The sequence below is a fragment of the Bidens hawaiensis genome, unplaced genomic scaffold, assembly GCF_021521415.1.
Source record: "Bidens hawaiensis isolate Kalapana, Puna unplaced genomic scaffold, B.hawaiensis_p1.1 tig00015906_1, whole genome shotgun sequence".
NCBI classification, from domain to species: Eukaryota; Viridiplantae; Streptophyta; class Magnoliopsida; order Asterales; family Asteraceae; genus Bidens; species Bidens hawaiensis.
This window is the reverse complement of record NW_027492425.1, coordinates 1169-73257: the sequence shown is the minus strand read 5'-3', so window position 1 is coordinate 73257 and position 72089 is coordinate 1169. Positions and strand designations below refer to the sequence as shown.

General features: G+C 37.1%; 4 protein-coding genes and 1 pseudogene across 4 annotated transcripts; 2 read left to right on the top strand and 3 right to left on the bottom strand.

Annotated features, from left to right (window-relative positions):
* Window positions 1-9580: 9580 nt before the first annotated feature.
* LOC143550008 (F-box/FBD/LRR-repeat protein At1g13570-like) lies at window positions 9581-12080 on the top strand (annotated as a pseudogene).
* Window positions 12081-38415: 26335 nt separating this feature from the next.
* LOC143550021 (uncharacterized) lies at window positions 38416-39956 on the bottom strand. The gene is made up of 2 exons (XM_077040761.1): window positions 39191-39956; window positions 38416-38798 (listed from the first exon to the last, which is right to left on the bottom strand). The coding sequence occupies exons 1-2, from the start codon at window positions 39573-39575 to the stop codon at window positions 38416-38418; spliced, it is 768 nt and encodes a 255-aa protein (XP_076896876.1). The 5' UTR covers window positions 39576-39956.
* Window positions 39957-55489: 15533 nt separating this feature from the next.
* On the bottom strand, window positions 55490-56116 carry LOC143550020 (uncharacterized). The gene has a single exon (XM_077040760.1). It carries the CDS (start codon window positions 56114-56116, stop codon window positions 55490-55492), a length of 627 nt encoding a protein of 208 aa, XP_076896875.1.
* Window positions 56117-56152: 36 nt separating this feature from the next.
* LOC143550017 (uncharacterized) lies at window positions 56153-59049 on the bottom strand. Its single transcript, XM_077040759.1, has 4 exons — window positions 58653-59049; window positions 57326-58546; window positions 56783-57258; window positions 56153-56680 (listed from the first exon to the last, which is right to left on the bottom strand). Exons 1-4 carry the CDS (start codon window positions 59047-59049, stop codon window positions 56153-56155), a joined length of 2622 nt encoding a protein of 873 aa, XP_076896874.1.
* A 7844-nt stretch (window positions 59050-66893) lies between these two features.
* LOC143550006 (early nodulin-93-like) lies at window positions 66894-67858 on the top strand. Its single transcript, XM_077040756.1, has 4 exons — window positions 66894-66969; window positions 67064-67125; window positions 67587-67662; window positions 67758-67858. Exons 1-4 carry the CDS (start codon window positions 66921-66923, stop codon window positions 67844-67846), a joined length of 276 nt encoding a protein of 91 aa, XP_076896871.1. The 5' UTR covers window positions 66894-66920; the 3' UTR covers window positions 67847-67858.
* The last annotated feature ends 4231 nt before the right edge of the window (window positions 67859-72089 follow it).

Genomic DNA, 72089 nt, shown 5'->3' with positions numbered 1-72089 from the left:
ACAGTCTTCACCCAACCATTATCATTCTCCCAAAGTCCAGCTATAAATCCACAAGCCAGCCCACCTAAACGGAACCTTAACAGCCCAAACATGCAATCTTCTCAAACCACACACTCTTCTACTTCACCAGCCCAGCTCTAGAGATGAGCAAAATCGGTACCGGTAACGATTGGTACCGGTACCGGTACCGAAATCGGTACCGTCGGTACCAAATCGGTATCAAAATTTTAAGTTTCGGGATCGGTACAGTACCGGTACGGTACGGTTCCGGTATTTCCCGATTTTTTATCTTCGGTACCGGTATAATCCCGGTACCGTCCCGGTACCGAACCGAATATTTCGGTACCGGTACCAAAGATTTGGGATTTTCGGGATCGGTATTTTCGGTACCGGTACCGTGCTCATCCCTAGTCAAGTATGTTTATAATGTGATTTCAAATTATATATGCCACACATGTTAGAAATATTGAACCTATACACTATGGTAAAAAAATGTTTTTTTTCATATTTGCTAACGATTAAAAAAAATAACTCCTATTGAATTTATTTGATTTGATGTGTTCGTGTTACAATGACTCGGTTTGGGTTTAAATGGGGATATATGTAATTGTTGCTCATAAGAAGGGGATATATGTAAAAAGTTCTTTAATTAGTTCATTAAGGGTAAAATAGTCTTTCTATATGCTAATTTTAATGAAATGGGAAGATATGTAATATATGTGGTTTAGGAAGGAGAAATTTGTAATTGATTTTTAAGGGACAGGTAAATATGTAATAAATGAACTTATGAAGGGGATATATGTAAATGCCAATGACTTTCAAAATGCAAATCCTTAATACATAGTAAACTTTCATGTAGTGCAATGGCTATTGATGTCGCCGCCGTGACCGCAAGTCCAATGAAGAAACGAACCGTCCTGGCAAAGGTGTTAACTTAGGTTCCAAAAGCTATAACTTTTTGTTGAAACTCCATGAACAAACCTACAAAAATACATATATACCCTTGTTAAGCTAAATTACAAGTAAGAAAGAATTGTTGTGTGCTTTTTTTTTTCTATTTCGTCTCCCCTTAAACATTTTATAGTAGAAGTTTGTTTATGTAAAGGTGATTTTTAGCGTGTATTACTATACAAAATTAAAACTCACTTCCAAATCTTCAAGCTTATTTTGTGACTGAGCTTCCTGCCTCTTGAGAGCATATTCTACCTAAAGATGTAGATCAATTGACCTTACTCTCCCATGGCTGTTGAGAAAAGAAAAACATTATCACATAAAAAATTTTAACATTCAAAGGATTTTTAGATCATAAACGTGAATATAACCACAATATAGGTTTAGAATCAAGTGGTCTTCTTCATAACGCTTACCACTCCTAAAGTGTTACACCATACCTATCTGCGATGTACTGTGTAACATTAATGTCTGCCGTTGATAACATGTGAAGCCCTCCAATTTCTTTGTTGGCCGGAAGATCATAAAAACAAAATATAGCTTCCTTTAGACAACCATGCATGTTGGCCTAAATCCCGATTAGATATGACAATAACCCATCTATAATAAGTCTGCAATTAAAAAGCATGATCATATAAACATGTGAAATTAAATTCAAGTAGTTTAACAAAAACATAACAGTGAAGCAAGAAAAGTTGAGACTAAAATTAATTATGCAATTAGACCTTGTACTCACTGATATCATTGCACTAATATTTCCTTTGATCTGTCTGAATTCCTACAAAATGATAAACAAATAATTTGAATACACAATGATAACAAAACAATAGTGGATATTTACCCGTGTGACACACAGGTTGTAAACGTTAATTGTAAAACATGTGTTAATATGCAGGTAAAAACTTCAATTTGTGTATACTAAATGTGCAATTTGTAAACCATTATTTATATAAGAAAACCAAATAGTATTCATATAACGTATTGTTTCTTAGTTCCGTTTAAATGAATTTCCTTATGATGCTCATAACTAACACTTTTCTTGCAACCTGTTACTTAAAACTTAGCGTTGAAAGCATTAACAAAGAAGGCTAAATAGCCTGTAGTTCTACAGAGCAATCGTTCTACTAATGCAGCAATTATATATAAAAATGTTCAAAAACTTGGACAAAAAGATGCACGCACTTAGAAGGTTAACCAAACTGGTTGTGGCCCAATTCGCCCAGTTTCGAATATAAGTACTCATCTGAATTCCTGGGTGCTGCCTTTTCTTTGATATTTTGTTAATAAATTTAGGTTCATAGTTTTTGTTTTTTAGAAAAATCCAATATTAAATGAATGTGTATTACCTAAAAACTTTAACTTGAAAGTAATCTTCCTTTTTATGGAAGCCCTTTGCTGAAAAAACACAGTCCTTGTGTTTCTCAAGAAGCCTAAATTGTTTGCTTTCTTTTCTAAACACAAGTCACCATGAAATAAAATAAGAATGAGAAAAGGATACTAAGGGGGTCTATGGAAAGGAATTAGAGAAACTCACAGTGCAGGGTGATGAGAGGCTTGCCAATATGATTTACAATGATACTCGTTACCGAATAATGATGAGCTAATCTGTGGTCTTTTATCACGCGACATGTGGAGGACAGAGTGAGCAATCAAGTACAAATGTTAAAAGCAAAGATAGAGCTTAAACAAAAGTCTAAAACTACAATAAATTAATACAAACACAAATTCACCAAACGAAAGAAGTAAAACAAAAATACATTAGCAATGAAATCCTAGAGTCATAGCAATCAAAAAAACCAAAGATAACTTTAATTTCTTCAAACACAAAAAAGAAGCAAACATTTATAAATACTACTATGCTATAAAAAAACTGAAGTATCTACATTTTAAACCAATAATACGCAAACCAAAACATAACAGTGGGACATCACAAACACAGAAGGAACATAACATCCAAACCAGCATATAATTAAGATAAACAAAGTATAACATCTTATGCAGCAAAAGAAACAAACATCAAGGTATAAGACAGAAAAAAAATTGACAAGCCAAAGCATATACAAGTTAATGCACATGTAAAGTAAAGCATTTGTATCACTATCATCTTTATATTTACCAAAAAGTTCATCTACAATATTAAATATGCCATTTACAATGGTGTTTTCTTTAAAAGAAAACATTTGATACTTGCCTAGTAATACAAATTTCATAACGGTGTCATGTACTATGGATAAGTTACTTTTATTTAGCCCACACAACATTAGTTAACAAAGCAGATTGGTATTTGATAGGTACTTTCTATGTGTAAGTAGTTTATGAACTTTAAGGCAAACCTTTAATTCCATATTTCCATGTTACGAACGCGATTGTATCTACGATTAAATTAATTAATACTTGTATAAAGTTAAAGAAAACCCATTATGAGAATGAAGAATCAGTCAAATCATTATGAAGAATCAAACTTACAGAAGCGGCTAGGGCTTAGGACTTCAAAGGATTACTCCATTGTGGATGTGAATCTGTCAAGCAGAAGAGATGAGGATAATCCCAATAAACATGTGAATGATAAAATCTATACTCTATAAAAATAATAAACATCAAACTCAGAATCAATTTTTACCTCTGATTAGGAATTAGGCTGCGAATGATGAACCAACGATTAAATTGAACTGGTGCTTGAGGATTGAAGATTGTAAGACACTAAATCGACTCAACCGGTTACGTCCAAAACGCAGAAACCCTAATTTCAGTAGATCAAATTGCATAACAAAGAAACAAAACTATTAAGTATCGTTCATCATAGTCTAGGCTTTATCTATGGCGTATGAGAGAGAAGAGGGAGAAATGTTGTTTGAATTTTGAATTTGAATTTGATAAGACTGAGAAACAAAGCTTACAGAGAAAGATTACAGGGGTTAAAGGAAAAAGAAATGTGGATAAGGACACGGTAGTAAATGAAACATGGAGGTGACACATGTCCAAATTTATTCTCTTTTATTAGATAGGAAGATATTTTAGATAGACAAAATAGTAATTTTATTATTTAAAGACGCCGCTAAATTTAATTTTGGAGACGCCGCTATATCTAATTCTTGCCGTCAGCCAGTACAATACACATTTCAGGCGACCCTCCATTTCACTCCCGCTACTTCATCGCTCCATTGATTGCTAATTTGCCGTTACAGCCCTTTTCAATGAATCACACTGGTCTTCAATTATAATTGAATACTCTGTGTATGAATCTGACACATGGGCTTCACCAGTTACCGCTTTATCGTCACCACCGGCTTTACGGATTCACATCCTTCAATTAAAATACCCCTGTTTGTGTTTCTCAAACCCTAATCAGATCACTCTCATTCAATTCAACCCACCGCAGCCCCCACCCTCCGGCAACGTCAGGAACCACATTCGAATTCGGCATTCACATTAACCCAGCCACCCAGGTGTGTAATTTTGTGATTTTGGGGCTGATTATAGGCTTAGAGTTTCCGGCTTTAAGTTATTGATCATAGATCTTTCTGTAAAATTTGGGCACCAATCACGGTTTCAATGGTTTTTAATTGAATATAAAACTAGGTAGCATATCGGTGGTTGCGCCAACCTGATAGTATTGACCCTCGTATAGCTTATAATAAAAAAACTTGTTTAAAGCGACATCTAGTTGGTTAGTAAAAAGTGTGTTATGCGGCTAAAAGTCAACGTTAATTCGATCGGTATTTGGTCACAGCTTCGGAACAAAACCTACATAACTAAGTTTTTTTAAGATCAGATAGAAAAAAATTAATTACTTAAAGAAAACGCTCGCTGTAATGATGAACCAATGCAAATTCTTTTGGTATCGGCTTACGACTCTGAAAGTAAACAAAAAACTAAATTCATCACCACCTAAATACAACAAAGTAACAAACTAACATGTTTCAAAATGTAAAACAAAAAACATGGCAAAATGAAACCACGAATTGTGGCGGCGAACAACACAAATTTGGTTGGAATCGACGGTGTCAACGCTAAATTAAAAGAAATGTGAGTTGCGACAGCGAATGACACGAAATTTTGTGGAATCGACGGTGTTGATACTAAATAAAAAAACAAAATGACCAAAAAAATTGTTTTATAAAAAACAAACAACAACAAAATCTAAAAATGCAAAGGAGAAACAAAAAAAACCAAAAAACAAAAAAATATATACATGAAACACCCCATGCCGTCAAGTGGACCAATCGGGTCACTTGCGGCACCAAGCTTCATCTTTAATATATAGTAATAATGAGTATGACACAAAATACTCACAGTTGCAAATGGTACTTTGATGGTTCATTGAGTTTATGATTATGAACAATTTTTAATTACTCATGGCGGTTTGTGTTTTGCAGGCTCTTTGGGTTGTTGTATTTGCTGAAGGAGTAGCTGTTGACTAGGTTAGAGCTGCAGGGGCTGAGTTGGTAGGTGGTGAAGACCAAATTGAAGGAATGGTAACTCATCATTTTCATGCTATAATGTTATTTTTTTCAATTACTGTTTTCACAATCTTAATTAATAGAAATTGGCGAACTAAATAAACACGCCTGTGAGTATTTTTTTTGGGCTAAATTGAACTATTTTTCAACATAAAATCCAACTAAATTACTTAATTCGTATGGGCATATGGCTACACATACTTGAGTTTTAATGGCTTCAAAGGGAAAATACTGAGTGAGCTTCAATACCTTCATCTGCACCAAAACCGTTTGTATGACCTATTCCACCAAAATTAGGCCCATTGCAATGTCCTGGCCATCTGTATCGTTCATCAAATTAACTACCACTTTTTTTCAAGTTTTGAAATCTGAATCTTTCTGATTATTTGCAAGAGAAAATTTGTTTTTAGGGATGTTGGTGACAATCATTTGGTTGGAACTATAAAGAGAATTGATAAGTGGCACGACGCATTCAAGAATAAGAACAAGGCATCTTAACAAAATGTTAACGTGGTGACTGCGGCTTCTCAACCGTCGCATATTAACCCGGTTGCGGCGCCACAGATGAAGGTGGTCGGAGACTTCGCTTGTTTTTTAGAATTTCGATGGAAAATCAACTGAGAAGCCTAAAAAGGGTACTTATATGACAAACCATTTTTTTGAATATGTAATGATATCTCCTAATTTTTGTTGATTTCACTAAAGCGAATACATGTAGCTTAAAACTTGCACCGGAAGTGCGGGCTTCTCTGGTATAGTTTAAACCAGTTGTTAAAAATTGAAAGTTTTTTATTAAGGGGCCTAATTAACCCGATAAATCGTTGCTCCTTTTAAAAAAAAATATAACCCGGTAACAAGTGTTAAGAAGGTCTGTATTAGTTAATGGATCAAAATAACCCGATAACCATTTCAAATTGTACATGTTAACAAGGTCTTTATTAACGGGTCACTTGGTCTATTGGCCACTCCTAATTGTACGTGTCAGCCCTGTTTCTTTATCAATCTTGAAAAAATTATATTTGTGTATGGGTTATTAAATAAGCATATTAGTATTACAACACAACTGGTGAAAATTTTTTTTATCAGAAACTACTATTTCTTTATTTTGACCAAAGGGATATAAAACGAAAGAAAGTTGCAGGGGCAAGATGGTAATTTTTCATCACCCATGTAATGCAAACTTGCGAAAGCAATGGCAGCAATCCCATTACCAAAATCTAACTTTTTTTGTACAGATTGCAGGCCCAAGTTTAGGTGCAGCTACCGAGGCGGAAGCCGGTGTAGCCACCACAACAATAAAATATAGCGGTCTGACGGATGCCGCAAAGCATGTCTTAAAATCCGAAGGCGGCATTAGAGGTCGAGTGTACTTTACAAGTTGGCAATGCACCAGGTTAGTATGTTTTATGCCACTAATCTATTTAATTTTATTACTTAAAGTCCTTAAGTTCGATTATAATAATTATATTAATTATGGTGTTGGTTACATATAGCCAATGCGTTACAATTTATACCTGATAAAGGGATCTCAAGTAGTTGATAAAACTTAGAAAACAAGAACCCGTGATCGTGTGGGCCTCACAATTTTCAAGCCCCGGAGGCGAATGCAGGGAACAATCACAATATGGCTTATATGATCATACAAGGTAACAATCATAAAAAGAAACGATCACAAAAGGTATCATCTCCTAAGTTCATGCGAGCCTTTTTACGAATCCCATTAGTCTAAATATGCATCTTTACATAGAACTCCATACCCATTTAGGTAAACGGGTCGTGTGCGGGCCATGGTTTGGGTTTTATTGAGACATTATATTAATTGTATAAAATAATAAATAGAAAGGGTTGTCAAAGCATAAAACAAGTTATGAAAAAATAAGCTATCAAAGTAGTATAAAATAAGATGTTGCTTGCTCTGCACTCATATTAACATTTGTAGCTCATGTTTCCATCATAACATAAATTGTATAAAAATGATGAAAACCAAATTGGGAACAAAAAGCAGTTTTATAATTTATCAAAACTAATACAAAAATAATTGCAATATAAAATATTTAAGAACATTAAAATATACTAAAAATTTTATGGCCTGGTCCAGTTTTAACATGGTTTGAAATTTATGAAGCCGACTGACCGAAAGAGAATACAAAAAACTGACCGCTAAACCAGAACCAACGACCGGTTTAGGTGGTTTCATCGTTTTAAACCGAACCATGAACATCGCGAATATGAATAAACATATAATTTTAAAATCGCTGTCACTGTATTGAAAAACACGTGGACTCATTTTGGTGGTCAACTTGATCAATAGCACAATATGATTTGAGATCATGCAGATTAGTGCAAAGCGAATTTAGCATTTTTATGGGGATTATTTGCAAGGGCAATATGGGCATTTGATATTCAAGTTTGACTAACTGTTGCAAATGGTTTAGTTGAAACTTCAAGTTTCGATGGTTCATTGAGTTTAGTTGAAACTTCAAGTTTGACTAACTGTTTGACACAAAGTTTGACTAACTGTTAGTTAAATAGTCAAAATTGGACTCTACCTTATCTAATTTGTTTTATACCAGGGGTAGTTTTGGAAATATAAAACATATTTTGGATTACACAGTAGAACAAAATTGTTCAAGTAAACGGGTCGAAGCTCAAGATAAGAGTTGATTTGAGTTTCAAATTTCTATCATTCTTGGCTCAAAGTGCCATCATGGCTGTTTTCGGATATCGTGACAAAGTGATTTCGGGTAATTCTTGTGAAGAGTAATATTGTATTGGTTATTATGTTTCAAGGGGCAACTAGCTTATGTTTTGTTTGAATGTAATGTAGGCGTGATGGAACTAAAAAAGCTTTTGTGCGGTTGACTTCGGATTATGTGGCGTTGGATGTTGCTAACAAAATTGGAATCATCATCATCATCATCATCATCATCATCATCATCATCATCATCATCGTACTTAGTATATCCCACCAATAGCAAAGCTATGGTAGGGTCTGAGGAGGGTAAGATGTAGACAGCCTTACCTCTACCCCGTAGGAATAGAGAGGCTGCTTCCGGTGAGACCCCCAGCTCGATGGTAGTTTTGCATCAAGCCTTGGACATAAGGCACATAACACTCAACCATTGGGACACCGGCCGATTGGTGCATGTACCCTTGTCTTTCGGCTATCAACGCTACCACATGATGCCTGATTAACCTTCCGCCACTTTTAACGTTATTTTCACGAGATTAGTAAAATAACATCAAAATTAGTGCAATTTCACTTTAGCCCACCTGAGGGTTCACACATATACACATTATGCGCGCAACCAAGCAGGGCATAAAGATGTATTTTGATTTTTGACATTTATGTTACTTTTGTTGTCTTGAGTATTTTTCAAACTTTCTTATGTTTGATTAAAAGTTTTTTATTGGATTATATTTTTTTATAGTTGTAGCTTTTGTATTGAAATTACATTTGTTTGTTACTTGAAGAGTTATGTTTGCATATTAGTGATATACTTAATAAACAAATAGCCGTACATATTACTTACATGTTGGATATTGATATGATGATTAATAAACAAACAACAATACTTGTTACATGTTTGTGAACTCAACTCTAAACATAATCCCAAATTAAATTTGTGATTATGATATGAACCCAATATTGACAAAATAATAGTTGTTATTTACTCCAAGTCACAAATTGATTTAACCAAAACACTAAAACCATCACTTTACCATTAATACCTAAACATATATCTACATGTTGAGTTCATATTTAAATTACATCAACGAACATTCGTGTCTTAGTTTACATCGATAATATAACTCAAACGCGTATTAGTGCATTCTAGGAAAACACTTGAATGACCTTGTTAGTTCTAGCTGCAATAGTTAGTTTTTAGACACCCGTCGCAACCGCGGGCTCTCCTACTAGTAAGTATTAAGTACTATGTAATTCTTAGATGATAACAACAAATACAGTTGAAACTACAATAAACCCAAAAGCTACATTTAAACTCCAACTTAACTACAAACCCATGTAAGTTCAAAACAGGCTCGCAACAACAAACTAAATCTCAATCCAAAGAGCTTAACTATAAACTTAAACTCCCAGCCAATTAGTTTTTCTTTCTCGTACTTGGCTTTTAAAATAAAAAAAATACCCTAGGTTCAAACTGGCCCCTCTCATTCTCTCACCTTCAGCTTTTGACGGTGTAATTAGTTCTCACCGTAGCCCATTGCCGGATTCTTTTCGCCATGGATTGCTCGCTTCTTCACCGTCGGCCTCGAACCCCTCTCACTTCTACCCCTAATTTTCACCATTCTAACCCTAGTAAGCTCCTGTATATTAATAGTTTATATGTTAATTCAAGTTGTATGTTAAATTGTGAATAGCTTAATGTATGTTAATAGTTACAAATTGTTAATTGAAAAACCTTACTGTATGTTACTAGTTTATATATTACTTTCAAAATTTAGCAATAATCATGTGTTGTGGGAAGACTTGATATGCATATGTAATTAACCGAATGCTATTTTTTTCAACAAATTAACCATAAGTGGTATGCATATGTATATATAAACAACAGATTGTCAAACGGGCCAAAGTTGAATTTGGTAACTTTTTAAGGGGAACAAGTTTAGTTTTGGTCCCAAATCGGTACCCCCCAAAAAACATATTCGATAGCAGATTTTTAAAAGAAAAAATTCACCACATTTTTTTATAAAATTCGGTATTATACCAAAAAAAACGGGTACTACACCAACCCGACCTATTTCCATTAATTATTAATTAGTACCTGCATTCTTAGTTTGATAACTTCTGGTATGATTAAAAAACTATTTGATTATGGACAATAGATGTAAAGAAAATGGTGATAATGTAAAAATACATGGAAATATGAATTTGCGATGGTAATTAAACGCACTTGCAAGTGTTTTTAATGTTTTGGGTTGAAGATAATTGTCATGCGTAGAAGTTTTCGTCACTCATTCGAAACGGTTTTAACTTCTAAGGTTAGAAACTTAGAATAGGATTACTCCTATTTGATCATTGTGACAGTATATTTTTTCCTCATCATGAGGTTTATGAAACTAGGATTTATGTGCTACTTGTCGAATTGAATTTTGAATCTCTTGTATTGTTACGTAATTGGTTTATGTTTATAATATATGTGTTTTCTTGTTAGAATAATGGAACTGGTTAACCGGACAAATAAAGCACCCGAGCTTGCACATGAAGATTTCATTAGCAACATGCCAGATAACGTGATAACTAATATTCTGAATTGGTTGCCATTACAAGATGCGGTAAGGACTGGTATCTTGTCGAGAAACTGGAGGTTTAAGTGGAATATGCTTAGCCAACTCGTTATTGATGAGAACTTCTTTAAATTTCTTTCAAAAGGAAATACAAATAGTTATGGGAGCGTTATAAGTATGATGCTTCTTCATCTTAATGGTTCCATAACAAAGTGTGTCCTCCACAACAACAAACTGACTGATGAATATATTTGTAACTGGATTTTGTTCTTGTCAAGAAAAGGAATTAAGGACCTCACTCTTGTGCAATACTTGGGTGCAAGACCATTAAATTTGCCTATCCATCTTTTTTCTTGTTTAAAGTTAGAACGTCTTAAACTTCATTTTTGTTGTTTCAATCCTCCACCTAGTTTAGTTTTTATGGTTTTCCAAATCTATTGAGCTTAGAGTTGTCTTTTGGTGGAGAAAAGAGTGAACATGGGAAGTTTATTAGTATGTGCCCCTTGCTTGAGAATTTGAAATTGAATTATTCCGGCAAAGTAAAACTAGTTGAGATTGCAAACCTTAAAAATCTCAAAATATTATCTTTGTCCTTGCGTGAACGTGACATTACAACGACAATAAGTTCGAACAATATCTTTGAGCTTCTGGGTTCTCTTCCAAAACTTCAAGAGCTTTTTTTGAAACTTGATTTCAAGGTAATTAATGCTAAGCTGTGTCATATAAGTTTAATTTATAGCCTCATTATTTTTTTTCATTCCACTTTTTACAGCTGATAGAAGATGGTGCTAGAAAGAAGTTCTCCACCTCCTTTCTCTCCCTCAAGACTCTTCGATTATTTAGAATAGATTTAGGCAATCGCATAAATTTATCATTTGCTTTTGAGTTGATTTGGAGCTCGCCGAATCTACAAAACCTTGAGATCCATGTAATTCCATGTGTACGTTTCAATCTTACTGTTTGTTGTGTAATCTCATAGTTATATAGTTGCGCATTTGAACACTAGTTGGTTATTCTTGCAGGTTTCTAACACATTACCAATACCAGAGGTGGAATACAACAAAACGGCGCTTCAAAGCGTGGTGCTTGCAGGTTGTTTTGCAGGTTCAGAGAATGAAATGTGTTTGATAAAGTACTTACTCGCATGTTCTCCTTTCTTAAAAAGTATTCTTATTCGTCCCAGCGGGGCTCTAGCACCTTGTGCTCAGTTGATGATTACCATGAAGTTATTGAAGCTCCCTCGAGCCTCCACTGTAGCTCAAATTGATTTCGAGTATTAGTTCTTTTTAACTTATTTATTGTTGTTGCTGTTATGTGACTTTTTTTAGTACTAGTTAGTTTCTGTACTAACCCCCACAATTTTTTTAATATTTTTATTTCAGAGGTATACTTTAATACAATGGGGGCGGTTTGCAGCTTCAAATTTCGGTGTTTAAAGATTTGAAAGGTTCAATGAATGAAGTATACTTGATTAGGGATTTACATGCATGCTCCTGTTTTCTGAAAAAAAACTTGTTATTCACTCCCTCTCGTCTGCAGAGTCTGACGAGAAGTTTTTGTTTGCTGTGAAGTTGTTGAAGCTCCAACGAACCTACCCGGATGTTGATATCAATCTATATTAGTTTTAGGTCTTTTAAACTTATCTTTTATGAATTTATGAGCTCATTGTGTAAGGAGAAATGAACACGTGTTTGTTAGTCTAGTATGAATTAAGGTGATGTTTGGTTTCTTAGTTTGGACATTTTGCAAATATTGGATTGCTTGTGTGGCACTGGATGTTTTTGATGTTTCGTGTCGTACTCGTGTTTGAAGTAGTCTTGCTGTGTTATTGATGATGTTTTTTTAATGTTGATGAAAGATGTCTGTTCTGCTTATACAGAGCACTAGATTGAGAGTTCGGGTTTAGGGTTTAGGTTTTCGGGTTGTTTAAGGTTTATGTTTTCGGGTTTAGGGTTTGTTTTGTAAAAGATAAAGAGGTAAAATAAGGATATTATAAATATATATACTATTAAAATTAAAGAAAAGATATATTAAATATTTACAAAATTAATACTAAAAAAATAAATTAATATTAATACTTGATAGTTTTTAATTTGATATATGTAGTGGAGATTATTAAGTGAAAAAAATGTTATAGGGACTAATATGTATATAAAGAATGCTATGAGGTAATAGTAATTAATCTAATAACTTTAGGGGGTGTATATTTAGTAAAAATGTTATAAGAGGTGGTACGTTTAGCAACACCCTACCAATATATAACATGTCTTGTTTATTTCCAAAATTATGTTAAATTTTATGTTACAAGTTTTTAATCATTCTCACTTTACTCTAATAAGAAAGTGACGCACCGGACTAGCTGGCATAGCGTTAGCCGATTCTTTTGTGACACTTACAATAATGAAAGGTCACACACAATCTAATCAAACATGAGTTAATACAAAACACTTAATTAACGGTCTTCGTATAGGCTAAAAGAAGAGAAGTTAGCTTAGCTGACATATATACGACCTAGTAATGACTTGTTATATCTTCTAGCACGACTGAAACTGGTTAGTATTACAGCTTTGATCAGAACCACTTTGCTTCACATGTTCTTACTTAAGAACTTCAAACATTCGCTTAAACTCAGATTAAAAGTGTTTGGTATGGTAATATGATGATTTGTAATAAGTACTTGAGTAAGGAATAAATCCTTTTGGAGTTTTCTAGAATGCTAAAGCGAGCACTCTTTTTTTTCTCTTTATTATCCACTTTTGAAAAAAAAAGAGTGGGTGGGATTGGGTTGGGAGGGGGGATAGGGTGTAAACAATCGGAGTCGAGATTGACTTGCTTTGATTTACGAGAGCTCGTGCTCAGGCTCGGATCGTTTCAAAATATTTTAGAAACTCAAACTAGGCACTTGAGTTGTTTTTTAAAGCTGGAGCTCGGCCCACCTACTCTTTATTAATTATTGTATATACTTTTTTTATTTTTTTTATATATTGAGATAAGCCTTAAACGAGCCTAAGATCATGTCGAGCTTAGTTGCAGTACTTTAAACGAGGAAAAGCTTGGCTCAAGCTCGGGAGTGCATTGTTAAATTAATCAACATAATTCCAAAATAAAAAGGCTCGTTAAGGCTTAACGATCCTAAATAATATTTTCATACAAGGCTCAAGCTCGGGCTCGATAACTAAATAAGCTTTATTTAAGGAACAAACTGCATAAGCCTCAACTCGTTCAAGTTTTTTGTATCAATCTTATCTCGAGTAGCTCGCGAGTGGCTTTGCATATTCGCACTCCTAGAATACCTTAATTATTTTAGATTAGTTTGCAAGACTTAATCGAATTAACCAAAAAAACATAGAATTGAAATAACCTAGTTAAGGAGTTTTTTTTAACGACCAACAAACATAGAATGTTTAGGTACTCCGTACGAGATGACCCAATGAAAAAAGACAACTGTCAGCTGGTCAGCCAGCCGTACGAAGCCCTTAAGCGCCTCCAGTTGATCTCCAATTCCGGGAAAACCCCACCAGCCCGAAGGCCCACTGGTGGTAGAACCCGAACGCCCTCAGGATCGAACTGGAGATCACGAAGATCCTGATCTTTCTTCGTTAAGCCACCTATGTCCCCCAAAGTGTTGTAAGTGAGAATTGAACTTTGGTCTCCATTGAGAAACCCAAACTTCCTACCATTAAACCACATTAAAAATGACCGTTAAAGAGTTAGGTTTTTGAGATTGAGTTTAGAAATGACCTATTAGTTTTTGAAAAAAAACAATAAATAAAGAAAATGGTTGACATTGATAAAAGTGTTTGGTATTTTGGCTTTTAAAAAGGTTAAAAAATTGTTTTTCATAAGCCACAAAAACTTGGCCTTTTAATAGGTTTTGGATTTTTTAGCATAACCCTGTCTACCTCACGTATTACCTTTTTAGTCATTTTACATTAATAACATAAGCCAAACAATTTTAAATAAACGACTTATTAAACTATTGGCTTTTTCATCACATAAACTAATTCGGGTTTTTTTTATTCTGTTTGTTTATATTTGAAGTCTTGTAAAAAGTCAGACCCAGTTAAAATAAACCCATATATAACCCAACAAATTTTATACACAAAACCAAAATCAAACCAAACTGTCGGAACAGGGGATTTCAAATTCACCAAAAAATTCATTCCGCTAGAGCAAGGTTAGAATTTCTTTTTTCTTATATCTTATATAGTTATTTACAGTGTGGTTTGGTTTCATAGGTGTGAGACATGTATGATATTTAATATAGGTAATACCTTATCCGATTTACTTAAAACATACATACCTGTATATCCAAACCACACTGTAAATAACTATATATGCATGATATAAGATATAAATTCAGTTAGTTGTTTATCTGTAAATAGAAAATCGTTTTAATGGATAGAAATTATTGTATTACATGATATAATAGAAAATTTGTTAACATGGTGCCTACTTGGACCCCATAGAAAGGGGCCAAGTGGTCATATAAAACTTATTTTAATAGTAGTATAGTAGATTATTTATTTGTTAAATGTACGAATATTACTACAAAACATTTCTATGTTTGTTAGTTTTTTTTTTATCATATTGTAGGTTGTGGAAAACCAAGCATAACCGATGCAGTTAAACCAAACATTAGATGGAGGGATAAAACATAACCAACGAGTCATAACTTCATGCCACTGTTATGAATTATTAATGTCAACAAGAATCAAGTTATATTCAAATGGTTGCACTAAAATGGTGGTGGCAACAAAAGTAAATTGTGTGTTTAAAATTAATATTCATGTGCTATAAATACATGAAGCATGAACGTAGAGTATGTCGGCTAAAATATTAATATTGGTGAAAAACCTAATTGGGCTTCATGGTTTCTATAAAATATAATTATATCTTATATGATGCCTATATAGTTATTTACAGTGTGGTTTGGACATACGGGTATGTATGTTTTAAGTAAATCGAATAAGGTATTAGTTATATCAAATATCATACACGTCTCACACCCACGAAACCTATTAAAACAAATCTCATACTCCATACCCCGCCCTATATATGAATATTGATCCATTTTGATATTTTTGATATATTCGTTTGTCATTCTACATTTATGTTTGCATTGGTTCTCTTCTAGATGGAGGTATGAACTTGTTAACTTTGATATTATTAAGGAGAGTAAAAATTACAAACGCTACCGCTCTGTTCTTGAGATTAATAAACAAATAAAAAGAGAAGAAAGGAAACAAAGAAGAGAAAAAAAAAGAGTAAAACTAAAGGTAAAGTTATTATTTAACTTCGTGTTCCAAGTGTGAAAGATAGGAAACGAAAGTAAAGAATTTAAAGGAAGTTTGGATGATATTTTTTAAAGTTTTCTCCAAATTTGTCTATTTTGGGAAAAAAATTGGAACGGAAAGGTATTAAAAGTGTTCCTTGTTTTTCTTACCATTTTCTTCCATTAGAAAACTCGTTTGATTACGCCCGGTCACACTCGTTTAATAAACGAGTTGTACATGTTTTGGTTAAGTGGTAAATATTTATGGATACTATCTGGTGAAATTCTGATCTTGTGAGTGAACTTATGTGAATTTTTGATTATTCCTTTTGAATTAATATGTAATTGTTTATGTTTGTTTGTTCGTTGGAGTCGTGTATGTTTAGTTGTCCATTAGTGTAATTTTGTCCATTAATGTCTGTTAGTTTTCCTTTATTCATTAGTGACTGGTAGCGGCTGTTTACAATACTAATGAACGGACACGGGCAAACTCAATTCCTTAATGAATGGACACGAACTTTTGTTCGGTAAAGTGTTTGTGAACCGCCCGTTTATCCGACAAAACCTTAATGGACGAACACAGACAAGGTCTCGTCCGGTTCGATTCAGTCCTCATAAAGTCCTAACCATGAGCACAAATTGCTTAAGCCCCGTGGTTAATCATTTAAACCAAATCGAGGGAATATATATTAGAATACTAATCATTACTATAATCATATATCCCACTATAAATAAAATATTATATTTCCTTAAAAACTAACACATGATATTTTGTATACTAAAGTTTTCCCTTATATATTAGGTTTTAACCTCCAAAACAAATATACCTAACCTTTTTTCTATCCTTCGACTGCGTGAAAGTTTTCGTTACTCGTCCGAAACGATTTCAAATTTTAAGGTCAGAAACTTAGAATATGATTACTCTTACTTAATCATTGTGACAGTATATTTTCCTCATCTTAAGGTTTATGAAACTAGGGTTTATGTGCCATATTTATTTGATAATTGGCTTATGTTTATAATATATGTGTCTTCTTGTTAGAATAATGGAACTGGTTAACTGGACAAATAAATCACCCAAGCTTGCACCGGAAGATTTCATTAGGAACATGTCAGATAACGTGATAACTAATATTCTGGATCGGTTGCCATTACAAGATGCGGTGAGGAATGGTATCTTATCGAGAAACTAGAGGTTTAAGTGGAATATGCTTAGCCAACTCGTTATTGGTGAGAACTTCGTTAAATATTTATCAAAAACAAAAGGCAATACAAGTAGTTGAGTGCAAGTAGTTGGTGAGAGCATTACAAGGAGGCTTTTTCTTCATCTTAATGGTACCATAACAAAGTGTGTCCTTCGATGATGAATATGTTTGTCACTTGATTTTGTTCTTGTCAAGAAAAGGAATTAAGGACCTCACTCTTATGCAATATTTGAGTGCAAGACCATTTAAGTTGCCCACCCATTTTTTTTCTTGTTTAAAGTTGGAGCATCTTAAACTTTATAATTGTTGTTTCAATCCTCCTCCGCTTACTTTTCATGGTTTTCCAAACCTTTTGAGCTTAGAGATCAGGGCCGGCCCATCCATTTTAGAGGCCCAAAGCGAAGTGAAAATACGGGGCTCTTTCCTATATTTTATTTTATCTTGCATTGATGTGTATAATATTGTGAATTGAGGAGAACTTTGAATTGGAATGAGACATAAGTACATAAAGAACTTTTAAAAAATGATAACAGTTAAAGAGTTCACATTCAATATTTCATATATATATTGAATATAATGTCGAGATAGAAATTATTATTATTTAATTCCATAAAAAGTTGGTTTTTGATTAATCTTTTGGGGTGAAAGAAACCATATTGTAGAAAGAAGTAGAAACAAATGTACAATTGATGAATCAATGGAACAAGCTTAAATAAACCAAATTGTTAAAAAAAAAACTTGAAATGATGGACAATTTAGGAAGAATCGAACTTGAAACCCTAGGGAACCAAAACGAGTCTCTAACCACCCAACCACAACAATAACATGTTTAAGTCATTAAATGTAATTAATATATACAAACTTTATTTTTTTAAAACAAATTGGGGGCCCAAAGCCCTAGCTTTGGTTACTAAAGCTAACGGGCCGGCCCTGTTAGAGATGTCTTTTGGTGGAGTAAAGTGTGAGCTTGGAAAGTTTATTACCATGTGTCCCTTGTTTGAGAATTTGAAATTGAGTTGTCCCGGCAAAGTAAAATTAGTTGAGATTGCAAACCTTAAAAATCTCAAAATGTTATATTTATCCTTGAGTGAACGTGACATTACAACGACAATAAGTTCAAACATTATCTTTGAGCTTTTGGGTTCATTTTCAAAACTTCAAGAGCTTTTTTTGGAACTTGATTTCAAGGTACTTAATGCTAAGTTGTGTCATTTAAGTTTACTTTATAGTCTCATTATTTTTTTTATTCCACTTTTGTATAGTTGACAGAAGGCGGTGCTAAAAGGTTCTCCACCCCCTTTCTCTCCCTCAAGGCTCTTCAATTATTTAGAATAGATTTAGGCAATCGTATAAATTTATCATGTGCTTTTGAGTTGATTTGGAGCTCGCCGAATCTACAAACCCTTGAGATCCATGTAATTCAATGTGTAAGTTTCAATCTTATTGTTTGTTGTGTAATCTCATAGTTATATATATAGTTGCGCATTTGAACACTAGTTGGTTATTCTTGCACGATTCTAACCCATTACCAATACCATAGGTGGAATACAACAAAACGACGCTTCAGAGTGTGGCATTTACAGGTTTTGCGGTTCAGAGAATGAAATGTGTTTGATAAAGTACTTACACGCATGTTCTTCTTTCTTAAAAAATATTCGTATTCGTCCCAGTGGGGTTCTAGCACCTTGTGAGCAGTTGATGATTACCATGAAGTTATTGAAGCTCCCTCGAGCCTCCATTGTAGCTCAAATTGATTTCGAGTATTAGTTCTTTTTAACTTATTTATTGATGTTGCTGTTATGTGACTTTTTTAGTACTAGTTAGTTTATGGACTAACCCCCACAATTTTTTTTATTTATTTTTTTATTCCAGAGGTATACTTTAATACAATGGGGCGGTTTGCAGCTTCGAAGGGCAATGCTTATAGAGTTTAAAGGTTCACAGAATGAAGTATGCTTTAAAAGTCAATTACACATGTAGTCCAATAGTTTGCACAAAAGTAACATAATTTGGTTCCTGAAATTGATGAAAGTTAATTAATATGTTAAACGTTTTAATATTAATGATCATAAACAGTTACTAGCAATGTATTTACGGTTTGGCCTAGACCATGAACAAGCCATCATTTCACAATTGTTTATTTATAACTCGCCTCGATCTTATTTTACTCGAGTTCATTTAATATGTTACAGTCAAAGTAATGAAAAGAGTATAAATTTGGTATGGTCCAAGTTTCTGGTGGGAGTGTTCAAACGTGAGACATCGACGAATGAGGTCGTGGTATGTCGACAAAGGCGGTGCCTAGACTTTTGCTCCGGCTTTTATTGTGGATAGTAATAGAAACTTAATTGTGACCAAAAATGGTTGATTCATAGGGGAAAAGAGAGAGTAGAAAAAAAACCACTTGGCATGATTTTATATTCGTTATCGAAAATATTCATATTCGATATAACTGAAAATATATACCTAGTAGGCCTCGATCCACAGTTTGGACCAAGGCGGTTAGTAGATGGCACAAAACAAGGGTTTGGCCGACCCTGACGTTGTGGGCCCGGTTGTGCGTGCTTCTTATTGATTATCATACTAAGGGTCTAACCTTAATTAAATTTGTATATATAAACTCAACATGTACTACACTCAATAAAATACCAACCCTAGTTTCTGCCCGTGGACTTAGGTCATCGTACATTCGTACTGAAATACGTTAGATATCTGGTGTATGTTCTTTTTATATAGAGAAATCTGCAATTTGCCTCCCAGGGTTATATCGTCGCTGGATGGATTAACCACTGAAAACGAAATTGCGAAGGTTCTGCCACTGTGAAATTTGGGCGGGGCAGTTTGTGCCCTTGCCGTCAGTTGACTGACCAAAAAACGTTGAAATGACCATTTAAGCCAATAATTAATTCTAAAACCTAATATCCAATATCGTGTAGAGGATGGGGTTCGAACCCCCGACCCATGGTTTAACAACATACAACACCAACCATTTGGACTGAACTAACATGTGATATATTTATACAATATGAATATATATTCACCATTTGAACTGAACCAAATATTTAACTGAAAGTTTTTTAGTAAATTTTCACCATTTTTTTAAACCATTTTTTTTGTAAAAAACTTTAACGAATTCGTTTTTTAGTAAACTTTTCGCTCAAAAACGACACGACTCATTTTTTAGTAACTTTTCGTCCGAAAACAACGAAAATGGCCGTTTTTTATTAAAATTTTCGCCCGAAAACGACGAAACGAGCCGTTTTTTATTAAACTTTTCGCCCGAAAACAACTAAACGACTCGTTTTTTAGTAACTTTTCGTCCAAAAACAACAAAACGGGCCGTTTTTTAGTAAAATTTTCGTCCGAGAACAAAGAAAAGTGTCGGTTTTAGTAAACTTTTCGTCCGAAAACAACGAAAAGACTCGTTTTTTAGTAAACTTTTCGCTCGAAAACGACGAAAAGTTTCGTTTTTTAGTAAACTTTTCGTCCGAAAACAACGAAACGACTCGTTTTTTAGTAAACTTTTCTCCCGAAAACAACGAAACGGGCCGTTTTTTAGTAAACTTTTCGCCCGAAAACAACGAAAAGTGTCGTTTTTTAGTAAACTTTTCGCCTGAAAACAACGAAACGACTCGTTTTTTAGTAAACTTTTCGCCTGAAAACAATGAAACGGCTCGTTTTTTATTGTAATTTTCGCTCAAAAACAACGAAACGGGTCGTTGTTAGTAAACTTTTCCCCCGAAAACAACGAAACGGCTCGTTTTTTATTGTAATTTTCACTCAAAAAACGAAACGGGTCGTTTTCTAGTAAACTTTACGCCCGAAAACGACAAATCGGGCCGTTTTTTAGTAAACCCCAAACCTGAGCCCGAACACAAACATTCTTTTATATATATTACACAAACACAATACATAAACACATATATCAAAACACCCGAATTATAAACTTCGGGATTTTACATGTTACGTGTCGACCCCGAACACTACGGAAGGAGAAGCGGGTCAAGATTCCACCTTCTACGGAAGGCCAACCGGGCTTCACCGGCGAACGTAACAACCAAACGAACGGAAATTCTCCGAATCTGAATCCGGATTCGGAGACTCAATCCTAGCGTGACTCCGAATAACCAATTGAACCTAATAACCAACACCAAAACCATTGTGAAGTGAAGGTGAAGGTACGGCGGTGGTGGCATCAGTGATGTTGTCGGATGGCGAAGGTGATGGTGTCGGCGTCGGATGGAGGCGTCGGTGTCGGTGTCGAACGGGGTCGGTGTTGGTGATCGGTGATGGTGTTGTTGTCTAAGGAGGTGGAGGTATATATATATATATATATAAAGTGTGGAGGAAATTAAGATGGGTAAGGAAAGAAGGAAGGATGGGTGGAGAAGGGGGAAAGAGTATGAAGGAAGGAGGAAGAAGATAATACCCGGTGGTTGGACTGTCATTTTTCCCGGCAAGCTGGTTTTTCCAAGCTTTTAAAAAAAATAACAAATAGAATGGCACAGACTGTGACCCGCCGAAATTCTATTTGTAAAAAGTCTAAAACACCCTCCATCTCAATGGTCATTAACGAAAATATTTAACGGAAGGGCACATACTGCCCCGCCCAAATTTCACAGTGACAGAACCTTCGCAATTTCGTTTTCAGTGGTTAATCCATCCAGCGACGATATAACCCTGGGAGGCAAATTGCAGATTTCTCTTTTATTTATTGTGTTCGTTCTTTTTATTTATTGTTTTCTGTCCTCCTGTGAACAGATGACGTTTGCTAGGAAGTTATTGAAGCTGCATCGAGCCTCCCCCACAACTGAAATTGATTTCCACTAATTTCACCTTTCTTGCACTTCTCTTTTAAATCATCTTGTTTAGGTTTCTGGTCTTTTTAAGATCTACGATTGTTGAAGGATCTTGACCTTTATTTGTTTAACTTAAGAGCGTTTGAGTTATGTATCTATACCTTGAACTTATCTCATTAGTTAATTTACAAATTTGATATTTATGTCTACTCGTTTATTGTTTACTTAGCAATTTTTTTTTATGTAACACGAAATTAACAAACTTAATTTAACTCTGATTTAATGTGTATAATAAGTGGCTTACTGATCACCAGATCACACTGCTACAAAACACAAGATGTGCCTTAGATATAACCCGATTTTTAAAGAAAATGGGGTTTAAAGTTGGATTTGAGTGCTTTCACGAAATAGAATCGTGATCGGTACACTGTATTGCAAATTATATGCTTGTTTAATGTAGGAAATGTGACAATCGTCAATTTCAGGTTACTCCGTTAACTCAACTCCGTCAATTCAAACTTTAAGATCATTGAATCTATAACGCACACATCATTACATTTAAACTAGGGTTTAAATGACGCTTAACACTTACTACATGTGTAGTCTTTCGGGATTTGCACCGAAACGCAAACGAGTTGACGCAAACGATTGATAAATAAACGAAAAACGTCAAAACAATAATTATGTGATAATTATGTGTTAGACTTATGTGTTATGTGATAACATGATTATAAACGTTAACTCAAGACGAAAACAAGCTAGTTAGGCTAGAAAAACAACACTTGAAAGTAGAGGGACTAGAGTGTAACTTGTATATCTATAAATATAACCTTAACACTTAACCCTAACTTATTATTATAAACCTACAAGCTCCGATCGGCCCCTCCCTTGCTCCCTCTTGGCTGCCGTCCACAAGCACACACACATACAAGCCCTAATCAAGTGTTTAATCCAAGAACTAGGTGCTAGGAAGGTATAATTGATCATCATTTACCTTCTTGTTGTTTAATTTTGATGTTTAATGGGTTAATTAAGAACCCTAGGCAGCCGATTTTTATATGTATGTATGAGTTAACATGATGGTTGTTGAATTCATGATGATTGATAACTAGTATTGATGTTGTTGCTTGATTGATTGTTGTCTTTGATTTGAGTTAAAACACAAACCCTAATCTTGTATGTATGGTGTAATTGATATGCATGGATAGTGGTTGTAGTGTCTAGCATGTTATATGATTGATTTATGGTCCATAGATAGTTAAATTGTTGAGTTTTGATGTGAACAGATTCTGGACAGAATGTGTATACGATGTTTAAGTGACTGTAACGAAGTGTAAACATGAAAATTGGTTGAGATTGTGGGTACTGCAGTAAACTAGGTTGAGTCTAGTTTCTATAAAGTATAAGTTTGTAATTTTTGGACAAGTAGAAGTTTACTTTTATGATTTTACAAAAACGTTGTGCAAAGCTGAGCTGTTAGACCTGCTGTTAGGTTATGTTGTAAATGTTATATCTCATGAACTACGAGACCAATTGGGTTGGTTCCACTTCTGGAAGTTGACTCATTTAGTTAGGAACTAAACCCAAGTGGTCTTGCATTTATTGGATTTTTCGTTTAACGGGAATTGCAAATAACATTCTGTTGCGCATGAATCTGACTGATATGAGTTTACTGTAGTGTTTTGATCATTATGAGAAATCTATATGGAATAAAAATAAGATAAAATATGTTCTGGAAACCTAAGACATGTATGTTTCAGTGGTGATTTTTGGTGAATTAATTGAGATGGTATGATCGGTGAAATAGTACAATCTTTCAAGTAGAAATTCTGTCACAGTGAAACTAGCTGCTGAGTTGTGTATAAATGCATGAAATATGATATTTCTTATATAATTGTTATGTTTTGACCAAAATACCCTTGCGGGGAATAGTTGCAAATTGATTGCCATGATTTGACCAAATTGCCCTTATGGGGAATAATGGCAAGTAATTGTTATTTGTTGACCAAAATGCCCTTACGGGGATAATTGCTAGTAAAGTATGTTATTAATACATGACACAAAAGTAATTGTTCACTCACGTATCGTATCACAATTGTACTTGTTTAAGTCACACACGATTCACAAACGAAACACGAAACATGTTACGTGCATAGGTATTATGTGCCGAGTCTAGAGACTCGTTAAACATACCGATACTTAGAAAATCTCTTTGTTATTTAGAACGCTAGAGAGTTTCTACGACGCGCATCACTTGGTGATCTAATTCGGGATATTCTTCGCAAACAGTGAGTTCACTTACCCCACTCTTAAACTGTTTTCAAACGTTTTTCACTTGGGGGAGATAACATACTCCGATAAACGCATTTTTGAGATAAACGCATATTTAAGATTTTGTTATAAATTATATATCACTTGTAAAGACTAAGCGGCAAACGTAACATTTGAAGTCCCACACATCGAACCGGTTAATATTTAGAATAGCGAGTCACTGTTGAGTAGTACTACTGGGTTTGACAAACCCCACCCGACGCGAAGCTCAACTGGAGGTTGAGTGGGTGTAATTTTGGCTAACACTTACCATGGTCTGGATTGACCTGGTGACGGGCACTTGATAAACAGTCAGCTTCGGTGTCGAACCACTTAGTAATACTTGTTGTATAGATTAGCTACCTATCGATATATAATTTGACATAACATTATCTGGTAACGCAAAACGCCGTAACGTGGTTACGCAAAACGCAAAACGCCGTAACGTGGTTACGCAAAACGCTTAAACGCCGTAACGAGGTTACGCAAAACACTTAACGTAAACGCTGAATGCAAACGCTAAACGATTTATCTTATATAACTTGTGAACTCACCAACCTTGTGTTGACACCTTTAGTATGTTATTCTCAGGTAGCCGAGGCGGGCGCGCGGTTTAGGAGCATGCATTAAATGAAAACACTTTTATTCTGCAAACTTATTTTTAACAGTTATCTTTGGTTTTAAGTCGTCCTGCGTGACGCAACTTTTGAATTAAGGTTTCTACGCTTCCGCACTTATTTGCATTTAAACGTTTTTATGGTTTGATTATAACTGATGATTCCGATTCTGCCAGTTCACACCCTCTGACGGTAAAACTCCGTGAGTGGATTTTGAGGGTGTGACAGATTGGTATCAGAGCCATTGGTTATAGCGAACTAGAAGCTACATGCATACTAGACTATAACCGCGACGACCCATTAGTTATAATGATACGCACTGCATAGGTTTGTGTAGTCTTGAAATCTTACCTCTTTACCTATTTTCACTCATACGCGCACGCATACACGGCTTACCTGTAGGAATGTCGACGCCACCCTCATCATCATCCGATTCGATGACGCAAGCTCACGGGAAGGAACCTCAGTTACCTACCGCCTCGCCACCCCGCGTAGTCCCGGAACTCGAAGCTCCCGCACCGAAGAGGTACCGCCTATCCGGAGGCCTTTACGAAAACGACGTTAGCTGGGATTGGTACCCTAACATGATCAGACGTATGGTCTATCGCGAACAAGTTCCCCCGTTGCCTCACCCGAACCATCCTGCTTATCCCAACACCCTACCACCCATAACCGAACCTGTAGAGCGAGTTCTCGCAGCTGTCGTTTCTTGTTTGGAGCGTGATGTGGGTTACATGCGCTACACGAGAGAGAACGTTTCCAGACTGTTTAAAGACGGAACCGAGACTAAGGAGGAGATTGCCCGCATGGCAGCGGCAATGAAAGATATGCAAGAGACTAGTGAGCAACAAATGAAGGTTATGATGAAGATGCAAGCTGAGATGATAGACTTGCAAGAGCAACTCCAAGAAGCAAGGACCCGAACTGAGATAGCGTTAGAGCGTTGCGATGTCTTATAAATGCAACTTGCTCAGAACGCAGCCGAACCTGAGGCAGAGCCTGAGGCCGAGCCTGGGGCAGAGCCTGAAGTAGAACCTGAAGAAGATCCCGAAGAGGAGCCTGAGGAAGATCCCGAGGAAGATCCCGAGGAGGAACCCGAAGAAGAACCTGAAGAAGAACCGGCTGAGGAGGAGGCACACTCAGAGGTGTCCTCAGATGACGACATCTAGTAATGATGACACTTAGATGGAGGGGTTGTCTCCATCCGAACTATTATTTTTCTATGATTTTAAGGATTGATTGGAAATACTTTGTAGCGAATACAATGGTTTTAATCATGAATGTTTTTTTAGACTAATATGTGGTTGTGATGCGATGTTGTTTCTTATTTTCTTTCTTACCTATCTTTTATTACATGTATGGTGTGTTGTATATGAAAAAAAATTCATGTTTAACATTTTATACGGTGATTCTAGGAAATGGCTGGAAGAAACGCTGGACGAGGACGTGGTAACATCAGCATGACTGCAGCTGAACTCCAAACTCTGCTGAATGACCATGTTGCGGCCGCCTTAGCCGCACACGTACAAAATCAAACTGGAGGTCCGAGTGGAACGTGTACCTTCAAGAACTACCTTGACTGCAAGCCCAGTACGTTTAAGGGCACTGAGGGAGCTATAGGCTTCCTGCGTTGGGCTGAGAAGGCCGAGTCGGCCTTTGAGATGTGTAATTGTCCCCCTGCCAGTAGGGTCAAATTCGCTGCTGGGACACTTGAGGATTCCGCCCTCACTTGGTGGAATTCAAACGTCCAGATCCTTGGGTTGGAACTGGCTAACGCGATGAACTGGGAGGAGTTCAAGAGCATGATGCGAGAGGAGTACTGTCCGAGGGAAGAAATTTCGAAGTTAGAGTCGGAATTTTGGTCGTTGAAGATGGTGGGCTCGGAAATCGAAGCCTACACTACTCGTTCGCACGAGTTGGCTGTGATGTGTCCGCGGATGGTGGATCCGCCGAGCAAGAGGATAGAAATGTACATTGATGGTTTAGCACCGCAAATTCAGGGCATGGTGACGTCTTCCAGACCAGCCACGATCCAGCAAGCGATCCGTTTAGCTCACAAACTGACGGATCAGGCTGTGACCCAAGGTGCGTTACCACCTAGGGGTTCGACCACTAAAGCCCGTGACAACCCGAGTAATGACCACGTCAGCAACAGTAACAGCAACAGCAACCCGAACAGCGGGAAGAGAAAGTTTGACAACACCAGATCTTCATCCTCGAACCTCCCACCGCAACAACACTACCGTAAGCCCGAGTTCACTCGGAGCTTTAACACTCAGAATCACAACAACAACAACAACAACGGTAGCGGGCAGGTTTCGAGCGGATATGCTGGGAAATATCCAAAGTGCAACAGGTGCAACTATCATCATGTTGGCCAGTGTGACCGTGTCAAGTGTCAAAGATGCGGAAAGATAGGTCACCCAGCGAAAGAGTGTAGAGGAGACCTTGCGGCAAAGGGTGCTCCTAAGCCACCGATGACAACTAAGGGATGTTTTGAATGTGGGCAGGAAGGTCATTTCCGGAAGGATTGCCCCAAGCTGAAACAGAATGACAACAATGGGGGTAATGGAAGTGGCAGTAATGGTGGAGGAAATGGCAAAGGAAGAGCGTTTGTGATTGGATCGGGTCAAGCCCGCAATGATCCGCATGTGGTGTCTGGTAAGTTCCCTGTAAACGATTGTTTTGCTTCTGTTTTGTTTGACACTGGAGCTGATAGGAGTTTTGTGTCGAAAGCCTTTAGCCAACTTTTAGACCTTACTCCAACCCCGTTAGACGCTAAGTTTCCTGTTGAATTAGCTAACGGTAAAACTGTAGTAACAACTCATATACTTGCGGGATGTAAGTTGAAACTGTCAGGTCATGTCTTTGACATCGACCTTATTCCTTTTACGCTTAGTAGTTTCGATGTCGTTGTCGGCATGGACTGGTTATCCGAGAACCGAGCGGAGATTATATGCCATGATAAGATAGCCCATATTACCACCCCTTCCGGCGAGATCATTTCGGTCCGAGGCGAGAGAAGCGGCATGACCACCAGCGTCATTACCCTTTTGAAGGCACAGAAGTATCTACGAAAGGGTCATCCGGCAATTTTGGCGCAGATTGTTGAGAAACCCGCGGAGGAGAAACGAATTGAAGATATACCTGTTGTGCGAGACTTCCCGGAAGTTTTCCCAGAGGATTTGCCCGGACTCCCTCCTATTCGTCAAGTCGAATTCCAAATCGAGTTGACACCCGGGTGCAGCACCCATAGCACGAGCCCCGTATCGGCTCGCACCGGCGGAACTTCAGGAGTTGTCCACTCAGTTGCAAGATTTGTTGGATAAGGGTTTTATCCGACCTAGCTCATCGCTATGGGGAGCCCCTGTCTTGTTTGTCCGAAAGAAAGACGGGACTTTCCGAATGTGCATCGACTACCGGGAGTTGAACAAGGTGACGGTCAAGAATCGTTATCCTTTACCCCGAATTGATGATTTGTTTGACCAGCTTCAAGGATCGAGTTACTACTCGAAGATTGATCTACGATCCGGTTACCACCACCTGAGAGTGCCCGAAGAAGATATCTCAAAGACGGCTTTCAGAACACGGTATGGTCACTACGAGTTTTCGGTTATGCCTTTTGGCCTAACCAACGCGCCAGCCGTATTTATGGATCTCATGAATCGAGTATGCAAGGCGTACCTCGACAAGTTCGTGATTGTTTTCATCGATGATATTCTCGTCTACTCCAAGAACGAGACTGACCATGAAGAGCACTTAAGGGTAATTCTGGAACTATTGAAGAAGGAACAACTGTATGCTAAACTCTCGAAATGTGAATTTTGGCTTCGCGAGGTTCACTTTTTAGGACATGTGATCAACGAGAATGGTATCCATGTCGATCCCGGTAAGGTAGAGGCCATCAAAAACTGGGAAGCACCTAAGACTCCGACTGAGGTGCGACAATTCCTAGGACTGGCCGGCTACTACCGGCGTTTCATCGAGGGATTTTCAAAAATTGCTCAACCCCTCACCGCTTTGACCCACAAGGGCATTAAGTACAACTGGGGTGACGCGCAAGAATCCGCTTTTCAACTGTTGAAAACCAAGCTTTGTAGCGCCCCTATTTTAGCCCTCCCCGAGGGAACGAAAAATTTTGAGGTACACTTTGACGCATCTATACAAGGTCTCGGTTGTGTGCTGATGCAACTCGAGAAGGTTATAGCCTACGCCTCTCGACAACTACGGGTTCACGAGAAGAACTACACGACCCATGATTTGGAACTCGGAGCTGTGGTGTTTGCTCTTAAGATATGGAGGCATTACTTGTACGGTACCAAGTTTACCATTTACACCGACCACAAGAGTCTCCAACATATCTACGATCAGAAGGAGCTGAACATGCGACAGCGTCGTTGGGTCGAGTTGCTTAAAGATTACGATTGTGCCATCAAGTACCACCCTGGCAAGGCCAATGTGGTGGCCGACGCCCTCAGCAGAAAAGAAACAGATAAACCCAAACGGGTGAGAGCATTGCAACTCACGATTCATGCCAGCTTACCCGATCAGATTCGCGATGCGCAACTTGAAGCTTTGAAAGATGAAAATCTCCCATCGGAACTCATGCGGGGCATGAACAAGCAACTTGAAACCAGATCGGACGGGGTCCGATATTTTGAGAACCGGATTTGGGTTCCACGATACGGAGAGTTGAGAACTCTAGTGATGGACGAAGCTCACAAGTCCCGATATTCTATCCACCCTGGCTCAGACAAAATGTATCATGATTTAAAGGCACTTTACTGGTGGCCGAACATGAAAGCCGACATTGCCACCTACGTGAGCAAATGCTTGACTTGTGCCAGAGTCAAGATAGAATACCAGAAACCATCTGGTCTACTGCAACAACCGGAACTCCCAATGTGGAAATGGGAGCACATCTCAATGGATTTTATTACGGGTTTGCCTAAGACACCGATGGGATGCGATACCATCTGGGTGATCGTTGACCGGTTGACTAAATCGGCACACTTCCTAGCAATTAAGGAAACGGACAAAATGGAAAGACTGACTCGCGTATACATGAAAGAAGTGGTGTCTAGACACGGAGTGCCTGTCTCGATCATTTCCGACAGAGATTCTCGTTTCACCTCGCACTTTTGGAAGTCGCTGCAAAGCGCACTGGGCACCCGTCTCGATATGAGTACAGCATACCATCCTCAGACGGATAGGCAAAGTGAACGGACTATTCAGACCCTGGAGGATATGTTGCGTGCATGCGTTTTAGATTTCGGAAAAATTTGGGAACCCCACTTACCCTTGGTAGAGTTTTCGTATAATAACAGCTACCACGCAAGTATTAAGGCAGCGCCGTTTGAAGCGTTGTACGGACGGAAGTGTCGATCACCACTCTGCTGGGCAGAGGTGGGTGACAGCCAAATCACTGGTCCGGAACTGGTACTCGAAACCTCGGAAAAGATTGTTCAAATCCGAAATCGCATGGCAGCAGCACGAGATCGCCAAAAGAGTTACGCCGACAAGCGCCGAAAACCTCTCGAATTTCAAGTGAACGATCGGGTGTTACTCAAAGTCTCACCTTGGAAAGGTGTGGTTCTCTTTGGAAAGCAAAACAAACTCAACCCACGGTATGTTGGTCCGTACCGGATAACTGAGCGCATTGGCCCGGTTGCGTTCCGACTGGACCTACCAACAGAACTCAGTGGCGTACACGATGTATTCCACGTATCAAATTTGAAGAAATGCCTATCTGATGAATCCCAAGTAGTCCCTTTGGAGGAACTACAAGTTGATGAACAGTTACGTTTCATTGAAAAACCAGTCGAGGTTTTGGATTGGGAAACCAAAACGCTCAAACACAGCAAAATTCCAATCGTTAAGGTTCGTTGGAACTCGAGACGTGTACCGGAGTTCACGTGGGAACGCGAGGATCAAATGATGAAAAAGTATCCTCACCTTTTTGAAGGGCTAACCAAACACCGAAAACCGCGAAACCCGGCAAACCATCAAACATCACCGGAGGTATGAATTAAATTTCGGGACGAAATTTCTTTCTACTAGGGGATGATATGACAAACTGAAAAATTTTTTTTTACTCTTTCAGACTCTCATCACGACTTGACTCAAATTTTCGGGACGAAAATTCTTTAACATGGGAATGATGTGACAATCGTCAATTTCAGGTTAACTCCGTTAACTCAACTCCGTCAATTCAAACTTTAAGATCATTGAATCTATAACGCACACAGCATTACATTTAAACTAGGTTTTAAATGACGCTTAACACTTACTACATGTGTAGTCTTTCGGGATTTGCACCGAAACGCAAACGAGTTGACGCAAACGATTGATAAATAAACGAAAAACGTCAAAACAATAATTATGTGATAATTATGTGTTAGACTTATGTGTTATGTGATAACATGATTATAAACGTTAACTCAAGACGAAAACAAGCTAGTTAGGCTAGAAAAACAACACTTGAAAGTAGAGGGACTAGAGTGTAACTTGTATATCTATAAATATAACCTTAACACTTAACCCTAACTTATTATTATAAACCTACAAGCTCCGATCGGCCCCTCCCTTGCTCCCTCTTGGCTGCCGTCCACAAGCACACACACATACAAGCCCTAATCAAGTGTTTAATCCAAGAACTAGGTGCTAGGAAGGTATAATTGATCATCATTTACCTTCTTGTTGTTTAATTTTGATGTTTAATGGGTTAATTAAGAACCCTAGGCAGCCGATTTTTATATGTATGTATGAGTTAACATGATGGTTGTTGAATTCATGATGATTGATAACTAGTATTGATGTTGTTGCTTGATTGATTGTTGTCTTTGATTTGAGTTAAAACACAAACCCTAATCTTGTATGTATGGTGTAATTGATATGCATGGATAGTGGTTGTAGTGTCTAGCATGTTATATGATTGATTTATGGTCCATAGATAGTTAAATTGTTGAGTTTTGATGTGAACAGATTCTGGACAGAATGTGTATACGATGTTTAAGTGACTGTAACGAAGTGTAAACGTGAAAATTGGTTGAGATTGTGGGTACTGCAGTAAACTAGGTTGAGTCTAGTTTCTATAAAGTATAAGTTTGTAATTTTTGGACAAGTAGAAGTTTACTTTTATGATTTTACAAAAACGTTGTGCAAAGCTGAGCTGTTAGACCTGCTATTAGGTTATGTTGTAAATGTTATATCTCATGAACTACGAGACCAATTGGGTTGGTTCCACTTCTGGAAGTTGACTCATTGAGTTAGGAACCAAACCCAAGTGGTCTTGCATTTATTGGATTTTTCGTTTAACGGGAATTGCAAATAACATTCTGTTGCGCATGAATCTGACTGATATGAGTTTACTGTAGTGTTTTGATCATTATGAGAAATCTATATGGAATAAAAATAAGATAAAATATGTTCTGGAAACCTAAGACATGTATGTTTCAGTGGTGATTTTTGGTGAATTAATTTAGATGGTATGATCGGTGAAATAGTACAATCTTTCAAGTAGAAATTCTGTCACAGTGAAACTAGCTGCTGAGTTGTGTATAAATGCATGAAATATGATATTTCTTATATAATTGTTATGTTTTGACCAAAATACCCTTGCGGGGAATAGTTGCAAATTGATTGCCATGATTTGACCAAATTGCCCTTTTGGGGAATAATGGCTAGTAATTGTTATTTGTTGACCAAAATGCCCTTACGGGGATAATTGCTAGTAAAGTATGTTATTAATACATGACACAAAAGTAATTGTTCACTCACGTATCGTATCACAATTGTACTTGTTTAAGTCACACACGATTCACAAACGAAACACGAAACATGTTACGTGCATAGGTATTATGTGCCGAGTCTAGAGACTCGTTAAACATACCGATACTTAGAAAATCTCTTTGTTATTTAGAACGCTAGAGAGTTTCTACGACGCGCATCACTTGGTGATCTAATTCGGGATATTCTTCGCAAACAGTGAGTTCACTTACCCCACTCTTAAACTGTTTTCAAACGTTTTTCACTTGGGGGAGATAACATACTCCGATAAACGCATATTTAAGATTTTGTTATAAATTATATATCACTTGTAAAGACTAAGCGGCAAACGTAACATTTGAAGTCCCACACATCGAACCGGTTAATATTTAGAATAGCGAGTCACTGTTGAGTAGTACTACTGGGTTTGACAAACCCCACCCGACGCTAAGCTCAACTGGAGGTTGAGTGGGTGTAATTTTGGCTAACACTTACCATGGTCTGGATTGACCTGGTGACGGGCACTTGATAAACAGTCAGCTTCGGTGTCGAACCACTTAGTAATACTTGTTGTATAGATTAGCTACCTATCGATATATAATTTGACATAACATTATCTGGTAACGCAAAACGCCGTAACGTGGTTACGCAAAACGCAAAACGCCGTAACGTGGTTACGCAAAACGCTTAAACGCCGTAACGAGGTTACGCAAAACACTTAACGTAAACGCTGAATGCAAACGCTAAACGATTTATCTTATATAACTTGTGAACTCACCAACCTTGTGTTGACACCTTTAGTATGTTATTCTCAGGTAGCCGAGGCGGGCGCGCGGTTTAGGAGCATGCATTAAATGAAAACACTTTTATTCTGCAAACTTATTTTTAACAGTTATCTTTGGTTTTAAGTCGTCCTGCGTGACGCAACTTTTGAATTAAGGTTTCTACGCTTCCGCACTTATTTGCATTTAAACGTTTTTATGGTTTGATTATAACTGATGATTCCGATTCTGCCAGTTCACACCCTCTGACGGTAAAACTCCGTGAGTGGATTTTGAGGGTGTGACAGGAAATTACTACAAAATATTCTAGGTTTTTAGTTTTTATTGTTTTGTAGGTTATGGGAAAAGCAAAGCATAATTGATGCAATTATACCAAACATGAGATGGAGAGATCATAAACACAATCAACGAGTTAGAACTACAATCAAGTTATATTAATGGCTACACTAAAATGGTGGTAGTAAGTAGTAACAAAAGGAAATTGTGTGATTAAATACTCATGTGGATATGTGCTATGTATAAATCCATGAAGCATGAACGAGAGTATGTGGAAATTTTAATCAGGGTTATTGGATTTATATACTCGTAATTTTCATTATTTTGCTGAAAACACTCTCAACTAAAGAAATGTTACCTACTACTCTCAACTTTCACCTTCTTTTTTTAGGCACTCCCGAACTTAACAAGCACTAACCCCGTTAGTTAGCTTGCTAATGTGGTATCTTTTAGTTGAGAGTGGTGGGTAACATTTTTTCTTTAGTTGAGAGTGTTCCTGGCTAAAGAATAAAAATACAATCTTTCTAATATCATATGGGCGGGGAATAAATAATCACTCAATTATGTTTCTCATGCCCACATACATCTCAACAAAACGTTAAATACGAACGGATGATTCGCCGTCTAAACGAGATTATGTTTACATTATTAATTCATGCTTCACTCCCTTCCACGTTTTTGGGTTGAATCTCTTCACATGGCTTCTTATGTACATAATGCTCTTCCCACCCCACCTCTCCAAAATCGATTCCCAACATCCGCTCTATATCTTCGTGAACCAACTTATAAACACCTTCATGTGTTCGGTTGTGCTTGCTACCCAAACACTACGCGACCCATACCAACAAACTTGAACCTCGTACCTTCCTATGCATTTTCCTCGGGTACCCAACAAATTATTATGGCTATCAATGCTTAGAAATTGCCACGGGCAAAACAATATATTCTCGGCACGTCACGTTTGATGAAAAAATAGTTTCCATTTACACCCCACCCACCCCCGACATTCATTCATTGATCCATCTCCAACACTCTTCACCCAACCATTATCATTCTCCCAAAGCCCAGCTATAAATCCACAAACCGGCCCACCTAAACCGAATCTTAACAGCCCAAAAATGCAATCTTCTCAAAGCACACACTCTTCTACTTCACCAGCCCAGCTCTCTACCCCTATTCACACTTCTACACTGGCCGAACTCACTACACCAGCCCAGACCAATACCTTTCAGCCAACTTCCAACTCCACTGACAATCGAACAAAACCGCAATACACACCCACATCCGATTCCAATACCTTTCCTACACCCCATCCTCACCTTCGTCACCCCCACCACAACCTCTTCCCACTCACCATATGGTCACACGATCCCAAACTGGCTCCACCAAACCACGTGTCCCACTCAATCTAAATACCAATCACATCTCTCTGTTGCCCAAGTCCCACCTAGCCTCATTAAACGATCCAAACTGGAAAAATGCCATGTCTAACGAAAAAGCTATATTGGAAATTAATACATGGGAATTAATTTCGAGACCTGTCGATGCTCCGATTATCCGATGCATGTGGTTGTTTAAGCATAAATATAAATCAGATGGTACATTGGAGCGATATAAGGCTCGACTAGTTGTGAATGGTAAAAGTCAAACAGTAGGCATCGCTTGTGAGGATACGTTTAGTCTGGTTATCAAGCCCACAACAATTCGGGGGGTTTGCAGTTTGGTCATCTCTCGATCATAATCGATTCACCAATTAGACGTCGAAAACGCACTTCTACATGGAAATTTGAAGGAAACTATTTATATGTTTCAGGCACCAGGTTTTGTAAATGCCACTACGCCAAAATATGTTTGCAAATTGAAAAAATCACTCTACGCCTTGAAGCAAGCTCCAAGAGCATGGTACCACTGTTTTGTTGGTTTCCTTACAAAGTGTGGTTTCAAAAGTAGCGTTTGAGACACATCACTACTCATCTACAAACATGGGAACCAAATGGCGTATTTTTACTTTACGTAGATGACATATCAAGTTGTTATCCTCATAATTCAAGATGCGCGATCTAGGCTCGCTTCACCATTTCCTTGGCATCACTGTTGAAAGGAAGAACCACAATTTATTTTTGTCTCAAACCACATATGTTGTGGATATTTTATCAAGGGCAGACATGTCAAATTGCAAACCCATTACCACCCCTGTTGAAATTGGTTCCAAGCTAAGTGCCACCATTGGCCCCCCGGTCACCGATCCTTCTATGTATCAAAGTCTTGCAGGAGCTTTGCAACACCTCACATTGTAACACCTCACTTTTACTAGACCCGATCGTGCATACGCGGTACAATAAATATGCCTTTTTTATGCATGATCCAAGGGAGCCGCATCTTCAGTTTCTGAAACGTATCCTTCAATACGTTAAAGGTACGTTACACTGTGGCCTTCAAATTTCACCATCCAAGTCCTTGAAACTTACCGCTTATTCCAACACGGATTGGGGTGGTTGTCCCTACTTTAGCCGGTCAACGTCCGGATACTGTGTCTTTCTTGGCAGCAATCTAATTTCCTGGTCTTCCAAATGACAACTGACCATATAGGGGAGTCACAAACACAGTAGCTGAAACAAGTTGGGTCTGAAACCTTCTGCTTGAACTTCATATCCCTGTACGCGATGCCACTATTGTATATTGTGATAACATCTCCGCCGTATACCTCTCTGAGAACCTGATACAACACCAACGAACTAAGCACGTTGAGCTTGACATCCATTTTGTTCGCGACAAAGTTAGAATCAGAGACGTACGTGTGTTACATATTCCCGCTGACTATCAATATCCAGATATTTTTACTAAGGGCCTGCAGAAGCAATTATTCATCCATTTTCGATTATGGTTGTGCCTTAGGTCAACTACGGCTCACAGTGCGGGGGAGTGCTAACCAATAATATTTTGAGATATTATTGGTTTATTATAATTATATTAATTGTATTATCTTGTAGTTTGTATTTATCAGTTTGTTAGGTTTGTTAGGCACGTTTCCTATTTCACCTCTTGACTTTGTGCTATATTAAGGTTTACCAAGTAAATAACGGAGATCGAAATATTCCCTCATCTCACACAGTGGTGGAACACAAACATCAACGTCTTCTTGAAACAACTCATTCACCTATGTTTCGAAGATTCATAGGTGAATGTATACAGACTGCCACATATATCATAAATCGATTACCAATGATTTGGCAATATCTCTCTACATCTTGTTAGCTTAACATTCGTAGCAGATGTTAGGCTAATGTATTCATTACCATAAATGTCATTGAACCGACTGTCTTACAGTCTGCCTTATTGGTCTGGTCCAATGGTTGAATGGGTTTAAAAAGACAAATGACGAATGACGTATAAATAATTTAATAAATTAAAAGTATATGCATAGGTATAAGTGTATAACTAATAACGAACTATACGGATAAGTAGTTTTTTGTTATGTTCCCAATCTCTTACGTTATTTTCTGCATAGGCATACTATAAGTTCATTAGTTATAGCTAGTTCCAGAATGTTGTAACCTTCTCACAATAAAAAAAAAAACAATTTGTATTACAAATTTCAAGTTTGTAAGTCAACGTGTGGTTTTATCTAGATCCTAGTACATAGTGGATGTTCAAGAATAATGGTTAGTTTGTGTTACTCATAAATGTATGATATTTTGATGATATTCCGGCCGTTAATACACATTTAACATTGTGTTACTCGTCTTTGTATTTAATTTTGATCTCTGGTTGCCAATATTGTGTAGAGGAGCAGTCTAACATGTTGGGTAACTTGTCAAACAGGTTTGGCTTGTACATGTAGCCAAGTTGTCTGGAAAACACTTTTTTGTCCAATTCGTAAGATTTTTCATGTGTTCCATTTATGATTACAAAATGAAATCTTAATCTAAATCTGAAACTAATCAGGAGGCTAAAATAGACTTTGAACACTTTCAAATTTAACATAGTTTGACTTTTTCACCTCTAACTAAAGTTTTCAAATTGGCCTGAGAGCTTTATACAATTATAGAAATAGTGATAGGTCATAATTCATAACCAGCATCTAAATAAAACAATTTAGTTCACCAATATGGCGCTAAAAAGATACAAAAATCATAAATGAACGTTGTATAGGTCATAACCCTTCAAGTCATTTTACTTAGAAAAACATTGATCTTTTATTGTAATAATGGATTTTTTGTTCTTGATACCTACAATAATTTTGCATGGGGTCAATACATCCTATTTTGACCTGTAAAAAATCACCGGTTTTAAACTAACCAGCTCATTAACCCTCTCTGAGAATAATTATAAACTGTTATCTGTTGTTAGATTTGATGTTAATAGAACCATTAGACTTCTATCAGTGTAACAGTAAAAGGAAACTGATGCCTGTTTGACCTCAAAAAGTCAAATCAGCCCAGTTAACTAAAGGAAGAGAAATGTTACAATAGTGATCAAAATAGTAACCCACTTCTTACATATCTATTATATTCATCCATTAGTTAGTACACAAAAGGCCAGGACCCTAATAAGCCTCACAACTCACAAGATGAATTGAGGTCACTTGGATGCAACTTCTTACAAGCTAGTTAAGTCATAACTGATTCATTGTTTCTTAGATTTAAAACTAACATTAGCATATATATATATATATATATATATATATATATATATATAGTTAGCAACCATATGCAAAAGTTATCTAGCGATACGTCCTGAACGCAAGCCTGTTAACATCAACATGGGGAAGAGTCACCTTATACAACCCATCTTGCATCTCCCTCTTAAAACCCTCTGGCACACGTATCCCCGCGATATAATGCTTGTTCTCCCGTTTTCCTTCAATGATCAAAGTATCATACTCAAAACCCGACTCCACATCCTCTATCTCAAACCCGGGCATGTTCAACGACACACACAAACCTTCCTTATTTACCACATTTTTCTCCACCCCCGGCAGATTCCCTTTTATGTATATGCTTTCCCCCGTATCCTTCTTATACGCAGTGAACGACTTACTCTTCACAACTGAGTGAGCTATTACTTCACACAGTTTCCTTCCTAGATCTGATCGATCAAACGCATCTGAAAGTAACCATTCACAATGTAAGTATATAACTGTATAGTTTCAATTCTAAAAGATCCTAAGATACTTAATAGGAGTGCAAACGAGCCGACCCGCATGGAATCCACTCGAGATTGGATCAATTAAAAGCTCTAAACGAGCCGAGCTCGAGCCTTGTACGTGAAGAATTGAAGTCCGTTCAAGCTCGTTGAGGTTCAACGAGCCTATTTTTAAATTTCAAAAATGTACAGTAACTTCAAAAGACAATTTTTTAAACCATCTCGTTTTAACCCAAACCCGTTGCCTATCGACCTGAACCAAATTAACCCTTTTTTGAGCTGACCCGTTCCAACCCAAACCAGCCCGACCCAATTACCAATTCTACCTAAGATATTATTGGGACAGTAATTACCACAATAAGGCGTAGGGCGAACGATTTTAACAGGTGTGTGAACAAAATCAGTGTTTTTCAGATACGGAAAGGTTAACTTCACCATTCCCTTGGAAATCAACCCATTCATTCTACCGACCGGGTCGACATTCTCGGGTAATTTGACAGCCGCAAGGTAGGTTTCTTTACTGGTTTTATAGGACATGAGCATAGTATCATCTTCAACAACCGTATTATGAGCAACCGCCTGATATTCGCCTTTCGGTACTGGTAAACCCGGCATTTGTAATATCACGCACGGGCCGTCATCAGTCTCCAACTTCTCCATTCCAGGGATGTGTACGGTCAACTCTTCATCGTTGACCAGAGTTAACAGCATTGATGGAACTCCTGACATTATGTCCATTTGATACGCTAGAAATGGTAGATCAAATTCAAATGTGGCTGAAATTGAAAATTAAAGCATTTAAATAACAAGCATTGAAATATTATTGGAGGTTAAGAAGAGAATTAGTACGTTTTGGTGGTGTGTTGTCCGACGGAGATGAAAAGGGTCTTGTTTGACTTGTGTTGACCGAATGCTGACGTGTGGTGTGAATGGTGGGTAGACGTATGGGTGACGGTGGACGGAATGGGATGACGGACCTTGTGAGGCGGAGCAGGGTGGATGCCATGGTCTCCGATTACGCAATTCTGAAAACCAGTGCAAAGTTTCTTGGAGACCAAGGGTTATATGCTTATTGTTGGGTGTAAACGAGCTCAGCCGAGGTCGAGCTCGAGTCTGAGTCGTTTTAATTTATGAGGCTTGAGCTTGAGCTTGAGCTTGAGCTTGAGCTTGAGCTTGACTTGTTTAAAGCTCTTTTTTTGCGCGCGAGTTTTTTTAAATTTAAGTTTGACTCGTTTATTGTTGATTAGTTAATTTATATACATTTAAAATATATATATATATTTTGAGAAAAACTTAGTTGAGCATGATATATAGAAACCCGAAAGAACTAAAATTTAAAAATGCATTAGGTTCATTAAGGCTCGACAAGCCTAAACAAGTTTCTCACACAAAGCTCAAGCTTAGGCTTCAAAGCAAAACATGCTTTATTTGAGGCTCTAACTCGGCTTAAAGTCATTAAAGTTTGGCTTATTTCGATATTTTTGTCAATCCGAGATCAAGTAGCTCACCTGCAACTCGTTTGTTTGCACACCTTATACAAGAGTATTATAAAAATACATTTTTTTATTATGTTCATTATATTGAATCTTATCCATCTTAAAATGATTTGGGAGTGTTTTTTTTAAATACTTGACAATTAGCTAAAGCTTTATCTTAGATCTAATTTTATTAAAATAAGGAAAATTGGTTTTAAATAATCCAAACTATGGCCTATTGGTAAATATACATCCCAACTTTACACTTGCCTGCTGGCAGTACCAACTACTTGTGCATTTGTTTTTAACGGGCCACGACTAACGGATGTTAACTCCGTTAGTCTTTGTCTGACGTGGCCATCCCAGCTGTCAAATATCATATTACGTGGAACGTCTACGTGGCGGCTGACTGTGTATAAGGTGTATGTTATCATCACCATCTTCAACCTAATACTCTTTACAACCCAAACCCACAGCCACCACAACACCACCAGTCCACCACCCCTGTAACCATCGCCGGAACCCCGACCACCACCATGCCCATCCACAGCAACCACCACTGGAACCCACCACCTGCAACTGGCCATCTTCCGGCCATCTTCTCCGACCCCAACTTGCCGGAGTTCTGCCCTAATCTTGCAGGAGTTCACAAAACCCAGATCCGTTCTAAACCCACCACCACCACCATATTAAGGCAGAACTCTCTCTCTCTCTCTCTCTCTCTCTCTCTCTCTCTCTCTCTCTCTCTCTCTCTCTCTCTCTCCTCTGCAATTTACCCACCACCTGCCACCACCAAACCCTAGCACCACCACCACCTTCTCGTCAATCAGTCAATTATAAGATCAAAAAATCCCAAATTCAATTCCTTACCAAAAGCCCTAATTTATATCAAACCTACCTCTCAAGATCTGCTCGGTAAAACCTTAGCCCCGACGCTCTGTACACTCCTCCAAATCTGCTCGGCTCACAACTAATCGCATGTGGAAGCGATGGTGGTGGTTGATGGGTGGTTATGGTTGGGTGGTGGTATGAAGGAAGACGCCGGTGGTTGGGTTGTGGGAAAGAAATGGGTGGGGAGTTATTATTATTATTATTATTATTATGACTGGTCTCATAATACACAGTCAGCCGCCACGTCGCATTCCACGTAATCAAGTTTTTGCCAACTGGGATGGCCACGTCAGACAAAGACTAACGGAGCTAACATCCGTTAGTCGCGGCCCGTTAAAAACAAATGCACAAGTAGTTGGTAATGCCAGCAGGCAAGTGTAAAGTTGGGATGAATATTTACCAATAGGCCATAGTTTGGATTATTTAAAACCAATTTTCCTTAAAATAAACTAGTTTTCCTTAACCATGTAGACGTACAGAACATTATTTATCTTATATGTCTATCGCGCTACCTATCCCTAAGACTATGTGTACTGGGCGATATGGGGCGAAATCTTGTGTGTACACCGCCCCCCGGCTACAAAAGAGGCGAAATGTGTGGGGGTGCGGGGGGGGGGGGGGGGACAAACTGTTGTCCAGGGTTATGCTTTGGGATTTGTTATTATTATAATAATAACTTGTGTGATATATATATATATATATATATATATATATATATTATATGTATATATAATGGTTTACAACACTATTACACCCTTAAAACAAAAACCCACATTTTGCTGACCGGACACCTCTACTACACATAGCCTAAGGGGTGTTTGGATGAGCTTTTAAAATTTGTTTGTTGAAAAGCAAAAAGTGTTTGGTAAAGCAAATCAAAAGGCTTTAAAATGAAGCTTTTCAAAAGTTGTTTTTGCTTTTCAAAAAGCAAATAAGCAAAATAGCATAAAAATAAGCTCCTCCAAACACCCCTAAGTATTGGCTGAAATTTTTTCATGTACTAGACTATATGAAAAGGGCCAACTCTAATATGTAAGTGATGATGAGGCAAAAGGGATATCACACTGCATAATTAAAAACATGTGTTATGTTGATAATGAAATGTGATAGTAAGGTGAAGTGGAGATAAACTATCGCTTATATAATAATTATTAATAAAACTAGTTCATCTACTCGTCGCGTTGTGTCAGGGCATCTGACAAAACTCTAACATTGAAACCCGGGCGTTGGTAAAACTCGAAATGTGACGATGAGTTGACGTGAGTTCGGTCAGTATCGTTTATGTTCATTAAGATATAGACATCGTTGTTAAAGTCTGAGAGTTAAAGCACAAAAAAAATTGTTAGATTAACATATAAAAAAACAAAATATTTAAAACGATGTTTATACGGTTAGTAAATCCAGGCCGTGTAAAATACAAGTGTTGCCGGTCTCGTGCATTGTGGCAGTAATTTGACACGAATTCGGTTGGTTTTAATTACGCTTGTTACGGTACTATAGCTAAAAAATGAGTGAAAACTAAATAAATATGAAGGTGGACCAATGGACAATGGGGGGAGGGGCGTCGGACAGTTTGCGCGTTGGTAAAACCCGATCATTGTCAGTCACATGCGTTGAGGCGACGAGTCTACTCGAATTTGGTTGGTTTCCGTCTGCTTCATTATGGTACCGGAACTAAAACAAAAAAAATGACATTTTGTCGGTTTTCCCTTACGTTCGTTATGATAACTAACTAAATAAAATATAATAAAAAAGAAAAAAATCACAGACTAATACGGTGTTGCCAAGTGGCCTAATAAGGAACTTGCGACATCAAAGTTCTAATTTATATATAAGATTAACTAGTTTTTTTGAACACGCGCGTTGCGCGGGTTTCGGTATAGGTTGCGTAAGAGGAAGATAGGAAGTTCAAGTTCTCAGCATAATTGCGTAAGCATAAGTTAGCAAGTTCAAGCTCAAGTGCCAATAACATGTAACAAAAGAAACTAAAAGTGTCCAAGTGTTACTAATGTAACAAAAAAACATGTTAAAAAACTAATGAACTCTAGATGTGACTATACATGTTAAGCATTATAGACACTAACCTCCAACATCCAAACAAAACTGTAAATATGCACGCACTCCAAATAGATAAGTATGGTCAAAATAACTAACATGGTGACATCAGCCACACTATATTATATACGCCAGTACGTCGGAAGTTGTTGTAAATGCCTAATCCGACCAACTGTGAAATGGATTTGAGTTTGAGAAGAATAGTAGATCCGTAGAGGTGGTTATGGTACTTTATAGTGATATGTTTAATGGTTTTTAGAAACTAATTTGTTGGTTTATTGATACAAAAATGAAGTGGTTTTCTGCCATGAGAGATGGTGGCAACGAAGATGAACAACACGTGTTTGTGAATAACCTACTTCTTCATGTATTGAATAATCCTGAAACACGTGTAAAGAGATATCATATTCACACATGAAAGGGAAAGCACTATGCACAATAATAAAATAGAGTACATGACCAATTGCCTACCTTACCACAAATGAAGCACAAACTCACCCATGACATAAAGTACAACTACCACTGCAAAGTTTACAACACACAAAGCAGTAACTCTCCCAAAATACAAGCAATGAAACCAAAGACAATATAGCCGCTAAACCATAAGATAAGTAAGCCTCTCCAGACTATACAAGTGCACGTTTGTACATTGCTGACATCATGTTGATCATGAGGTTTATCGACAACTGTCCACACTGTCTTCTTGACTCCATCATCAGCCTTTGTAACGCCACGTAGCCCACCATCAGATACGCGCTCTTCTTCTCCACTCTCCACCTCCTTTTCTTCCCCATTCTTTCTTTCATTTCAAAACTGAGTCTTGAACAGTCAGTGGCCGACGGCCAGCAACCTATTTATTTCATCGAAATCATTTTGGAGATTGAAGAAACACTAATCTACCCCGGGCAGATTACGGATAATCTGGGGGTTAAATAGATGTTTCCCACGAGGGGTTAGATCCGGCAAAGATGGTTCTTTTGATAACCTGCAAAACAGACACCGTGAGCTCGTCACTGAGAGGGGGGGGGTACCTCCTTGTGACCACCCCCCGGCGTGAGAATCAGACTAGATTGCTCTTGAATATAAGTGTATATTAAGAGAATGACTAGAGCAGATATCAGGTATATGATATAAGATAAGATGAGATGATATACCATTCCAAGGTGTTGGAGTATTTATAGCCGAATGTAGGTTTCCAAGAAGGTACAGCCGGCTGAATAGTGTTCCTGTTCTGCCAACTGTGGGCTACGCACATGCCATGCTGGTAGTTGGTGGGTAGGCAGCGGCTGATAGTGACCAGGCCGGCTGTGTACTATTCCTGGTCCACCAACTGCAGGCTATGCACGTCCTCCGACAGGTTGGTGAGTAGGCAGCGGCTAATAGTGACATACAGTACAAGAGCGTGCTGCTCGTCATACTGTTGTCAGTGAGCTGTCGTATCTTTGGTCAGATCTTTTGTCCATACCTCGTCAGGTACAGTACAAAAGATCCTCCAGTATCGGACTGGCTCATTTGGGCGGGAGTATTCCCGGCTTTGCTCATTCCTTCTTCAGGTGACATTACTGAATTATTATGAGAGCTGTGCCTTGTGCGTGTAGCTTTGCTGCGCAGGTAGCCTTCCCTGATGGCTTGTATCCGCAGCTGCTGGAACAGGCAGAGTACTTCACCATTGGGAGGCTTTTCCTGCGGGAACAGCTTGCGTACTGCGCGTAAGGACGTCACGTCTCTGAGCATGGTGGGTCATGCGGATCCAGTTGGTCTCTGGGCAGACGTCCCTTTAAGTCTTGCGGGTTCAACCGCGCAGACGTCCGTTAAGGAGTCTTGCGGGTTCAACTGCGCAGACGTCCCTTTTCAAGGTGAGTCTTGCGGGTCCAACTGGGCTCTGCTGGGACCTACCTCTTCAAGTCCCCCCAGTCCAATGTTCTTCTCATGAATTGTTAATAAGTGAGGTGAACTTTTGGACTTAAGCAAGGGGTTTTGAAAAGGGTTTAGTTTTAAGGTTTTCCATGGGATTCTTCCCGCGGAAGTCCTAATGTCACGTGCAGAAATTCCCGACTTTTCTGCTTGATCTTTGGGTGTGATGCGGGTAGGTCTGTAACCTCCTCGCAAGTCAGGAGCGTTGAGTTCCACTTGTGTAGATTCTCCATGAGGTTTTGGTAGTTTTGAACATAGTGATCAATTATGTTTAAACAACCAATTCCATCTTGGAGGTTCAAACAATCTAGTTCTCGACGTTCCCGCTATGCGGGGATGTTATTCCCGTTTCCGCAAGCACTGCCTAGAAGATCCTTCTTGGTTTCAATTCCCTGCGGAGTGCTAGGTATGTGAAGGGTTTTGCCTTGACACTGCCCCCGCACTCGTCTTATAGTTACTTTACTTCCAAGGTATTCCTGGCTTCAATTCCCCGCGGGTGCTAAGTATGTGAAGGGTTTTGCCTCGACACTACTCGCACCCGTCTTATGGTTACTTGGTTGCCGAGGTATTCTTGGCTTCAATTCCCTGCAGGTGCCAAGTATGTGAAGGGTTTTGCCTTAACACTGTACTCGCACATGTCTTATAGTTTCTTGGTTGCCAAGGTAAGGGGTATTTTCCCGCTTACTTTTGAATCTTTTTAAAATTCGAAGAGTTGGTGAAAGGATAAGAACAGTCCAAACTGTTGAAACGTCGTCCGACGGTTTCTTCTGACAGTGTCAGGACGTGCAGGAAGTTATGGCGACGTGACAGTATATGGTCATTCCAGGCGCTTTTTCAGGCTCATGTGCGCGATTTTTCGGGCGCGTGGCCGCGAAATTAATGGCACGCGTCCTTTCAACAGCTGTTGCCAGCTTGCTCTTTGCCACGTGTCATAGTTTCATTGCACCTGCGATTTCTCTCTCTTCCGCATTAAATTCATCGCATTAATTGCGATGAGTATATAAAGGGGGAGAGGGTCCTTTGTAATTCACACTTTCACTTCTATCTTCTCCTTCTAAGCGATTTCCGGTGAATATTCTCTGAAATCGTTGCCTTTCATCCTTCAAGAATGTCTTCTTTTGCCGAGGAGTCTGACGTGTTCGTCGAGAATCCGTCGTCCACTTCCGATAAGGATGACAAGAGTACTGCTGGCGAGTGCCAGTGTGCTCTTCCGGCCGACCTCTATCAGTACGTTGTCCGGAAGTACATGCTCGAACCGTTCGAGCCTGAGTTTCTGGAGCCACACCAGACGGTGTACGATGCCCCCAAGGGCAAGATAGGGGTGTACGCTGCATTCTTCGTTTATGGGAATCTCAGGTTCCCATTGACGAAGTTTGTATACCGTGTCTTGGAGAGGCACGGTGTGAATCTGACGGAGGTACACCCGATGGCGATCGCCAAGATCCGCCACTTTGAGTGGGTGTGCCTCATTCTGGGCGTAGAGCCCCATGTTGACCGCCTGATGACCTTCTATTCTTGGAGGTGCATCCAGGGGTGGTATACCTTGGTCAATCGGATCAAGGGTCTGAAGATCTGCGCAACCGAGCGCAGTCTTCGGTCGTGGAAGCGGGAGTTTTTTTATATCTCCGCTCGCGTCGTTCCCCTTGCGATGATGTTTAAGAATGGGAGAGCACTCCCCGCCCTTCACGCCCTCAACTACCAAGAGGCGGAGTGGTTCGCCAAGATCTCCCGGGTCCAGACTCCGGTGTACCGCTTTGCGGAGTCTGGGATGGTGATGCTTGGGATGAGCCGGGTGTGGAAGGAGGCGTCCCAGATTCCCATCGTCCTCGAATACGGTTTGAACTCTGTCCCTTACAGTATGCTCTGTCTTCTTTGTTGATATAGGTTTTTCTTCTAACTGTTTTATTCTTTTTATTTCAGAGGGAAACGACTTGCAGTCTCTCCTGCAGCCGCGGGAGAGTGATGGTCCCGCCCGGATGGGTACTCGTGCTCTCGATGAGAACGAGTTGCCCATCTTGGAGCAAACGAGGGATCGGTTTGTGGAGGTCTACCCGCCAGGCCACCCTATTCTGAGCGCTACGCGGCCAGGTAAGGAGTTATTCAACCCTCGACCTCTTAATGCTGAAACCTCTGCTGGAATTCCTCTAATCTTGTCATCTTCTGATGAGGAATCCGCAGATGGTCCTCCGTTGGTGCGGAAAAAGAAGGCTGCCGGTGGGAAGGGGAAGGCGAAGGTTGCCTCCACTGCCGATCCGGTGCATCGGTCTGATTCAGAGACCGAAAGCGAGGAGGTGGCGGGGAACCCTGGTGGTGATAAGACCACTGCTCCGGAGGCTGAGACGACTGTCACCTTCGAGCAGCCCAGGACGACGACGGTGAGCGGCGTGAAGAGGCCGGCTCCATCGGGTTCGTCCCCGCCTGTTCGCACTTTTAGGCTCAAGAAAACCCGTAAGTACAAACTTCATTTACTTTTAACTTCATATCTTTCCGCCATTATACTTATATCTTCTTTGTACAGGCGTGGATGCTACCGCATTCCAGGGTGGAGCGGGGAGGAGCACCTCCGGACCCATGACGGTAGGCTTGGTCAACCTACCTGAGGCGATGACCCAGGCGGCTGCGCCTGCTTCAGTTGGTTCAGTTGCTCACCCAGTTGAGTCAACTGTTCCAACTGTGACGACATTTCCGCCGGCTGTCAGTGCCATATTCACTGATTCTTTCACTGAGCCGGCGGTGAATGTTTCTGTGGATTCTTCCGCAGCCACGGCCGCGGTTGTGAGTTCACCTCCGCTGGTTTCTACCGCGGCGGCCTCCGCTATGCCTCCTCCGGCGTCGGCGACTACGGCCGGTCCTTCAGGTATGTCCGGGGTTGGGGCGTCAAGCCAATCTCTGCCTCCTTCCCATCTGCCTGACCTCTTGGATGGATATCCGTTAGGTTCGGGTGATGGGTTTGGAGGCTACAGGCCTGTCGTCGACCCTACAGGTGCGTAGGGTTATTTTGGCCTTTATTATATATATATATATATATATATATATATATATATATATATATATATATATATATATATATATATATTTATCATCTTTTCCTAACTGCTTTTTGCTTTTGCAGTGTCGGATTCCAATGAAGTGTATGTTCCACGATGGAACATCCGCCGAGGAACAACCCTTCGCACGCCTGTGGAGTGCGTGGAGTGGGCTCGTCACGCAGCTCCCAGTGGTGCGTTGGGGGAAGCAATGGCTAGCTACCAGGAGGGTAGGCTGAACAATGAGCTTCGGATTCTCCTGGCCCGGATGCAGCCGCGCGTCGAGCTGCTTTGTCGTGAAAACGACAAGTTAAAAGCAGCTCGTATCCAAGAAGTAGCTCAGGCGCGGGCTGTCCGGGAGGAGAACAAGAGGCTTACCGCAGTGGCTGCGGAAAAGGAGAAGGCCTTCCAGGCCCTTGAAGTTGAAGTTCAGGCCCGTCTCGAGGCCCGTTCCAAGGCTGCCCAAGCTGTTAATGAACAGCTTCGGCTGGCTAAGGAAACTGCCCAGAACGCAACTGAGAGGGCCACCAAGGCTGAAGCTGTTGCTGAGCCTCTACGCATTGAGAATGAGGAGCTTAAAGCCAAGCTAGAGAGGCTTCAGCAGGCTCATGATGCCTTGGCTATGGAAGACGCCAAGAAGCTCCAAGAGATCTTGGACCAGAGGGGCGTGCTTGACCACACTGAGCGGAAGCTAAAGGGCGTTGAAGAGGCTGCTGCTAAGGAAGTGTTGCTCGCCAACCTTAACAAGAGTGAAGCCGAACGCGCCCGTAACCAAGCTCAAGCCACCCTCCAGGAGGCTCTGGTTGCCAAGGAATGGCTTCTTCGAGAAGCGTTGTCTCAGGTATGCGTAATTTCATAATATCTTTACGCTTTTCTTTGTAAATAGAAAAGGTTTTGATACTTGTATTTTTTTCTTGTAGGTTGTGCATCGAGTCTTCACGGACACATCATACGACGATGCCATGAGCGCAACCCTCAACGCTTCTCATGAGGATGGGGAAAAGGCCGGCTTCCTGCTTGGTCTAGGGTTCGTTGAGAAAGGCATCCCGCCTTCCAACTTCCCTTTATATGATGTGGATACTGAAGCTGTATATGACCAAGCAGTGAACCAGTATGCCGCCTTCCCGCATCCGGTGGTGGAGAATGTGAACGAAGTTGCTGCTGCTGATGATGGGCTAGCCATTCTAAAGACCTTCCTTGAACCGCCACAGCCAACTGATGGTGCGGGTACAAGTGGGTTTGGAGGGAGTGGTCCTGAAGCTTGAACCTTAAGATCCCTTCCCACTGTTAGGATAGGTTTACATTGTATAGATTTATATTCTTGTAGGCGGGTAGTTACCCGGCCATTCTTGTAATGAATTATTATGAAATATAAATCTTTGTGCGGGTAAGACCGCTACTTTCACTGGATGACTTGCTTTATAAACGTTATATGACTTGCTCATGCATACTTTAGTTTAAATTAGCAATTTTCCAAGTGTTTAGAATAAGTTAACCATTGAACGTGGTAGATAATAGGTTGAAGTTTTGCTTCCTCCTTCGTGATTGTGCGGGTAAGACCGTCACTTGCACTTAGGATGGCTAAACTTTACCTATATCTGACCTGCGTGGAGGTTATCCTTATCTTTTCGTTAGAAATTTTCTAAGTGTTTTGAATAGGTTAACCGTTCGACGCGTGGTTGTCAATAGGTTAGTTCGGTTTCTTCTATCATGATTTGTGCGGTTAGGACCGGCACTTTCATTTAGTGGGATCACCAAACTTTACCTATGACTGACCTGCGTGAAGGTTTGCCGTTTTGTGTTTATGCGGGTTTTGCCGCCTTCCACAAGCAACGACTTCCCCACTTATGTATGCGGTGAAGACCGGCATATTAGTGTGGAAAGTTCATAAGTATAAATGTAAGATTATCAGCATCAATGTTTTAAGGAGAATCATTTCCATTAGAAGTGGCTATGGGCCTTTTCTTTACAAGTTTGGAATTGATCTACATGCAAACTGTGTAATTGAGCTCCCTTACATGTTGTTGGGATGGGAGTGCCATCGAGCCGATATGCACCTGGTTCGGGATCTCGTTGTTTACGCAGTATGTAGTCTCCAACATTGAAGCTGCAATTTTATTCGTGTTTTCCCCAACTGGGGTTCTACACGCATCAGCCTGTTTAGCGTTCGTTACGCCACGAGGTGTGCGAGCGTCCCATCTCTGACAAATGCTTCGACGATGTCCTTCACGTCTGTGCATTCTTCGGTGACATTACTGAATTATTATGAGAGCTAAGTGCCTTGTGCGTGTAGCTTTGCTGCGCAGGTAGCCTTCCCTGATGGCTTGTATCCGCAGCTGCGGGAACAGGCAGAGTACTTCACCATTGGGAGGCTTTTCCTGCGGGAACAGCTTGCGTACTGCGCGTAAGGACGTCACGTCTCTGAGCAAGGTGAGTCTTGCGGGTCCAACTGGGCTCTGCTGGGACCTACCTCTTCAGAGATTCAAACAAAGCAGCCCACATCATCAGTGGAACGTTGTCTCGGATCAATTCCATCGGCTCGTGATTGACCCTAAAATAGGTTTACACCATTCACGCACACGCACCCTAATTTTACTCCCAATTCTGATCAGATTCTGAAATTTATGTTGCACTGATCGTTTTACTACATTTTTTTTTATTGAAACAGGTTATCAAGTATGGGAGTGTTATTCACGAGTTCCATCTATATTTTAATCATAGAGATAACAAGGTTTGAATTTGAAATTTTGGTTATAGTAATTTGTGCTTTAAAGACCCATTTTTATAGTTTATATTGTAACACAAGAATTTGTACCAAATATTGATATAATTGATCATTGCTGGTGATCCTTTGTTGGATCATTTGGTGATGGTAAGAAAAATTGGAAAACTTTACTTCATTTTTGGATCAAAGTTTAGTTTTTAAGGTTATAAGTTGATTATCAACTTTAATCAACTGTAGGTATCAAGAGGATGACTGCAATGTCGCTTAAAGTTAAGATATTTTGTTTCTATTTGTAGTATATCTCAATTCCAGTTTTACGAATTTTGTTTTATTCTTTAATCGTAAGTTTGTTACGTTTTTTTGGTTGATTGTTTTCTTAGGTTGTTTAGATGGGTCGGGCTCGGTAATCGTGTTCAGGTTATTTGGTGTGGGTCGATTATGGTTAATAATGACACCATCTTAAGGTTAAGAAAAAGGGAAAAAGAAACTCATAGCTTGAATAAGAATGCTTTACCTAACCCAACACGAAGCCACAAAAAACTTGAGTAAAAGGCATCTGTCTTACCCGAACCCGTATGTAGAACGAAAACTGATTAAACAATACCCAAAACTCAAAACAACCTCACCCGTGAAAATCGAAACCTGAGAACAAAATTGAGTCTGTTTTTACGTTTAATATTTTTTTACCTTAATCAATTACCTAAACGGACCCAGAACTCAGTTATGAGTTTCTTTTTTTCTAATTTATTTAACCTCGTGTCATTCTTAACTGTAATGGATAGCCGAAACTGCCCCGGATCGGATTTAGGACTACATCGGGTCAGGTACATTTTTTCACCTATTTAGCATACCGCCTGTGAAATGAAATTTGCAAAAAAGTTTCTACAAAATAATGCAGGTTCAAAAGCATTCCACAAAAACATTAGCAAAAAATAAGACCCAAAAGCTATCATCGCAGAAAAATTCTAGAGAAAAACATCCCTGGTGACAAGGTATGTTTCGATAACAAATAGTAGAAAAACAAAAACACTTTAATCGGAACGCAAAACAATTTGAGCCTAACCAAAATGACGTCCTTTAAAGTGGCCAGTTTCAAATCAATTTCTTGACATGTTTTAAATGACCAGTCATTTTGTATAGCGCCCATTTTGACATCACCCCGAGGGGCATTTTCGGTAACATCAAATAAAATTAAATTCACAATTGGCGTCGGTTACGTGTTAAATATGACTCCGATTCAAAAATGCAATACGAGTATGTCTTGCATGAAGGTAGATGACAACTAATTTTAAGGTTGTAAACGAACATGACTACATTATTGTCTTGCAATCGCATGTGAACAGACACTAGAAAGAACATTGGAAACCTGTTTTTGTGTCACTCAAGCAAAAGGACATATTTGTATAAGCAACAAGCACTGTTGCAGACGCCATGTTAAAACGTGTTACACTCATTTTGGTTAAACTGCTCACTATATTTTGTGAGACATGTAAATTCTCATTATTATTTTTTTGTGTAGACCTTAGAGAAAAAGGCACAAGTGAAAAATGGTCTGAACCTAATTTACAGACAATCAAAATTGTGAGTCACTTTCTCACTTTAATTTATTTTTAAAATTGTCTTTTTGTATATGTTCACTTTATGTTAACTTTTATCTTATATATATTTCTAAATATACATAGAAAATGGATTCGCCTACTAAAGAGCAATGGGTGTTGATAGTAGCTAAAGCTTAACCGAAACTAGAATCACTAACTAAAAAGACAAAAGAGCTTGACATTCAAACCGAGGATGATGTAACTCCACATGTGATCAAAATTAAGGTAGTTGTAGACCCTCGCTTTCAGGTGTGTCCTAATCAACATTATTATTTCTGCATTGCCTTAATGTGTACATATTATATGTTATTGTAGTGCATTTTTGACAGACTATCAAGAAGGTATCCAAGTCATACATTGACCAGATGGCCATTGCAACAACACCTCATTTTGATAAAGCTTGAAAAACAGCAGCGCCTTACAAAAGGGATGCAGTTATAGCTTAGGTAAAATTTGTTGAATCAGTTACTAATGCTATCATCATCAGGTTAGAATACAAAGGTTTTGTTATTTTTTTTGCTCAAAATAATTTTTCGGGATTTTGGCAATTTATGACTCATTTATGTACAAATGATCATTTGAAATAGTTTATATGCATATGTTTCAATAAAGAATTCATAGCTAGAGCGATAAGTCAGGTCTTCGACTACAAATCTTTGTTTTCATTTAATTACTCAAAATACTAGTTATCATACATATGCAACTGTGATTTTTTTTAAATATCAAAACAAAACAACAATTTCTATCATATCGTGTTTTATTTTGATTAAGTATATACTACTAGGATAATACCCGTGTTACACACGGGTTGACATTAGATATGTAACAAAATGTATATAAACTACCATACAATATCATAATATATATATATATAAACAATAATATATCATTAAATTTAGAACCCAAAAAAGATATAATATTTATCTATATTGGAGATATAGATAATAAGATAGTCTACATAAACTATTAATAATTACACAAACTTAATTTTATAATAAAGGTCATTACAACTAATTAGATGTTAACGTTGCTATACCAATATGATAGTCAAAATTTGCAACCTAAAACAAAATCACCAGTACCTAAAACCGGTTTGATATTAGATATATAACACAATGTATATAAACTAACATACAATATAATAATATATAACGATATATAAACATTCAAAATATAATAACATATAATGCTATATAAACATTCATAAACATCCACAAAAAGAAGTACACCAAACCATTGTCTACATAATCACCTAGTAGAAACAAACGATTCATTGTCTTATCAACCACATTAAACCATTAGATATTAACATTACTTGAACAGGATGACCTTGAAAACTTCCGTCCAAAACAAAACCATGCACCTTAACCACCTGAAAAATATAAACAAACCATGGAACGTTATTAAGTATTAAACCAAAAAGTTAATGTATATTATAATGAATGGATGATATCTACAATATGTAGCTACTAATATGTTGAGGTCAAAAGAAAATAAAACAATTTTATAACCTAAGTTTATAACCAGAAACAAAAAAAAATAATCAATTTGGTAATTACAAATCAAAGTATATTGAAAATATAATATTAGAGAGACAGACATATTAAAAGTAATCACTAATACCAAATAATTAAAATTCTAATACCGTTAATACTATCTTCATGCTAACACAAACTAAATATAAACATAAAAGATATAATCTAAAAGAAAATATAAACATGTGGATTTTAAGTTTACCAAAAATGAACTTACATCACAACCCACCAAAACCCGCAAACTGTCATAACAACCTGACAAAACAAAAAACAAACTGTTATAAGTGTGTATTGTACTTTTTTAGAAGCCTATGTATATGAAGTAAACTACTAACATAAAGGAAAAAAGCAAAGTAAAAAATAAAGTCAAAAATTATATTTATCAAAAATCTAACTACATATGTGATCTGATTTACCTTAAATATCTGAAGAAGAACCAAAATAGCTTTGAAGATCATCAAAATCAGATTCATAATTTTGACAATCTAACAGCCATTTAACATTCTCAGCCACCTCATTCTCCAAATCCAAATGTGCTCTTGCTTTAAAAAGTTGGAAAGCTTCAAGAAATCTAAATCTCTTAAAAGAATAATGTCATTCGATTGCAATATGGACTTCGGATTAACAGTCTTTTGCTGACCATTCACATATTTGATAACAACATTATTTTGCATAGGATAATAAAACCACTCCCTAACATTGACAAAAAGAAGTAGTTCTTGTTCATGTTGTAAAATCTCTTCATTTAGAACATTCAATAGTTTTCTCTCTTCGTCGTTAATAACTTGTTTGCGGTTTCCGTATCCTATTATTTGGTACTTAAACGGAATGCTAAACGACATAACCGATTCGATAGAGGGCTTATGGATTGTAGACAGATCGCTAAGAATAAACTGATAATTATTGGCTTCGGATGAAAATTTCCAAGAAACAATTGTTGTCATTGTTGAAGATGATGGAAGAGATGATGGAAGAGATGAAGATTTCTAAGAAACTGATTATTGTATAAGTTATGGTTATTGTTATTATCTTCCAAAGAGGCTTTATTTAATTAATAATAAAAATGACGGTTTATTGAATCCATAAAACTCATGATTATCCCTATATTCAAGAAACTATTGATGAACATTTAACCTATTCTCCTATTTATTAAATATAGTAAATTGATAAGATATAAACGTATATAACATATATTTCTGATATATATATATATAAATCAGTATAATATTAACCTATAAATAAAAGTCTATAAAATTAAATTTCAAAAACATAAAAGATATACTACAAAAACCATAAACAACTAAACATAATTGAACATACAAACATGTACCTATAGTTAAACAAAACATTAAAATAATACAATCCTTTTATTAAAAAACCTTAAACATATTTAAAAAGATACAAACGTAAACAAAAAAGTATTGTCAAAAAATTCATACAAGGTTTCCAAATATTTCCTTATACACAACATTTTTGGTTTCACTAATCAATTTGGATGCCTTATCTAATAAAACAATCTTAATACCTTCGCGAGTCTGCACTCTAGACAAAGCAACATAAAGCTGGCCATGGGTAAAAACCGGGTCTTTTAAATACAAACCAACACGCGATAAAGATTGTCCTTGACTTTTATTAATAGTCATTGCAAAACAAACCGATATAGGAAACTGTCTCCTTTTTAACTTGAAGGGAAGCTTCTTATCAGACGGTGTAAGACTTATTCTGCTGAGTAAAGTACGAAATCCAATATTAGTACCAGAAACAACCTTAGCTTCAATGACGTGTTTACCCAAACTAACAACTTGTAGTCGAGTTCCATTGCACAACCTTTTTTTCTGATTAATATTCCCTAGTAACATAATATGAACTCCAACCTTAAGTAACAAACGATGGTTTGGCACTCCGGACATCTTTATACCATTAAGAAAATCAGGAGAGTACAACGCGGGATCAAAATTCTCAGATACACTTTCAACCTCGTCGATGCTATCTGAACTTAAGTACTCCATTTCTTGACCAGGAAAATAGGCTAAAATACGATCATTAATCTCTTGAACCATATCATTTAATGGAGCAAGCAAAGCCCGTTCTTGAAATTAGGTAAGATCATTAAACCTATCTAACATAGAAGGATAAACAATGTCCATCAAATCAGACATAGGATCAAGGGAATCTTTTATTAGAAGATCCTCTGGAATTGTTATAGTTGCTTCACCATCATTAGGACCACCAAGATTACCTTGACCAATATCCAACAACCAATCAGCAAATTGTTTAATCTCTAAAGTATTTGACATTTGAGAACCAACGGTCAACCTCATGTTCTTAGTTAGTTTCAAAACCTTACAATTTGACCATATGTAAGAAGAACTAATTGTGGCGTTCACACAATCGTTTCTTGTTCCATTCTGTACAACAGGTAAAATCTGTCTGAAATCACCACCAAGAACAACTACCTTACCTCCAAACAATGATCCAGAAGTGTTGCCCAAATCAACGTTCATAACATCTTTTAGGGTTCTGTCCAATGCTTCGAATGCATGTTTATGAATCATGGGAGCTTCATCCCAAATTATTAATGATGTCTTTTTCAATAACTCAGAAACATCTGTATTACCCTTAACCTGAAAATGTTGAATATGTCAACATTATATTCATTAAAATAATTTAAAAACATACATTTAAATGTGAAATAATCTAGACTTAATGAAATTTATAATAGTTACCTGACATTGGGAGTCCTCGGTAAGATTGATTGGAATAAGGAATCTGGAATGAGCCATTCTACCACCTTCTAATAACAAAGAAGCTATTCCACTTGAAGCAACATTAAGAACAATTTCTCTCTTTGACCGAATTGAGGCAGATAAGGTTTTCCATAAGTATGTTTTTCCGGTACCGCCGTAACCATACACGAAAAAAACACCACCTTTTTTACGTTTCACGGAGTTGAATATTTCATTGTAAACGTTTTTTTGTTCATCAGTTAGAGATGTGTACAAAAGCTTAAAATCATTTAACAAAGAATCCTTATCATAAGATAATTCTTCCATCATAAGAGGATTCATTGACATAGAAACAGATTCCTGATCCGGAAAAGACATGTGTGAAAACCTACGTTGAGATGAATTGTTGGATACCAAAAAATCCTCAATCTGAAGTAATGCCAAGTTCTTCAATTGATCGTCACTAAGAGACAAACCTGAAAAAAAAAATCTACCTTAAACCAAACTAAAAAAAGACAAGTTCACACATATAACAAAACTAACCGGGATTCTTGTGTTTCTTTTGTTGATGATAAAGAATCCAATCGACTAAAAATTGCCATGTATTATCCCAGACGTAATCAGGTCTTGATAAGGACGATGTTATTAGCATTGTTGCAAACATATTTCTTAAATAATATCCGTTTGCGGTATGGCTTGCTTCCTCAATTGCTTCTATGTACTCCTTATCATCGTCTAAAAGCCCTCTTCTGTAACAGGCATCTCTAAAAGAATCACAAACAAAACCATCTACTGTTCGAATATCTTCAAAACATTTCGGTCCTTTAACCTTGTTTAAAAGAATTCTTAAGTAGTATGCCTCGTCAAATGATGCGGGAACGGCATGAATTCTACCAATAGCAAACCCACTTTGCCTTTCTACCCATTTTGGTGGTGATGTTTTTTTCCATACAAACTGTGTTGGAAACTCAGCATATGATAGCCTCCTTGCATGCTCGTAGTTTCTATTTGCTTCCATCCAACCAGTAATCATTGAAACTGAATTGGAAGTCTTGGTATGAACATCGTCAATATCTTCCTTAGAGCCATAAATTACCTGTTGTTGACCAGGTAAATGAAAAGGAAGTCTAGTAACAGCCGGGACCCTGTAATGAACATCAAATGCAAATATCCTCCAAGCAGCCTCACATGCAGAAAGATATCTACAATCGTAAAAAGCTTTAATCTCATCTACTTGAGGATCTTCATTGTCGGCGGTGTTATTTTGGACAAGGGAAATTGTAGCTCGATCTGGACCCTTATTTATATATTTAAACAAATACTTGATTGATCCTTCTTGATTGCACCACTCGACATTTATATGTGCTTGATACTTTCGTAAAAGAATTTTGTTGTAAGGCACAACACTTCTATTATCTAGATTTATACCTTTCTTAACGACGTAACGGCCATTGTCTCTTCTTTTATAAAGCGGAAAACCGTTGGAATCTATACTTGTCTCATTTTGAAATCGTTTTGGGAAATTTTTTGAACATTCTCTATCAATCATGCAGCTACAGCTCGGATTAGCCTCACCACAAGGACCATGAAGCATATGATCTGACACGAGCTGGTATAGGTCTGGTTCAGTTACCTTGTCAGGAATTTCACTTGAAATAAAATTATCAATATGGGACGGATTGTGAATTTTATTCTCTGGAGCAATGAATAGGCAAATATGGGCATGAGGCAGACCACGTTTCTGAAACTCAATTGTGTAAACGGCTGCATTTGGAATCAAACAAATAAATTAGCAAAAATTAAATAAAATAAATATCTTTAACAAACAGTAAAAAAATATTAAAAACAAATATTAGATTGGGAACTGAACCTGCTTTAATTTTTCCAAACAAAGCCTTATCCTTCAACAACTTAATCATTGAATCAAGCTTCATTTTGAATATCCGACATAGTATATCTGGCCTGTCTTCAGAATATAAATTGGTATCCTTTAAAAAACGTTTTACTTCTGGCCAACCTGGATTGCACGTAATGGTTAAGAAAAAATCAGGATAACCGTACCATCTACAAAGACACATAGCGTCCAAGTAATTTTGCATCATATATCTACTTCTACCACTAAAAGATGACCGAAGGATTACACGCTCCCCAGATGTTGAAGCATCTGAATTTCCTGCCATCCTAAGGTTTCGAAGGCTTTCATAGGTGTCAGACCTAAGTTCACTCTGTTTTCCACGTATAAAATGCAACCTTTGACTCTCAACCATGGTATATTCGTCAACCAAAAGCTGCTGAAAAAGCCTTCGTCCATTAAGGGTAGTGAGAATTGGTTAGTCCTGTCTTGTAACCTATATGCAAAGAACTCTCACATAGTGCACTTCTTACAGGCAGCCGTAGATGAAGGATCGACATTCCTGTGAGGAATGTCTACTTTATAACCATCCTCACCAAAAGGATAAAGCAAAGGAAATTATAGAGGACTATAAGAAGGATGAAGTTCACTAATTCGTCGAAGACCACCAGACCTGGAGTTAACTATAATATCTCTCTTGTCCATTGTGTCACCAAAATCTCCAACGATAAGAGCGGCAACCTCAGAGGAAGTTGGTAAGTTATAAGTCCTACCATCGTATTTCCTTGTTCCAACAATGCGGAGCTTCAAATCAGTCTGAGGATTTTCTTTAAAAGAATCACGTACCATACGATATGCCTGAACCAATGGATTTTGTGAGTCTAACATTTCCTTGAGATAATTAATAATATAATTTTAGTAATTGTTGGCATCAGAAGATGATTCACTGTAAGACAAACAAATAAAAATTAACATTAATATAAATGATATATATGATAAAACAGTAATTGTTTGAAAAATGAGAAACATATAATGTTTAAAAGTAAGCCTTACCCAAATACTCGTTGTCGGTTTGATATTTCATTCTCCGTATCATAAATGTATAGTTGAGCAAACTGAGGTTTGTTATTTAATGGAAGAAGACTTCCTATAGAATGGTAGTTTTCTCTTCCAAGTCTAAACGTGTAAGGAGCGTTTCCTCTATTAATGGAATTGTCAATTTTTCCACCCATTGATGTAAAGGAGAACATCGAATTGAATTGTCTAATATTTTTCAAAAAATACTTGCTTATAGGATCTTCGCCACGAAACAACTTTACATAACTTTCATGAGGTTGCTTTAAATCAGGAAGTTTAACATTTACATTGCGACAACAACAAGAGAACGTTGTATCGGCAATTTTTTCCCTCTCCTAGATTCAACTTCCCACAAGCACGCGTTGCAAGACTCACATTTGAAGCTTTGATCACCATGATCAACGTAATCTATAAAATAAATGAGACATATAAGTTTAAGACCAATATTTGTAATATTTAATGTAAAATTATATAATGTATTAAATAATAACCTGTTGATATGCCTTTAAAAACATCAACAACAAACTTAAAATCGTTTAACTGCTGCATAGGTATAGGAGTAGTATTGGTTGTTTTCCTTGGTTTTCCAACACGCCTTTTTGATGACGTACTTCCAGAGTGTATGTAGTTAGAAACAGAACCGCTTAAATTTGATGATGTATTAGGGATGATGTTAGAGGAAATATCACAACCTGTTAAAAACAATATTTTATAACTAATAAAACAAAAAGAGATTAATATTACAAATGTATGACTAAAAGGAAAAACATTTTACTTGAAGAAGACGGCATTGTTTGAGAAGCTTGGTTTAAGGAGTGCTTTAATTTATCACATTTAGCATTTAAAATTTGCTTTCTTTGTTTTCGATTTGAAGAATAAAAACTACCAAGTTGCGTAGAATTATCATCTGGAAATATATTTATAATATAAATATAATGAAAAATGAATAATGAAAATAGCAGTAGCTAGAGAATTAGAATACTTATGAATGACAAAAAGAGAAACGAACGTTGGTAGTTTGGGGAATTATTGTTTACGCTAGGTAGAGTTGACGGAATAAGTTTTCCTTCCCCTTTTTGAATTGTAGTAACACAACTCCTTTGAACTTCATACTGTGTACGAGTTCTAGTGTTTGAATTTGCGTTTATAATAAGTCCAATAATGTCGTATGGATAAATTTACAAATATATTGTAAATATAATATATATAAAACTTACTTGAACTGTGTTTTGATGAATAGTTATTTGATGTGTAATTTTGAGACATACTAACAGGTGTATTGCTTAAAACGTTACCTAAATGGCCGATTTGAGGTTTACCTTTATTTCAACAAACATAAGATACGAAAATAGATTAATTCAAACTAAATGAAAATATTAATATTACAAAACAACAAATGAAAGATTGTTAAAATTAATATTAAAAGGTTGACGCCTCGAGATTTTACCGTATTGATTGGAATGATATACTGGATATGAGTGTCCGTTAAAAGAACCTGTGATAGGTGGATTCGAATGAACATATTGAACATTATTTGACTGGGTTGTGTTGGAAACATCAGACAATGGGTCTCTTGGAATATTACCTACATAAAACGTAAAAAATACCGTATAATTGAAGAAATAATCGACTGGGTTGAAAGAAATATCAACAAAGACTGAAATACCAATTGGGTCGTTGTTCTTGCTCTTTGAACTGGAGAGAACAGTTTTACGTTTCTTAGAAGATGAAGACATGATTATACCAATAATGGAAAAAAAATGGTGGAAAATATGTTGACAAATCATGAAAAATGGTTAATACAGGAAAAAATTATGAAACATTATTTAAGTAATGTATAATATTAATTAAAACTGAATTAAAATGCCATTAATGTAATAAGATTGAAAGAATCTTAAATTAGGGAATATTATATAAATTTCAATAATGAATATCTTTAGGAAATCTTAATAAAGCTTAATGTAAGTCAATAGTTTAATATTAATATATTTTGACCAAATTTTAAAAAAATATATGAATAACGTAAATATTAGATTTACATAGGTTATGGTTATACAAAAATTTTGTTTATCATAATTATGGTTATGTTAAAAAATATTTGTTATAAACATGAATGAATGAAATAAAAAACAATACATAAATAGATTATTTCTAAAGCAAATAAAATAAATAAAGATAATGGTTCTTACATTAAAATTTTAATAAAGTCCAAATTAATAAAAATAAATACGAAAAAAAAACATCACAACTAAATAACTTTAAGAACAACCAAAGCAACATCATTCTTATAATAACGAATAACTAAAGTCTTGCCAAAACATAATTGATTGTTGATCACGTAATCCTTCCATCCAATTAACGTAAAGCGACCCTTCTCTTATTGTCCTCCGTTTTTAACTTTAAAGATGGTTTCATTGCCTAACAAACTCCTGAACTTAATTAAGCGGGTTCTTTTCAGATTCGCCAGTCTACCAACTTCAGCAGGTAGTCGCTAAAATATTAAAAACAAAATACATTAGAAAGTTAATATGGTTAATTTAAATTTAAATGAACAGACTTATAACAAAAATATATTACAAACGTATAAAATTTATTACCATAGGATATTCAATCTTCTTATGGAACTCTAAATAACAATTAGAGTTTTCAGCCTCATTATTATCACCATGATGTATAACGGGATTGTGAGAATAACTAACTATTGATTCACAATATGGAGACTCCACGGTATGTTCACATGTGTATTGGAATTCGATAATCGATGAAAAATAATTGGTGGTAAATGTGGAAACAATAAAGGAATACCGTTCTTGTCATACACTATAAAATCAACAGTAGACGTGTTGACATACTTTAACCAAAGAACGTCACCATCTCTCAAAGCCAAATCTTGAACCAACTGTTTCCAACCGTGACCAAATAAATAGTGTTTTTTTATAAAATTTAAAATTTATCTCCCCATGAATGGCTATGATCAAATATGAACTTAATTACTCCGATTTGAAGAGCGTCTTGAAACTGGGATTCAATATTCTTCTTTGAAACAACCTGTTAGGAAAATAGGAAAAAATACTATATGTTAAAACCATTCTAATATACATGTTTCTAACACTGACTGTTAATTACAAAAAATAAAGAGAATTATACCAATTTAGCATTCATTCTATTATGATCGTATAAAACAAATGTCTGTCGATGCAAAGTAGAATTTGCTTTCTTGGAAGGAGTTCTAACCTACCATTTAGTTTCATCTTCAATTAAAACAAAAATAACCCTCTCATAAGGACGAATCTTCAAAGAACACATTAGATTAGTAACTCCATTACCCAAACAAATTGTTTTTTCATGCTTTTTTAACTCCACTATCGATGATCCTTTGTAATGAACAATCTCAATTGTTTTAGGCAACAGGTTAAACATCAAAGAATTTTGCAAGATAAATTCTTTTGGAATTTCCTAATAACAAAATTCAGATTTACAAAATTAGATATTGAACATTTAGACAAAAATATTATCATACAATTTTAAGAATACCTGAATAGGAAATTTCGGATCTTCGACAAGCATAAGAAAAGAAGTTGTCATTACAAAAATAATCTTTCGACATAAAACAAAATAATATAAATTTAAAATATTAGTTATTAACGTTTTAATCTAAGAAAAACAACTTATATAAAAATAGTTAAAAAATTAAGGGACTGATACATACTTCAATGACGGCTGGGAGAATGATAAAGAAGATGTTAAACCTAAAAGATGATTAGGGATTTATAACACTTTTATAAATTATATTCTAACTTAGGTAACACCCGACAATTTTGTTAGAATACATTAACATATCAACATAAATAAAAGGAATATAAAAGTGGTGGTTATTGAATTTGAAAACTACATTCTAGAAGAATCATAACAAATTAAGAATTAAAACACATTTATTTGTTAGTTATAATCAAATATAGTAAACATAAATTATGAATATGTAAAACATCTAGTAAATAGGTAAATTTAATATAGAGTTAATATATACTACTAAACATGAGATACTATAACATTTATGATACGTATTCAACCACATCAACATGTATCACGAGTCTAAACATATGATAAACATAGATTTTATAAAATCTGTTAAGTTTATACCAAAACATAATAATTAACAAAAGATATTAAACAAAAAAAAGTTAAAGTGTTAATTGTAGCATAACTTAAACAACCAAAACATAATATTCAAGAACCCAAACATGGATACCACAAAAGCTTGTTTAAAACCTATTCAAATACTTGTGACAGGATCAGAGAATGAGTTGGACGGTTGTACTCGAGTAGACATTTCTTCTCCAAATCGAGCGAATTAAGACGAACAAATTCTGGCCAGTCATGAACTCTAAACTTGTAACTACCATGACTGTATTCAATGTGGATTCTAGTCATCACATCCTCACCATTTGGGTTTATCAACACTAACATAGTCTCTTTATCTAATCCATTGTCACGTGCAAATTGAACAGGTAAACGCTGTAAAATATATAAACAAAAGTATTTAGTGTTTATAATAATACATGCTTGAATACAAAAAAAGTAAGTATACCTTAACCAACTTATGACATGGAAAAAAACTTACCAAACGATCCCTGATAACAACTTCAAGAAAATTGTCACTGACATCCTCATCTCGAATCCAAACACACTCACCTTCTATATCAACAACACCAAAGCTATCATCATCTAATAATAAAAACATATAAAAAAGTTAAGAAATAATTATATTTTGATACACAAATTATGTGAATATTGGGAAATTAACCTGAAACAGTAACAATGTCAACATTGTCCGAACCACCAACAATATTAATTCGTTGAACAAACTGTGTCCGTTCAACACCACGACTATCAAACACAATATTGTTCCACCGATAAAATATTTTTAATGTTACAAAATAATCTAAAACATTAATATATATTATTTAGACTAAGATATCTTTAGTGTTACAAAATATATTTGTCACATATATTGTTTAAATAAAATAAAATATATGTAACATTAATTAGTTAAGGGATTGTCAACATTAAACCAGAATGAATGTGATTTGAATGAATATTGACTTTTTTCAAAATTAAAGGAAACATGTTAAATAGGAAACATGAGACTTTTTGACCGTATATTTAATGAAATTTAAAGGTAACATATCAATTAATATGGATTTTTTGTTTATTATAATTATAAATTAAAATTATAAATCAAATCATATAACAAAAATGTTTAGATATACCATAGATAAATTGTATAACTTGATTAACAATTTAAAGGTAAATTAGTAAAGTTGTTACTCCGTATTATGTATTATTATTTATAGATTATGAACATTTAATTTTAAAAAAATTGTATAACTTGATTTAATTATTATGTAAATTACGGTTAATTAATATTAAGAATTTTAGTATAAATGGTAGTAGTGATTTACTCATTGTATATTAATATAAATTAAATTAATTGTATTAATTGAGGAAAGTCAATGTATACCATGGTCATTCAGTTATGTCCATAAATTAGGAAAGTCAAACTATTATAAATGGAATAGTTAATGGTTTAATTTATTAACAAAATGGAAAACAAATAATATATATATTTGAAATATTTAAATACATGAATATTGAAAATTAAAATAAATATATACATGAATAAATAATAAAAATACAGATACTAAAGTTTTCATTAATAGTGATATTTGTATAGATGGGTCGAACAATATCCTGAAATAATAAAAATGAGAATTAATCATCATATTGTGGACTTTTAAACAATAATTAAAAAACGAAAAATTTAAAACGTGTTACCGGAAAAACGATATTGTCAGAATGACCATGGTATATCGGAAAAGCGATAATAGTATAGATGAGTCGAACAATAACCTGAAATAATAAAAATGAGAATTAAGAATTATATTATGGACTTTTAAACAATAATTAAAAAACGAAAAATTAAATAGGTGTTACCGGGAAAACGATATTGTCATAATGACCATGGTATACCGGAAAAGCGATATTAGTATAGATGAGTCGAACAATAACCTGAAATAATAAATTAGACAATTAATATATATATTATGGAGTTTTAAACAATAATTAAAAGACGGAAAATTTAAAAGGTGTTACCGGAAAAACGATATTGTAAGAATGACCATGGTATACCGGAAAAGCGAAAGAAGCATCTATTAATCATAAAAGTTAAAATTAAATGAAGTATTGAAACAAATATAAAAAAATCATTGTTATAAACATGATAGGAAAAATAAACCGGCAACACTTACCGGAAAAACTTAAAACGTCCACATATCACCTTTATGACCGTTTTTGATTTACAACTTAAACTGATTTTTTTGAAATCAGCAATTCCTAAAAATAAACATATAAAACTTGTAAGAAAGAATAATCGGAAAAAAAATAAGGTTGCCGGAAATTAATTTATATAAGTTTACCTTGCATCGGAAATATTAAGCAGAAATAAGAGGCTAAGAGCGGCAATTAGGGTTTGTGAATAGTGCAAGCAGAAGAATTTAGACTTAAATATAGTATTTGAATTTACGGGTTAATGGGTTAATAGATAATGAAGACCCGCGAGAAATATACCTAAAATGGGTTAATGGGTTAAATGTAGTTTAACTGGTGATTTGGCATGATTAACAAAGGAAATTGGTGACATGGAGTTAAGGTGACATTCTATATGAACACCCTAGAATGATGCCATGTGGAAATTGTTCCTTGCTTTAATAGTATGTATAAATTAGATCCGACATTAGTTTTTGTTTCATATTATTTTATTTTCTATGTATAGATTAAACAAATTTGAGTAATACAAGATCACGGTACACGCACTTACTTGAATACTTTAGTCTTAATCCATTGGATCACATATTATCATATACTTTTGCACTTTTCCAAACAAAAACCAGTAAAAAAAAGGTAAAAAGTACACTAAAATTACACAAGATATCTAAAAAAAAAGCAATATTCTTTTTTATGAAACAAGTGACTGGAAACCGCGGTGAAAATGAAACAAAACCATCAAAGTTTAATCTTGTTTCTTGAAAACCTGAACCCAACACCACGTGAGTTTGGCCACCTACCACAACTTTAAACAATTATATATACATACCCTACCTCATTCACCAGAAACAATATCCATTAAAACTTTGTAGTTACACTTAACTAATGGCATCATTAGATCAAAAGCTAGCCATAGCCAAGCGCTGCTCTCATGGTAACCAACATTAATATTAATCATCTATGCATAATTTAGTTTTGTAAAATTCAAATTGCTAAAGTTCTATAGCTTTTGTTTGTTGGTTGTACAGAAGGAGTAGTTGCAGGAGCTAAAGCTTCTGTGCTAGCCACCATTGCCACTGCCATCCCCACTGTTAGTATCAAAGATTCAATTTATTAATTTATAAACAGTGGCGAAGATTAATTAGGGCCCGGGGTGGCCCCTGTTTTTTTTACGCAGTAGTGTAAATTTACCCGTTTTTGTCCGGAATTTTTTATACGTAGTGTAAAATTTAGCCGTTTTGACCGAAATTTCGTATACGTAGTGTAAATTTTAGCCGTTTTCGGCAGAAATTTTTTATACGTAGTGTAAAATTTATCCGTTTTAGGCCGAAATGTCTTATACGTAATGTAAAATTTTGCCGTTTTCGGGCGAAAATTTTTATACGTAGTGTAAACTTAGCCCTTTTTGGCCGAAAATTTGAGCCCGGCCACCTTCGTTTGTGAAATTTTGTATACATTTTGAATCCGCCCCTCAATGTCTTATCCCAAGCTTCGCCACTGCTTATAAATCAAGCAACTGAATGAATGCATGTGGTATATATGTCTTTGTAGGTGGCAAGTGCAAGAATGGTTCCATGGGCAAGAGCTCATCTTAACCCTACAGCCCAAGCTCTCATTGTTTCCACATGTAAATTAATCCTTCATTATTCATATAAATGTCTTGCTTAATTTTGTGTGTATGCTGTACTATATAATACATGATAACTATAAAATGGCATCCAGTTGCAGGAGCTGCATATTTTATAGTTGCAGACAAGACTGTGCTAAAAGCTGCGAGGAGGAATTCCTTCAACAATGATGTTCAACCATGAACTTCATATATATATGCACCTAAGTAGTTGAATCCCATGTTTTATTAATGTTCCAATAAACTGTTAGATTATTATGTAAATGAAAAGGGCAATGTTCTATCATGCATGAACTTTGTTTCCTTGTACTGTTTTGATCACATGCTATATTGACAATTTCACGTTCATATTTTGATAAGCTTACATTTTTGAACTAACACGTGGATTTAAATTTATTGTGGGAAATATATATTAAAATTTCATAAGAAAAAGGAGAGAAGAGTGGAAATGAATTAATCCATTAATTGTAATTTTTGGGGAATGACACGTGATGAACGTTTGATCAGCATTACTTTAAGTGTAATTACACTTGGATAACTGGCCATATAATTCTTTACTTGGAATTTTTAAAAGCTTTTTCTTTTCTTTTTCAACAAAATATATTATTTTTTTTACTTTCCATAAAATTGAAGTTATTAATTTCATGAACCACTTCCATTTTTTTACATTGATAACTTTTAATGCATAAAAAGTTAATATAATTTGTATCATCAATAAACATAAGTATAAAGAAAGTGGGAGTAGTCGACTATGGGTATGTTTGGCAAAGAGCTTTTAGGAGCTTTTAGAAGCTACAAGCTTTTAAGAAAAAACTTCTAATCAATAAAAAGCCTTGTTTAGTTGTATGGGCTTGAAGCTTTTAGGTTATAAGAAAAAGCTCCTAATTAGAACGTTCCTACTACTAGCGTTTCATAAAAGCTACAAGCTTTTTGGATTTATATTACCTAAATAACCTTCATCTCAACAAAAATACAACACGTCGTCATCCTCAACAAAAACATGCTCAAAGTTAACCTGCTGCCAACAACCACTACAATTGACATCAACTTCCACTAATAAGAGCCTAAGAGGTATTTATTATTCATGCTTGCCTTATATAAGTTGTTGTGTTTTTAACTTCTACTACAATGATAACCAGATGTCACGATCATGGTTTTGTTAATTTTAGTGACGTTAAAATTTGTTTATTTTGAAGCAAATATTCTAATTAGTTACAGAACACTTCTATTTCAATATATCTATTTGGTTTGATGAGTAGTTTTTCTTATACGATCATATTATTTGTTCATATTAGGGGTGTTCATGGTTTGGTTTCAAACCGTGAAACCACCGAAACCGGTCTTTGGTTTGGTTTTGCGGTCAGTTTTCTTCTTTGAATATCGGTTGGTCGGTTCGAAAATTTTCAAACCGTAGTGAATGGTTCGGTTTACGGTTCGTACCAAAAACCGGCTACATAAAACCGGACCGGACCATAGAGTTTAACAATATAATATAGTTTTTTTATATATTTTATGTTAAGTATAATAAATACCATCAAGCAGGGCGCTAGACAGATCCCAAAAGAAATTGTCTTTTTTTTTTATAAATAAAATCAATGTTCAAGTTATGTAATGTCGATGATGTTATATGCTGTTCAACTTATTATATGAATAATATACGAGGATGCAGGGTCAACTCAATAAACACAACCTTAGATATAAGCTAACAAAATTGAACAACACGCCCATATATGTGTATACCTATCAATCTTACGGTCCGGCCCGGTTTTATACGGCCGGTCTTTGTTACGGTTTGGAACTTTTGAAGGAACAACGAACAAGATGAAACATGTTCGCAACAATATTGCTACCTTGATATGGGATGCACGAAATTAATGATTTTATAGTATGATATATGTTCTCGACTGTTTGTCAATGACTATGTTTTATTAATTGAAAATTGAAGAAGCGTGGATCGACTCACTGGTAGACGATCTACTTTCCTCGGGTGTGATTATGCTATTTCACCGATGGTTTCTCTTGGATCTGGGTTCTTCCACCTACAAAATGAACAGCACCGTCAACTTACCCCTCAGAAAGGGACAGAGGGGTCCTCTTTGGGGTAGCCCTCCGGTGTGAGAATAAGTATTTGTGGAGAAGATAATAATATGTCAGAGTAAGGAATTCTGGAGAGTATTGCTTAATAGCTGAATACTCTATATTTTGATGTGATTGTATGTTACTGGCTGTAACTGTCTGTTTCAATGTGATTCAATGTGATTGAATGTCAATGAATGAGTATGAATGTGTGTCAATGTCCCCTCTCCTTGTGGAGTTGATGCTGTATTTATAGTGCTAGGATTTCCACTGATTGGGCTCAGCCTTGTTGGCCTCCTCCAATTGCTCTGCGCCACGTGTCCTCTGGGACACCTGGTGCTTTCTCATTGGTTGTAATCACGTGGTAGCACATGTGTCATGCTGAGTTGTCCACCTTTCATTTGACTTCTGTCAACATCAGCATATTCTTATTCCTTAAAAAGATACCTTCTGGAAGGTTGTCTGACATGCACAATCAGGGTTGCCCTAATCCTGATTTGGATAAGGATGAGGTTGATTATGTGCATGTGCGATACGCGCCAATCCTGAGGATGCGCGAGGTCTTCTCTTTATTCTCACGCGCAGATGTTTCATGCGCAGATGTGATATGCGCCGCGCGCTGAGGCGCCGCGCGCATATGTGACGCCTGGGCATATGATAGCTGAGCATATGTGGTGCCTGGGCATATGATGCCTGAGCATGTGTGGTGCCTGGGCATATGATGCCTGAGCATGTGTGGTATGCGCCATGCGCATAGGTTTTGGCTTAGCGCCTTCATAATGTCTTGATTTCAAGCCTGTTGTCTATATCTTGTGGGTTGACCCGCCTTGCTCCGTGTTGAGGCGGGTACATACCTCTTCAAGCCCCCCCAGTCTAATGTGTGTCTTGTCTCGCGCGAGCGAGGTAAGATAGATGTTAGACTAAATAGTTTGCTCTTTTAATATGTGTTTTGTCTTTTTCTTCTTATTATTCACCGTTGCGCGAAATTCTATCCTCTTGGTTGCAAACGAATCGTCCCTGGACGTGGTTGGTTGTTGCTGACGTGGGTCAGTGATGGAGACGTGTCAGACCTTTTCGTGTGCTCGAGGTGCTACAGTTGCCTTTCGTGTCCCCTCACATGCTGTCAGGGACACGTGTCGCGCTCACGTTGGTCCGTTCCTGCGAGTGGTGGCGCGTGGACTCTGGCAGCAGCCGTCTAGTTTCCTTTCATGTCCCCTCACACAGTGTCAGGGACACGTGTCGCGCTCGCATTGACCAAGACCTGCGAGTGGGGGCGCGTGAAGTCCGTTCAGCACCAAAATTTCTCTCTCCTGGGCCTATAAAAGCCAGCCCTTAGAGTTTTTTTATCCTTCATCTTCTTGTTTATTCTTCTGAGCTTTTCTTTCTTTGTCTTCTGATTATCTTTGTTCTGCTTCCCAAATATCTGTTGTTCAGAAGCATCATTTGTTGTTTGTCACCGTTGTATGTCTGATAGCTCAGACAACACAATCACCCCCATACATTGCCGTAGAAAATCGTTAGTAATGTCTACATTGAAGAAGACCGGCAAGGGGAAGAAGGCTGCTGAGGGCTCATCGGAGGAGGTAGGGAGGACCAAGGCGGTGAAGAGGTGGAATGAAATCCCCTGCAAATTGAGGCAGGCTGTTCTTGACAGCCTTATCGCCTCTCAGGGTTTTCCCACCCTGTTTGGCTGCATGTTGCCTGTGGCCGGGCAAACGGCGGCGGACCCGCCTACCGGCTATATATCCCTATATAGCCATTTTTTCACCCACTGCAACCTTCGTCTCCCGATGACAAGGTTTGTGGGTGCACTGCTTCAGTTTTATGGGATTCATATATCCCAAGTCCATCCGTTTGGACTTGTGCGCATGACTCACTTTGAGTTCATGTGCAAATCCCAGCGCGAGGAGCCTACCCCTCGGCGCTTTCAGTATTTTTACAAGGCCAAGATCCAAGACAGTTGGTTCTCCTTCGTTCCTCGCAGTCAGAAGGTGAAGTGCTCCACTGTTTCATTCAAGAGCCTTCATGACTGGTCTAAGAGGTTTTTTTATATAAGGGCTGGTGTGATCCCCATCCGTATGACCATGCGCTCTATTTCTTCTGCGCCTGCAGATGTGGGTGTCCTCAAGAACCCAACTGGCGCCTGGGTTAATAAGCTGACCGCTGAACCATCCCCCGCCAAGAACATTTGTGAGGAGGCGCTGGTGGGGGTTGGTATGAGCAAGAGGTGGGCGGACAGTGCGCTTGAGCCCGTTATCCAAGTCGACGGGTTATGTAAGTTTTATCTCATTGCTTTACTTCTGCGCGAATATAATTCTTTTTGCTGAACTCATTTGACTTGTTTTGTGCAG

Bases quoted from the DNA above. Each gene is read 5' to 3' on its own strand.
- LOC143550017 (XM_077040759.1), bottom strand. From the start codon at position 59,049: ATGGTTGAGAGTCAAAGGTTGCATTTTATACGTGGAAAACAGAGTGAA. The intron at 57,259-57,325 runs GTTAGTTTTGTT...TTTTTTTTTCAG, and splicing joins AAAGAAACACAAGAATCCCG to GTTTGTCTCTTAGTGACGAT. The intron at 56,681-56,782 runs GTAACTATTATA...CAACATTTTCAG, and splicing joins CCGAGGACTCCCAATGTCAG to GTTAAGGGTAATACAGATGT.
- LOC143550020 (XM_077040760.1), bottom strand. From the start codon at position 56,116: ATGGTTCAAGAGATTAATGATCGTATTTTAGCCTATTTTCCTGGTCAA.
- LOC143550006 (XM_077040756.1), top strand. From the start codon at position 66,921: ATGGCATCATTAGATCAAAAGCTAGCCATAGCCAAGCGCTGCTCTCAT. The intron at 66,970-67,063 runs GTAACCAACATT...TTGGTTGTACAG, and splicing joins AGCCAAGCGCTGCTCTCATG to AAGGAGTAGTTGCAGGAGCT. The intron at 67,126-67,586 runs GTTAGTATCAAA...ATGTCTTTGTAG, and splicing joins TTGCCACTGCCATCCCCACT to GTGGCAAGTGCAAGAATGGT.
- LOC143550021 (XM_077040761.1), bottom strand. From the start codon at position 39,575: ATGGACATAATGTCAGGAGTTCCATCAATGCTGTTAACTCTGGTCAAC. The intron at 38,799-39,190 runs GTAATTACTGTC...GGTTACTTTCAG, and splicing joins TCGCCCTACGCCTTATTGTG to ATGCGTTTGATCGATCAGAT.